This window comes from Oryctolagus cuniculus, chromosome 4 (genome assembly GCF_964237555.1).
Source record: "Oryctolagus cuniculus chromosome 4, mOryCun1.1, whole genome shotgun sequence".
Classification (NCBI taxonomy): domain Eukaryota; kingdom Metazoa; phylum Chordata; class Mammalia; order Lagomorpha; family Leporidae; genus Oryctolagus; species Oryctolagus cuniculus.
The window spans coordinates 162,232,946-162,305,034 of record NC_091435.1 but is presented as its reverse complement, the minus strand read 5'-3'; positions in this window follow the sequence as shown (position 1 = coordinate 162,305,034).

Here is a 72,089-nt window from a genome sequence, read left to right as displayed (position 1 = left end):
CATGAACATTTTTCAAAGGATGAAATACCAGTGCCCAAGAGACACATGAAAAAATGTTCATAATTACTAGCCATCAGGTATATGCAAGTAACACCCACAGTGAGGTTCCACCTCATGACAATTAGAATGGCCATCATCCATAAAGCAGAACAATTATAAGTGCTGGCAAAGATGTGGGGGGAAAGGTACCCTACTCCACTATTGGTGGGAGTATAAACTAGTACAACCATTGTGGACGACACCATGGAGATTTCTCATAAATCTGAAAACAGATGTGCCACATGATCCAGCCATTCTACTCCTGAGAATTTACCAAATGAACTGAAATCAGTATATGAAAGAATGATCTGTACCCCTATGCTTATTGCAGCTCCATTCACAATAGCTAAGATATGGAATCAACCCAAATGTCCACCAACTGATGACTGGATAAACAAAATGTAGTTTAAATACACTATGAAATATACTCAGCCATAAAAAAGGAATAAAATCCAATCTTTTGCAACAAAAGATTGGATGCAACTGAAAACCATTACACTTTGTAAAATAAGCCAGTCTCTAAAAGAAAAATATCATACATTTTCTCTAATATGTGGCAGTTAATATAAAATAAAAAAATTAAAGGAATGAGACGGGCATCTTGTGATATGGTTGTCATTTTTGTCCCTTGTTTATACTCCTATGGAACTGTAGTCTTCCTACTTTTATTTGCTGAATATTATGGCTATTGGTGAATTAAGCCTATGATTATAGAGTGTCTTGAAATTATGGCTTTGTAAGCTTTAAAGAAAAAAAGAAAGGAAAGAAAGAGGGGGATTGAGGGAAGGGCAGGAAAGTATGGCTATTGTCAGAACTGTATCTGTGAAATACATGAACTCTGTTCTCTTTAGATTACTAAAAATAAAAAATAAAGTATGTGCCTATTTTGGTTTTAAAAAAGGAATATTGGTTGGAGGAGCAACTATAGAATCTCCAAAACTGGATTTCCTCCCCTGAGGCACAATAACTGACATCTGGGTGGTGGAAGAAAGGAAAGGTTTATTGCAAAGCACAGAGCAAGGATCCTGACAGCTATCGCTTAATTTGCAGGCTCTTTGAGGGGCTAAGGTGAAGGTTCTCATAGAATGAAGGTGGGACTCAATGGTACTTGTTCAGCACATGTCCAGGTCCCTGGTTGGTCAGCAGTACTCGTGACCTTCCATGGTAAGCAACATTGTGTTTTTAAGGAATCTCCATGATGGCAAAATGGGCTTCAGTTAGTCTGGAAGCTACATGAATGCGATAGTTATTTTTAGCAACAGGCCTGGAATTCTTGGAAAGGAATCCCCTTAAGATAAGAGGCAGACCTTTCTCTCTGTCTCTCTCTCTCTCAACGTCTAACTCTGCCTGTCAAAAAAAAAAAAAAAGATAAAAGGCAACATAAGATGTTATCCTTTGGGGAAATAAATAACCTCATGATTCAGTGATTAGAACCTTGTAGAGCCAGTGATTTGGAACCTTGTAGAGCCAGTGATTAGGAACCTGGTAGGGCTAGCTTCCCCACTCCTTTAATTCAGTGAGTAAAGCTTAGTAAGAGGTTGATTTGTGATTATAAAAGCAGGACAAGCAAACGTTAACGCTAAAGCAGGAGGCTGGGATACTGTGGGAAACTAGGATCTGATGGTATCTAGCATTTGCATTCAAGGCTCTTTGCAGGGGTTTGGTTTCAAAAGGGGTCAAGTGAATGATATTTATAATCAAAACAGAATCATGATAGGTGGGGTATGAGCCCATCTTTTCACTTTGTACACAGAGAAAGTCAATACTACATGAGTTTTTTCATCATATTCTCATAATATTTTCTCCACTTAAAACCAAGTGGACATCTCAGACAGAAAGAGAGACCTAGGGGCTGGTGCTGTGGTGTAGTGGGTAAAGCCACCACCTGCCGTGCCAGCATCCCATATGGACACCAGTTCGAATACTCATTGCTCCACTTCCAATCCAGCTCTCTGCTGTGGCTTGGGAAAGCAGTAGAAGATGGCCCAAATCCTTGGGCCCCTGCACCCATGTGGGAGACCCAGAGGAAGCTCCTGGCTCCTGGCTTTGGAGAGGCACAGCTCCGGCCACTGCGGCCAATTGGGGAGTGAACCAGTGGATGGAAGACCTCTCTCTCTCTCTCTCTCTCTCTCTCTCTCTCTCTCTGCCTCTCCTTCCCTCTCTGTGTAACTCTAACTTTCAAATAAATGTTTAAGAAAGAGAGCAAGCGAGAGAGAGAGAGAGAGAGAGACTTAGCCACTAAGAAAAATCCTTATTCTCAAAGATACAGAATGAGATGAGGTTCTCAAGCGAGCTATTAAATGAAGGCTTCCAGAGCTCAAGTTTACATTGCATAGTTTTACAGATTTTGTTGGTGAAAATATGTTTGTTGTTCAGAGTATCGCTGTGATATGTGTTCCACAGTAAGAAAGTCACACTGCTTGCAAAACTGAGAAACTTATTAGAATCCTGTGGTGTTTGTCTGCTTCGATTTTCACACAGTGGAGCCAACATGAAATGAAGGATACTGCTGCAAAGAGAAACGTGAGACACTTGCAAAAATTCACAGCTGGAGATGGCACCGCCTAGGCTGTAAGAAAAGCATCTTCCTTCTTAGATAAAGGTAATATCAAGTGTGGGTTTGTCTGAAAATGTGTACCTAAAGTTAAGGTCTTAATTTTGAATTGGCACTGCATGATAAGGTTAGGAAAATGCTGTGGAAAATGCCAAGTGATTTCTATCTTCATTTTAATGATTACATGTTACTTCAAAGGGACTTTGAATCTTCAGGTGACTTCAGAATGCAGGTAGGACTGCTGAGCAATTGAAAGGAAGTGAGAAAAAGTCCAACTAAGTCAATAAATGTGTTTGTATCATTCAATCATTGTGAGGCATCTTTGCCAATATTCTTAATAGGCACACTAGGAAAACCTGGTACAAAAAACACTTAAAGAAATAAGCTTTGCAAAATGTAAATAATAACCAATGAAAAAAATTCCCACATGTACTAAAGTACAGATCTAAGCCAAAGGGAGAAATAAACCTATGGATTACTGATCAATTAAACTGATACTTAAAGCACAAGTATTCTGAAAATAACATACTTACTTTCTCATAAAAAAAAAAATTGGCTTCAGTAGGAAAGTTAGAATCACATGAACATTTTGAATTTCCTAATGACACTCATTGTATCCATAAGGTTACCAAGTCTCCATGAAAAGGAATATATGCTCAATGAATCACAAATTCATATTAATTGGCAGAGTCAGGGGAAAATTGCCTTTTCTTTTGTTTCCTTTGATCACTTATTTTAACCTAAGCATGTAAAACTGCCATAGCTTTCAGAATCTCAACCTTACTGTTTTTTTTAAAGTTTTATTTATTTATTTATTTGAAAGGCAGAGTTACAGAGAGGCAGAGAGAGATAGAGATGATAGAGATAGAGATAGAGATAGAGATAGAGATAGAGATAGAGAGATAGCAAGAGTGAGAGGTGTCTTCCATTTGCTGGTTCACCCCCCAGAGAGCCACAAAAACCAGAGATGTGCTGATCTGAATCCAGGATCCAGGAGCTTCTTCCAGGGTCTCCCACATGTGTGCAGGGGTCCAAGGACTTGGGCCATCTTCTACTGCTTTCCCAGGCCATGGCAGAGAGCTGGATTGAAGCGCTATCCCCAATAAATCTTTTTTTAAAAGGTCATAATAGACTGCTGTTATTTTATCTGTCCAGAACTTCTACCATCCTCAGGGAGTAGCATCCGCCTTCTTTGAAAGTACTCTTTCTCCAATCCTAACACTGAAGAGTTGACAGTCAGTTACAGAAGCTGGCACACTGACTGGTCACACTTAAAGGTAAGGAAATATACATACAAATTTGTTATGTGATCCAAGCCAGGCCAATTAAGAGGATGTTTCACACTAAGAATGGAGGGAAGCAGGTGGTTCTCTAAATGCAAAGTTGTGTGAAGTGAGTTTTGGGTGCTTTACAGAGCCAAGTTCCCCAACATGTAGGGGAATGTGATCTGAAATAAGAAAGGAGCACAGTACAAAAGTGGAAGCAAAACAAAGACATGTTGGAGTGTGATTCTCTGGTTCTGGAAACCCAGTCTTAATCCTGCCTTTGGTGAAGACATTACTCATAGGATATCATTAGCTCTAGGAGAGCTGGGATTTCTGCATGTCTATGTTTTCTAATTTATCTCCAGCATCTAGAACAATGTCTGATATGTAGCAGATATTCACTGCATATTTAAAAAATTTTGGAAATCCAAATGGCCAACAGACACATGAAAAAATGTTCAGGATCACTAGCAATCAGGGAAATGCAAATCAAAACCACAATGAGGTTTCACCTCATCCCGGTTAGAATGGCTTACAAACAGAAAACCACCAACAAAAGATGCTGGCGAGGATGTGGGGAAAAGGGGACATTAACCCACTGTTGGTGGGAATGCAAACTGGTAAAGCCACTATAGAAGTCAGTCTGGAGATTCCTCAGAAACCTGAATATAACCCTACCATTCAACCCAGCCATCCCACTCCTTGGAATTTACCCAAAGGAAATTAAATTGGCAAAGAAAAGAGCTGTATACACCTCATTGTTTATTGCAGCTCAATTCACAATAGCTAAGCCCTGGAATCAACTTAAATGCCCATCAACAGTAGACTGGATAAAGAAATTATGGGATATGTACTCTATAGAATACAATACAGCAGTAAAAAACAATGAAATCTGGTCATTACCACTCTGGAAAAAAAAAGGACCCAAATAAAATATCTCTGCGAGTGAGATCCCAGTGGAAAGAATGGGCCATCAAAGAAGGAGGTATCTTTCTCTGAAGGGAGGAGAGAACTTCCACTTTGACTATGGCCTTGTCAAAATAAGATCAAAGACGGCGAGCTCAGGGGGCTTCCATGGCCTTGGCAACTCATGACTAGAGCCTGAGAAGATTGCTGATGCCTTAAATAAGAGTGGCAATTTGTTAAGTCAACAACAGGAGTCACTGTGCACTTATTCCCCATGTAGGATCTCTGTCCTTAATGTGTAGTTCAATGCAAATTAATGATATGACTAGTGCTCAAACAGTATTTGGCACTTGTGTTCTGTGTGGGGGCAAACCGATGAAATCTTTACTTAATATATACTAAATTGATCTTCTGTATATAAAGATAATTGAAAATGAATCTTGATGTGAATGGAATGGGAAAGGGAGCGGGAGATGGGAGGGTTGCAGGTGGGAGGGAAGTTATGGGGGGGAGCCATTGTAATCCACAAACTGTACTTTGGAAATTTACATCTACTAAATTAAAGTTAAAAAAAAAAAAAAAAAAAAAACAAGAAATCCAGTCATCACAAAAAAATGGAGGAATCTGGAACACATCATGCTGATCATGCTGATCATGCTGAGTGAAATAAGCCAGTCCCAAAGGGACAAATATCATATGTTCTTCCTGATTGGTGACAACTAACCAAGCACCAAAAAGGAAACCTGTTGAAGTGAAATGGACAGTATGAGAAACAGTGACTTGATCAGCCCTTGCCCTGACTGTTGATGAACAACTTAATACTTTATCCCTTTTAGTATTTTTTGTTCTACTTAATACTATTGGTTGAAATCGTTAATTGACACACAATTATTCTTAGGTGTTTAAATTGAACTGAAAAGTGATCTCTGTTAAATGTAAGAGTGGGAATAAAAAAGGGAAGAGATGTACAGTTTGACACATACTCAATCAGACTTACCCCTAATGGTAGAGTTAGAAACTTGCCAGGGGATTCCAATTCAATCCCATCAAGGTGGCATGTACCAATGCCATCTCTCTAGCCTAGTAATCAATTTCATTTCACAATTGATCATAATGATAGGATTAAGAGTCAAAGGGAGCACATAAACAAGACTAGTGTCTGCTAATACTAACTGATAGAATAAAAAAGGGAGAGAATGATCCAACATGGGAAGTGTGATACACAGTGGATTCATAGCATGGCAGATGTCCTAAACAGCACTCTGGCCTCAGAATCAGCCCTTAAGGCATTCAGATCTGGCTGAAGAGCCCATGAGAGTATTTTAGGCATGAAAAGCCAAGACACTCTGGAAAAAAAAAAAAAAACCTAAATGAAAGATGTCCATGAGTGAGATCCCAGTGGAAAGAATGGGCCATCAAAGAAGGAGGTACCTTTCTCTGAAGGGAGGAGAGAACTTCCTCTTTGACTATGGCCTTGTCTAAATAAGATCGGAGTTGGCAAACTCAAAAGGCTTCCATAGCCTTGGCAACTCAGGACAAGAGCCTAGGGTGATTACTGACGCCATAAACAAGAGTGTCAATTTGTAAAGTCAACAACAGGAGTCACTGTGCACTTACTCCTCATGGAGGATCTCTGTCCTTAATGTGTTGTCCAATGTGAAGTAATGCTATAACTAGTATTCAAACAGTATTTTACACTTTGTGTTTCTTTGTGGGTGCAAACTGTTGAAATCTTTACTTAATTTATATTAAATCAATCTTCTATATATAAAGATTTTTGAAAATGGGAGAGGGAGTGGGAGAGGGGAGGGTTGTGGGTGTGAGGGAAGTTATGGGGGAATCCATAAACTGTACTTTGGAAATTTATATTTATTAAATAAAGTTAAAAAAAGAATGAAGTCTTTTGTGAATTTTTTTCTAAGCAACTTCAAATGTTATTCTTTCTTTGCAACCAAATCTAGGTTTATTCTTGATAGGTATATATTTTAAAATTATTTATACAGAGAAGAAGAAGGAGGAGGAGGAGGAGAGAGAAAGAGAGAGAGAGACGGAGACAGAGACAGAGATCTTCCATCCACTGTTTTACTCCGCAGATGGCCACAACCAGCCAGGTCTGGGTCAGGCAGAAGCCAGGAGCCAGGATTCTCTTCTGGGACTCCCACATGGGTACAGGGGCCATTCTGTACTGCCCTCACAGACCCGGTAGCAGGGAGCTGGATCAGAAGTGGAGCAGCTGGGACTGGAACCAGTACCCATATGGGATGCTGGCACTGCAGGCAGATGTTTAGCATTCTATGCCACAGTGCCAGCCCTATAATGTGGATTTTTAAAAATATTTTATTTATTTTTGACAGAGTTACAGAGAGAGAGAGAGAAAGGTCTTCCATCTGCTTGTCCACTCCCCAGATGGCCACAATAGCCAGAGATGGGCCATTACAAAGCCAGGAGCCAGGAGCTTTTTCTGTGTCTCCCATGCAGATATAGGGATCCAAGCACTTGGGCCATCTCCCACTGCTTTCTGAGACCATAGCACAGAGATGATTGAAAGAGGAGCAGTTGAGACACAAATTCCTGTACATATAGGATACTAGCATCACCGGTAGATGCTTAATCTACTGTACCACTGTACTGGCCCTAAAGTGGATTTTTAATAACCCAACCTCAGAAGTCAAGACAGGCATAGGCACTCTTGAGCCATTAGCAAAGAGACCCCAGACACAATCTCAGACGAGATGCTATATGAGTAGTGCCCATCTTATATGCCTCAAGCCCAGAGATATTTTGGGTTTTGGCTATAAGACCTCTTTGGAAGATTTTGTGTAGTTTATTAAAACATAACTTGTGTACTAGATTTCCAAGACTGAAGACTAGAAACTAGAAATGAAAAGGCAGTTTGTCCTACATGTGATTTCATCCTTCTTACTTGTATTTACTTTGTATTTTCTTCCAGACCCCACATGCAAAATATAAATTTTCAGGCAGTTAAGGACTGGCAGAAATCTAAATGACTGGTATTGAGCTCAATGTCAATAGGAAATTCTCATTAATGAGCTCAGATTGGCAGTGATCAGATGTAAGATACAGAAATGAATAGCTAGCAAACACCCCAGCAGATGCAGAACGCACAGCTGACTGAAAATCATAACATTATTGAAAAACTGCACAATACAATTCAATGTTCATTACAGGGCATGGCATCAGTAAATTAAAACAAAATAAAAGATTGTCTCTCTGGCTGTTAACACCGTGACAGTTTACCCAACTATTCTAAGAAGTTTCCTTCAGTTGCCTTCTGTATGATGTTTTATTCTGTAAATTTACTACCTATCTAATATATGCTGGGAAATTTAGCAGGAGTTGATGTTCAAGAAACAAAATATCAGGCATAGGTCTCAGGCTACTCCTAGACTTACATCCTATCCATAGCCAAGACATGTTCACTAAGTATTAAGTGCCATGGGTCCAGGACAAACGTGAACCCACATAGAGTACAATCGTGATAAGGAATGTCAGAGACAAAAAAAATGCCATAGAAAAGGTCTCATCAGCAGTTCAGGAAAAGCTGTTTTTCAGCTTCCTCTAAGCTACCTTGACCATCACCTCTTGTCCCTGGCCTATGTATGGCTTTTGATTCCTTTTTGCTTAATTCCAAGCACCTCCTCATGACTCCCACAAATGTCCACTGGCCCCAAAGTGTAGTTATTTGGGTCTAAGTATAAGCTTCCCTGTGTAGGCTGCTCACCAGTTCTCTGAGACCATTCATAACCATAATGCAAGGTGGAGTGGTTAGGTAGTTCTAATGATCTTCCTTGAATTAAATACAGCTTTTATTGCTATTTACAAAGAGTTCTAAAATAATAGCTTATTATCAGTGTGGTTATTATGCATGCCCCTACATGTGCACTTATAAACACACATATAAACATGCACAGTTTATGCTGTTAAACTCCCTCTGTGTTAATGAGCACTATGGAGGGAAAACTACTTTATTGTACTAATTATAGGTCTACTTTGCATTTTCTGTCTCATCTGTATATCCTCAGCCCCCCCAAATTTTTTTCATTTAATTCCCACTGAATTACCAAGTCGAAAGGGCAGAAGAAACAGTACAATTACACAGCATTGCTCTGTCTCCTTTCAGGGCTCTTTTCCAAAAAACTATTTTGACTCTTTTTACCACAAAGAAAGACACCTATGCAATGTAGGCTCCAGGAGGTGTGCCAATATTAGTAAATCAATGTTTTTGAAACATTATTTTAATCTCTGATTCTTTGACCAAACATAGAACTTAAAGGAAAATAAAGGTGAGAGTGGGAGAAAAATTAACACATATGGATACTGAAATCTTTTGAGGAATGCACACAAGGGAACTACTAGAATGTGCATTGGAAAATCAGGCCTGGCATTGAATTATTTTATTTTTCAAGTGTGGTTATTATGGCTATCTACTGAATAATTCAATAGCAAAGCCATCTTATTTAGACAGCCATGGCACATAACTGGTGGCTTCAACTACTGGAGATATCTTTAGCACAAATGATCAACAGAATCATTCCACCCATGAGAAAATTTAATTGAATCTGTGCTACATGATATCAGAGTTAGGTCATAGAGCACTGAAGTGGCTTGAATCTTAGAGATGTTCTTCAAGACCAGTGATTCTCAAAATTGAGCTCCTTGTGCCATCAGCACCACCATCAATTATAACTATACTAGAAAAATAAATTTCTGATTCAAAAGCTTTGAAGAAGGAACCTAGCAATCTATGTTTTAAAAATCCATCCAAGTATGATTGATGCACAATCATATTTGAGAGCTCTTTGTCTACATGGTTTTACTCTTTATAAGTGAGAGAATGGAATCCCAGAGAGGTAAAACAAGTAGGCAAACTGGTGACAAAAACTAACCAAAATCTCATATGGCACAAAGTCAAGTTGTTGGAATACTAGAGCCACACCTCAAACCTCAGAACATGTATTAGTCAGAATGTCGACAGGAGTTGCTTGGCACACTCACATTAGGATGATTTTTATGTATGTGGGAAGTGTAAGGAAACTGCAAAAGATAATGAAGTTACCCAGAGCTAATGAGCTGAAGAGTTTCCAACCCATATAGGACTAAAGGGGCCAAAGAATGAGAGATGGGAGCCATATAGAGTGTCTACAGGCAAAGATTAGGGGTAAGAAGAAAGGGAAGAGTAGATTTTAGAGGGGAAGTGGAAAATATTTCACAGTGTACATGATAAAGGTTAGTTATCAATTTCTGAGATTTAGAACAAATACTAGGAATGCATCCCCCTCTTTCACTCCTATTTTTCTCAAGAAGATCAAACCACCCTGGCCCCCCAAATGGGCTATATTTAATTGCTATGTTTCTCCCAAAATAACTGCCTTTCCCCTGTTTTTCATAACAGAATTCAAAGATTTTAGCTGGGGACATGGCCACCCTACCTAAAAGACATCTTTGATCTGCCTTACTTGCAATTAGGTATTCAGTGTGTCTACATTCTGCAAATAACAAATGATGCTCATGATCTCTGAGAAATGCTTTTAAAGATTCTCCTTCCAGATGACTATGGAATAAGAAACTAGAATCATAAACAACCTTGAGAGGTGATGCCACATACTATGGAAGAACAAGTATGAAGGAGATTTGGTCTCTGACAGTGCAGAGCTTTAAATGAAACCTAGGGTTACTATATCTGTACTTCCTAGATGAGAAGAAGAATCAAACTTTTACATTCCTTGCCTAAAGTTAACTGGAGTTCCTATCATCAGCTGAATCTAATATTCATTAATATAACCTAAATGTATACTCTTGGTAAAATCAGCAAGGCACGCTATTGAGTGTAAAATATATCAGCAAAATGCAGAACTGATATTATTTATAGGTAAAATATTTATGTATGAAAATATATTTTAAATTTTCTGGAAGTTTACACACAGGATGATCATTGCTAAAACTGGAGCTCTGATAGAAGTCTATAATTGGGAATGAAAGTCAAAGAGGAACTTTGCCTTATATTTTATAGGAAAATATATTCAAAATTATGAGTTAAATCAATATTTTTTTAAAAATCTCTCTCTTCTTTGGCAGTGAGTATCGGTTGATAGTTCTGGCAGTTTTCTGGCTCTATTGAGCTCTTAAACCGAAACCTGACACCTCCACTCATGGTGGGTATCCTTCATTGTGAAGATAATCCAGGAGCTAGGTAACATGTTTGGCTTATGCTATGTTTTCTATTATTAAACCATGGTAACCCAGGCTACTCGTGATTGTTGGGTAAAGTTGTGCTTTTTCTACATCATCTGCAAAGTTGTGGAAGAGCGATAGGGATTAATATTTATGGCTGTGGAGTCATGCTCACATGGATTGCACGTTGGGTTATCTTGGATCAAAGCAGGAATCATAGAAAAGTAACCTCATGAGATAAAATACAGTCTGGTTATTGGATCAGGAAAAAGAATATAATGAAATGTGGCCATATTAGTAAGGGAAAGAGTCTTCCATTGGAACTTGGAGTTGTGATTTTGAGTAACAACTCTTGTGTTTCTCTAGGAGGGACACAATGAAAGCTGCATATGAAATTATCTTAGTCTAGACATTTCTTTCTTCTAGGTAATATCCCCTCACATTCTTGTTCCACAGAATGAAATGATCCTCAACAGAAGAAATATTCCAGGAGGCAGCATATGGAGAACTAACCTGAATCTTGGTGCCTCTTGCAAAATAATGTGGAGTTCTAATTTGCAAATCCAATGGATCACAAAGGACTACAGTGATGTGACTATTGGATTGCACAGTTACATGGTTTAGTGTACTGAATTTTAATACAAACTTATGTGGCTATAATTGAGATTGTAATGTGGTATAGCAGCAAAGGTAATACAAAGGAAAAATGAAACAAGAATAGGAAATGAGGAAAAATTATAGATACAGTCTTTTAATGAGATAAAATTTAAGAAAATACTTTGTAAAAGTTGAGTAGATATTGTGAGAACAAAATATTTATCATAAAGAGAACATAGGACAAAATAAATCTAATCAAACATAGGAATTAAATTGTTAAATTTAAGAGCAATTGTTTAAGTGAAATATACTTTGTAGTGAGAGACAAACCAAAGGAAGAAAAAGGGCATTATTTTAACCGCAGAGAATATAGAGTTAAAGGGCAGAATGTATATTCCACTTGGATGTGGTATAATGAAACAAGACCTCTTTTTAAGATCAGGACCCTACAATCAGCTTCCCTTTGGAGGAAGGTCTGGGAGGGGTTAATGCTATAAGACAAATAATGATATCAAAATAGGAACGATCCTGACCTAGGTTTCGAAAGGAACTCCAGCATCTGAAGTTCACAGGAGATTGAAGGTTCTATACACTTCTTCATCTGACAATTGGCTTCTTCTGGTTGGTGTCTGAGTCAACAATACACCATATACTGATATACTTAAATTGTAGCAGTAGTTGTAGCCCAGCTTCAATGCTTAGGAAGAAATCCTTCAAAACAAGGACAAAGTCTACAACAGGCAAATGCTTATCCTGTTTGTTCTGTGAATTTCTGTCTCCCTCGAGGACTAGGGTTGCCCACAGTATGAAGTGGAAGAGGTAGTCAAAAATTTGTATACACATTTCTTCAGAGACTGATTCTATCCAAGACCGCTCCTAAGAATGAGACATCAAGTCTATCTCTTGGCATACACTTCCCATCACAACTCAACAACTACCTGCTCTTAACCAAGAAAAATAAAGCCATCTACACCAAGAAAGTACATCTGTTTACATCCTGACCCCAAAGAGGGCCATGCCCAAACATTGGTGGTGACTAAAATATTGTCCTAGAATCTTACAAATATCCATTACGAGTTCCAGAAAGGATGTCGACTGAAGAACCAGAGAGGAAACCTACCTTCTGTCTTGAGACATCCTAGAGTCTTTTGAAGTCCTTTAAACAAATAGGGAGGGCCGGCGCCGCGGCTCACTAGGCTAATCCTCCGCCTAGCGGCGCCGGCACACCGGGTTCTAGTCTCGGTCGGGGCGCCGGATTCTGTCCCGGTTGCCCCTCTTCCAGGCCAGCCCTCTGCTGTGGCCAGGGAGTGCAGTGGAGGATGGCCCAGGTGCTTGGGCCCTGCACCCCATGGGAGACCAGGAAAAGCACCTGGCTCCTGGCTCCTGCCATCGGATCAGCGCGGTGCGCCGGCCGCAACGCGCCGGCCGCGGCGGCCATTGGAGGGTGAACCAACGGCAAAGGAAGACCTTTCTCTCTGTCTCTCTCTCTCACTGTCCACTCTGCCTGTCAAAAAAAAAAAAAAAAAGTAAACAAATAGGGAAATGTTACCTCTATTTCCCAAGAAGAACTCAGGGAAAAGGGATTGAGGTATATCCTGTAAATAGATATAGACCCTTGTACTACACTACTGTATACAGAGATGAAATACTGTACTGTTTCTTGCTCAAAATGAGCTGCTTTTGCTCTCTGCAACCAGTCCAGGCTTTCTTTATTTGGTATGTAATAAGTTTGTACATTCTCTTCCAATTTTGGTTGCCCAGCGATTATAGACATGCCACTGTGCACTTCCAAGGCTGAAATGCCATTCATGTAGCTTTGAGACCTTTAACTCTATTTTCCACAAGCTTTTTGAAGTACTCTTACATACATTCTCTCGCCTTTTAGTCTAATGTTTGTTTTAAATTTGTTTATAGAATTTTTTGTCATACAGATTTTTAAAAATTTAAGGTAACCAAATTTATCAATACTTTCCTGTCCAATTTCTGCCTTTCTAAGTTCTGAGAAAAATACCATTGACAGGGCCGTCGCCATGGCTCACTTGGTTAATCCTCCGCCTGCAGTGCCAGCACCCCATATGGGCACTGGGTTCTAGTCCTGGTTGCTCCTCTTCCAATCCAGCCCTCTGCTGTGGCCTGGGAAGGCAGTGGAGGATGGCCCAAGTGCTTGGACCCCTGCACCCGCATAGGAGACCAGGAGGAAGCACCTGGCTCCTGGCTTTGGACTGGCTTAGTTCCATCCGTAGTGGCCATTTGAGGGGTGAACCAACAGAAGGAAGACCTTTCTTTCTGTCTCTCTCTCTCACTGTCTGTAACTCTACCTGTCAAATAAATTTTAAAAAATACCATTCCCAACACTGTTCATAATAATCTCCTTTTGAAAAGTTTCATTTTTCATATTGAGGAATGTACTTCCCCTTGTGACTTTATGCTATACTCCATTTTCTTGTCTGTAACATGCAATGGCTTCTGTGTCACAATTTCCCATGTATGCACAGATGTTTCTTGATTTCTCTCTTCCATTCCATTGATCTATTCTACTAATTCTTCACCAATACCACGTTGTCTTAATTACAATATATTTTTAAAGGCCGGCGCCGCGGCTCACTAGGCTAATCCTCCGCCTTGCGGCGCCGGCACACCAGGTTCTAGTCCCAGTCAGGGCGCCGGATTCTGTCCCGGCTGCCCCTCTTCCAGGCCAGCTCTCTGCTGTGGCCAGGGAGTGCAGTGGAGGATGGCCCAAGTGCTTGGGCCCTGCACCCCATGGGAGACCAGGAGAAGCACCTGACTCCTGCCATCGGATCTGCGCGGTGCGCCGGCCGCAGCGTGCCGGCCGCAGCAGCCATTGGAGGGTGAACCAACGGCAAAGGAAGACCTTTCTCTCTGTCTCTCTCTCGCGCACTGTCCACTCTGCCTGTCCAAAAAAAAAAAAAAACAAAAAAAAAAAAACAATATATTTTTAAATCCTTGATCTGTAGTGTATCAAGATTCATCTTCCTATTTTTTTCTTTAAAATGATGTTGATTATTTCTGACTTTTTACTCTTCCACATGAACAAAAAGAACTAATTTTCAAGTTCCATATGTAAGTACACACACCCATCTACACACACAAACGATTTTAATTTCTTTGGAATCACATTAAATTTACAAATAAACATTGACTCTTCAAATATATGAAAATATCTTTCCATATTTAAAATTTGCTCATTACTTTAATGAATGCTCTAGTTTTCTCCACAAAGATTTTGCACAATGTTGCAAAAAATATTTCTAATTTCCTTGCTGCTATGAATAGAATCATTTTATAATTCAGTGTATTTTTAATTAGTTGTTCCTAAAATACTGCTTTATAAGTGCTGATCTGATTCTAGAAATCTTGCTGAACTTTCTTAATAGTTTTAGTACACTATTAGTAGGTCATATCGTATTGATTTTCTTGCTGAACTTTCTTAATCGTTTTAGTACACTATCAGCAGGTCATATCATATTGATTTTCTAAATGAATAGTTTGACCAATTGCCCATTTGACCATTTTATCTTTTCCTTTGCATATCTTATAGTTACAATTTCTTTATCTTACAATGTTGCATTTGATAGTACCACTTGAACACTAATAAAGAGTCATATTTATGTCATCCCTGACTTCAATGGAATTGTATCTAAATTTTCATCATTAATTCAGGCATTATAATGTTTAACATTTTGATGCTCTTTTTTTCTCTTTCCTAAAGATTTATTTTATTTATTTGAAAGTATTACAGAGATAGAGGGAGAGACACAAAGAGACAGAGAGCTTTCCATTTGCTGGTTCACTCCCCAAAAGCCCACAACATCTGGGGTAGAGCCAGGCCAAAGCCAGGAGTCAAGTGCCCCACATGTGTGGCAGGGTCCAACTACTTAGGCCATCTTTGGCTGCTTTCCCAGCAGCAAAAACAGGTAACAGGATCAGAAGCTGAGCCTGGGGCTCAAACCCCAGCTCTGATATGGGATAACAATGTTTCAATCAATAGCTTGTATTACAATGTCAGCCCCGTAAACAAGCTTTTTTTCAAGTTCTTTCTACATGCTAAGTAGTCTTTTTTTATTTTTTATTTTTTATTTATTTATTTTTTCCCTTTTATTTAATGAATATAGATTTCCAAAGTACAGCTTATAGATCACAATGGCTTCCCCCCATAACGTCCCTCCCACCTGCAACCCTCACCCTTCCCGCTCCCTCTCCCCGTCCATTCACATCAAGATTCATTTTCAATTCTCTTTATATACAGAAGATCAGTTTAGTATATATTAAGTAACAATTTCAACAGTTTGCACCCACATAGAAACACAAAGTGAAAAATACTGTTTGAGTACTAGTTATAGCAATAAATCTCAATGTACAGCACACTAAGGACAGAGATTAATTAAGAATTGTTGTGGATTTTTTTCGCTCAATATGATGTTGAGAGATGTTACATTAATAAATTTTCTAGAGTTTTGCTGCTTTTCATAGTTGAGATGAGTTGTATGAATATTTGGTAAACTATGTCTTATATATTACTAGATTTGGTTTGCTAATATCTTAGAATTTGTTATGTCTGTAAATCAGTTTTTCTTTTTTTGTCTATTCAAGTCTATGTGATTTTGTTAACGGTTTATATATCTATATAATTAATTTAATATTTATATAATATTTACATATTTATATAACAATTCATATAGCATATCATGTATGTTATTTATATAATAAAAATTAATGTATATAAATAGAATATATGTAATTTATAGTAAAAGGAACTGATTTTTGCAGATTTAGTGAAATCAAGTCTTTACTTGATACTTGTAGATAAGATAGAAGATAGTAGGAATGTAGACTCCAATTCAGTATCTTTAATGTCTGTTTCATTAATCTGTCTCTATCTATTTTGAAGTCAATCTTGGCAAGCCATTTTTCTTTTTCTTTTTTTTTTTTTCCCATTGTCACTTCTTGTTTTTCTTTTTTTTATTTATAAAAACTTTTATTTAATGAATATAAATTTCCAAAGTACAGCTTATGGATTACAATGGCTTCCCCACCATAACGTCCCTCCCACCCGCAACCCTCCCCTTTCCCACTCCCTCTCCCCTTCCATTCACATCAAGATTCATTTTCAATTCTCTTTATATACAGAAGATCAGTTTAGCATACATTAAGTAAAGATTTCAACAGTTTGCTCCCACACAGAAACATAAAGTGAAAAATAATAGATGATTTTTTAAATGATGATGAAATCAGATCAGACCTATTGTCATGTTTAATCCCAGTGAGAGTCAAGTTAGGAGTTGATAATTTCTTCTTCTTTTTTTTTTTTTTTACAGAAGATCAGTTTAGTATACATTAAGTAAAGATTTCAACAGTTTGCACCCCCATAGAAACACAAAGTGAAATAAACTGTTTGAGTACTCGTTATAGCATTAAGTCTCAATGTACAGCACATTAAGGACAGAGATCCTACATGAGGAGTAAGTGCACAGTGACTCCTGTTGTTGACTTTATAAATTGACACTCCTGTCTATGGCATCAGTAATCTCCCTATGCTCCAGTCATGAGTTTCCAAGGCTATGGAAGCCCTCTGAGTTCTCCGACTCTTATCTTGTTTAGACAAGGTCATAGTCAAAGTGGAGGTTCTCTCCTCCCTTCAGAGAAAGGTACCTCCTTCTTTGAAGACCTGTTCTTTCCACTGGGATCTCACTTGTGGAGATCTTTCATTTAGGTTTTTTTTTGTTTGTTTGTTTGTTTGTTTTTGTTTTTGTTTTTTTGCCTGAGTGTCTTGGCTTCCCATGCCTGAAGTACTCTCATGGGCTTTACAGCCAGATCGGAATGCCTCTAGGGCTGACTCTGAGGCCAGAGTGCTGTTTAGGACATCCACCATTCTATGAGTCTGCTGAGTATCTCGCTTCCCATGTTGGATCACTCTGCCCTTTATTTATTCTATTGGTTAGTGTTAGCAGGTACTAGACTTGTTTATGTGCTCCCTTTGACTCTTAGTCCTTTCATTATGATCAATTGTGAACTGAAATTGATCACTTGGACTAGTGAGATGGCATTGGTACATGCCACCTTGATGGGATTAAATTGGAGTCCCCTGGTATGTTTCTAACTCTACCATTTGGGGCAAGTCAGCTTGAGCATGTCCCAAATTGTACATCTCTTCCCTCTCTTATTCCTACTCTTATGTTTAACAGGGATCACATTTCAGTTAAATTTCAACACTTAAGAATCACTGTGTATTAATTACAGAATTAAACCAGTCATATTAAGTAGAACAGACAAAAAAACTACTAAGAGGGATAATGTATTAAGTTGTTCATTAACAGTCAGGGCTATGCTGATCAAGTCACCATTTCCCATAGTGTCCATTTCACTTCAACAGGTTTCCTTTTTGGTGTTCAGTCAGTTGTCACCGATCAGGGAGAACATATGGAATTTGTCCCTTTGGGACTGGCTTATTTCACTCAGCATGTGTTCCAGATTCCTCCATTTTGTTGCAAATGACTGGATTTCATTTTTTCTTACTGCAGTATAGTATTCTAAAGAGTACATATCCCATAATTTCTTTATCCAGTCTACCGTTGATGGGCATTTAGGTTGGTTCCAGGTCTTGGCTATTGTGAATTGAGCTGCAACAAACATTAGGGTGCAGACCGCTTTTTTGTTTGCCAATTTAAATTCCTTTGGGTAAATTCCAAGGAGTGGGATGGCTGGGTGGAACGGTAGGGTTATATTCAGGTTTCTGAGGAATCTCCAGACTGACTTCCATAGTGGCTTGACCAGTTTGCATTCCCACCAACAGTGGGTTAGTGTCCCTTTTTCCCCACATCCTCGCCAGCATCTGTTGTTGGTAGATTTCTGTATGTGAGCCATTCTAACCGGGGTGAGGTGAAACCTCATTGTGGTTTTGATTTGCATTTCCCTGATTGCTAGTGATCTTGAACACTTTTTCATGTGCCTGTTGGCCATTTGGATTTCCTCTTTTGAAAAATGTCTATTGAGGTCCTTGGCCTATCTCTTAAGTGGGTTGTTTGTTTTGTTGTTGTGGAGTTTCTTGATCTCTTTGTAGATTCTGGTTATCAACCCTTTATGTGTAGCATAGTTTGCAAATATTTTTTCCCATTCTGTCGGTTGTCTCTTCACTCTCCTGACTGTTTCTTTTGCAGTACAGAAACTTCTCAATTTGATGCAATCCCAATAGTTGATTTTGGCTTTGACTGCCTGTGCCTCCCGGGTCTTTTCCAGAAATTCTTTGCCTGTGCCAATATCTTGAAGGGTTTCTCCAATGTTCTCTAGTAACTTGATGGGTCAGGTCGTAGATTTAGGTCTTTAATCCATTGGAAAATTAAGGCCATTTACATTTTAGGTTACTATTGATAAGTGATGTGCCATTTTTTCCATAAATATTCATATTTTGTGCTTTGGATCTGTGTTTTTACTAATAGATTTTCTGCTTTCACATACTTGCTTAGCGATGATGTCTATGTTTCTTTGTTTAGCACCATTTGTAAGTCTAGATGAGTGGTTATTAATTATTTCAATTTCAGTTTGTAATGGAAGGCCTTTATCTCACCTTCATTATAAATGAGAGATTTGAAGGGTACAGTATTTGTCTTGACTAGTTTTATTTTTTTTTAAGACATGGACTTAGCCTAGACTGTAGGGTTTCTGATGAAAAAATCAGCTATCAGTCTCATTGGCTGTCCTCTGAAGATAATCTGGTATTTATCTTGTACATGTGCTAGAATCTTTTCTTTATGCTTTATTGTTCTCTATTTTGTTCCATTGCTATTTGTGTCTGTTTCTATGCCAGTATACTTCTTTTTGGTTATTATTCTTTTGTAGTATGTTTTGAAGTTGAGTGTTGTGATACTTCCTGTTTTGTTCTTTTTGATAAGGATTAATCTGCTTTTGTGGTTCCATGAAATATTTAGGAATGATTTTTCTACTTCTGTGAGGAATGCCATTGGCATTTTGGTAAGAATTGCATTGAATCTTAGATCACTTTGGACAGTATGGGCATTTTACCAATTTTAATTCCTTGAGTGTATTAATAGGATATCTTTTCTTTTGTGTGTGTGTGTGTGTGTGTATTTGTCTTCTCTTTGTTTTCACCAACGTTTTACAATTTTTATTGCATGGATAATTAACTTCGTTGGTTAAATTTTTGCCTAGTGATTTTTTGTAGATATTGTGAAAGTGATTGCTTTCTTGATTTCTTTCTCAGAAATTTTGTTATAAAGCTACGATTTTGCATGTTGATTTCATATCCTACAGTGTTACTGAATTTATTTCAGATCTCATAGCTCTTGGTGGTGTCTCTACATTTTGCTATATATAAAATCATGTCATCAGCAAACCGGTATGATTTGACTTCTTACTTTCCTATTTGAATGCCCCTTATTACTTTCTCATAACTAATTGCTCTGATTAGGAGTTCCAATACTGTATTGAGTAAAAGTAATCAAAGTCAACATGTTTGCCCTGCTACTGATCTTATAGAAAACAATTTCAGCTTTTCTCTATTTAAAATGCTATAGCCTGTGAGCTTGATATACATAGCTTTTACTATGCTTCGATACACTTTTTCATCCAAATTATTTGAGATTTTACGTCATGAATGGATATTGAATTTTATCTAATACTTTCTACATCTATTTATACAATCATAAGTTTTTATCATTTATTGTATTGACACAATTTACTACATTTATCAATTTCTGTATGCTGATACATTATAGAGGATACTGCCTAATGTTCTCAGAGGTGCCCACTCCCCTGGAATAGGACATGGCTGCAGTCCTGTCCCTGCCTATGCATGCTGGGTGAGGGCACACACTCACAACAGAATGTAGCAGAAGGCAGCAAGGTGGGTAATCTATAACTAATGGTGAATACTGGTTTGTGAGCTCAAGATTGTAAATAAGATTCCAGATCCTTGTACTTCATGATAGGGATCAACTTGCTGTCTCTCATTCTGGAACATAGGGTTTGGCTTTTCTTGTTCATATGCTGGGCTCTGCTTAATATATTGCTTGTAGAATTGCTTGTACCCTCTAATAAAAGTGCTGGCCAAGAGTTATCTGGTGGTGTGCTCTTCTGATGGAGTCTCCTGTGTTCAGACTCTTCATTTGAAAAACCCCAGAACACATCCTTATATTCTTGGGATAAATCCCACTTGATTATTGTGTATAATCCATTGATTTGCCTTTGGGTTTGGTTTTCTAGCATCTTACTGAGAATTTTTATTTGTTGTGTGTATATATATAAATATATATGTATGTATAACATATATACATATATATTCATTCAGATATCTGTCTATAGTTTTTCTTTTTGTGTTATGTGCATGTCTGATTCAGGTGCCAAAGCAATGCCAGCCTCATAAAATGAGTTTGACAGTGTCCCTTCCCTTTGAAACTTTAGAGTAGCTTGAGAAAAGAATAGAATCAATTGTTTCATAATAGTTTGGTAGAATTCAGTAGTGAAAAACACCTGGTCCTGGGCTTTTCTTTGTTGGAAGGCTTTTCATTACTGATTCAGTCTTGTTACTTGTTAGTGTTCTATGCAGGTATTGTTCTGTCAAGTTATGTATGTCCAAAAATGAACCAGTTTACTTTAGATTTTCTAATTAATTGGCCTGCAGTTAGGTCTTCATATCTCTGCTCAGGCTTTTTGTTTCTGTGATATCGATGCTAATGCTTGATTTCATTTCTGCTTTTATGTATTTGAATTTTCTCTCATTTTTTGCTTCAGTTTATCCATTTTATTTATCTTTTCAACAAACCAACTCTTCATTTCTCTAGGATGTTACAGTATTGTTAGCCTCTATTTCAGTTGTGTCTGCTCTAATATTCATTTCTCCTCTCCTTATATTAATTTGAGATTTGTTTTTTCTTGTTTTTCCAGTACTTTGAGTTGCATTGTTAAATTGTTATTTAAATCTATTTTTATAGATTATCTATTTTTATATAGGCACATGTTACTTTAAACTTTCCCTTTAATTTTGCTGTATCATAGATTTTAGTATGCTGTGTTTTCATTTTCGTTTACTTCAGGAAATTTTTTAATTTCACTTTGGTATCTTTATTGACCATCGATTGCTAAAGAGAATATTGCTTAATTTACATGTATTTCTACATTTTCTGAAGTTCCTCCCTCTTTATTTCTAATCTTTTTTCATTGTAGTCATCAAAGATACATGATACAATTTCATTTTTTGAATTTAATGAGAGTTATTTTATAGCCTAGCATATGGTCTATTCAGGAAAATGCTCCAAGTGTTGAAGAGAATATATATTCTGCAGCTGTTGGTAAAAATATTCTGTAAATACCCGTTAGGTAAATTGGTCTGTAATATAGAATATCCCTGCTGCTTCCTTACTTATTTTATGCCTTATTCATCTGTCCACTGATGAAAGCATTATGTTGAATCCCCAAATATTATTGTACTCAAGTCTATATCTTATTTTAGATCTCATAATATATCCTTTGTATAATTGAGTGCCCCAGCACTGAGGCACATAATTACATTTGTTGAATTATATAGTGACCTTTGTTGTCTGTTTTTACAGTTTTGGAGTTAAAGTCTATACAAGTATAGCTATGTTTTCCTACTTCTGGTTGCTATTTGCATGGTGTATCTTTTTCCACCTATACATTTTCCGTGTTTCTGCCTTGTTAGAGATGAAGTGAGTTTCTTCTAAGCAGTGTATCATTGAATTTTGCTATTTAGCTATTCATCCAGTCTACATTCTTGAACTGAGGGGCTTAATCCACTAACATTCAAGGTTATTATGATAAGTAAAGGTGTAATGCTGTCTGTGTTCATTCTTTTCTTGTTATTTCATGTATCCTGTTCTCCTTTCTCCCTCTCTGGTCATCACTGGATTTCTGTGGCATCATGTATTACCAGGTATGGATTATCTCCCTTTTGTCTTTTGTGTATCTGCTCTACTGTTGATATGTATGCATTCGTGATGCTGCTTACCATCCTTTCACTTCAAATGCAGGATTCAATTAAGGGTTTCTTACAGGAATAGTCTAATGACCAGTTTTAGCCAGAGCCACTAGGCAAGGAAAAGAAATCAAAGGGACACTAATTGGAAAGAAGGGAATCAAAGTACCTCTGTTTGCAGATTACATGCTTATGTACATAGTAGATCCAAAAGACTCCACTCAGAGATTACTGGAACTCTTAAAATTTGAGTTTGGTAAAGTGTCAGGATATAAAATCAACACAGAAAAATCAATAGCTTTTGTATACACAGACAATGTCATTGCTGGGAAAGAACTTTTAAGATCAGTTCCATTCATAATAGCTCCCAAAAGAATTAAATACCTAGGAATAAACTTAACCAAGGACATCAAAGATCTCTACATTGAGAATTACAAAACACTAAAGAGAGAAATAGAAGACACATTGAAAAATGGAAAAAATCTTCTATGTTCAAGGATTGGAAGAATCAACATCATCAAAATGTCCATACTACCAAAAGCAATTTACAGGTTCAATGCAATCCCAATGAAAATACCACTGACATTCTTCACATCTAGAATAAAATGATGTTAAAATTTATGTGGAAATACTAGACAACCTGAATAGCTACAGCAGTCTTATACAACAATAACAAAGCCAGAGTTATAACAATACCTGATTTCAAGACATATTGCTGGGCAGTTACAATCAAAACAGCCTGATTCTAGCACAAAAACAAATCTGTAGAGTAATGGAACAGAATAGAATCTCCAGAAATCAATCCACACTTCTACAAATAACTTATCTTTGACAAAAGAGAAAATCAACCTTGGAGAAAGGACAGGGTTCAAACAAATGCACTGTGAAAACTGGATCTCTGCATGCAGAAGTATGAAGCAAGACTCCTTCATTACACCTTACACAAAAATCCACTCAAAATGGATTAAAGACCTAAATCTATGACCAGATACCATCAAATTACTAGAGAACATTGGGGAAATTCTGCAAGACATTGGCATAAACAAAAATGTCTTGGAAAACACCCCAGAAGCACAAGCAATCAAAGATAAAATTGACAAATGGGATTACAGCAAATTGAGAAACTTATGCACTGCAAAAGAAACACTCAGCAAAGTGAAGTGGCAATCGATGGAATGGGAGAAAATATTTGCAAACTACACAACTGATAAAGGGTTAACATCCAGAATTTATAAAGAGCTCAAGAAATTCAACAGCAACAAAACAAACAATCCATTTAAGAATGGGAAAAGGACTTCAACAGATATTTTCCCAGAGAGGAAATTCCAATGGCCAACAGACACTAGAGAAAATGCACAGAATCACTAGCCATCAGGAAAATGAAAATCAAAATCATAATGTGGTTTCACCTCATTCAAGTTAAAATGACTCTCATACAGAAAACAATGACAAAGAAATTCTCGTGAGGATGTGGAGAAAAACCCTAATCCACTGTTGAGGGGAACGTAAACTAGTGCAGCCACTGCAGAAGACAGTATGGAGATACCTCAGAAATGTGAATACAGACCTACTATATGATCTAGCCATCCTACTCCTGGAAATTTACCCAAACCAAAAGAGAGCAGTATCTGAATGAGTTATCCGTACAGCCATGTTCACTGCAGCACAATTCACAATAGCTAAGATATGAAATCACCAGCGCTGTGGCACAGCGGGTTAATGCCCTGGCCTGAAGCACCAGCATCCAATATGGGCGCCAGTTCAAGACCCAGCTGCTCCACTTCCCATCCAGCCCTCTTCTATGGCCTGGGAAAACAGTAGAAGATGGCCCAAGGACTTGGGGCACCTGCACCCACACGGGAGACCCGGAAGAAGCTCCTGGCTCCTGGCTTCGGATTGGCACAGCTCTGGCCGTTGCAGCCAATTGGGGAGTGAACCATTGGATGGAAGACCTTTCTCTCTCTCTCTCTCTCTCTCTGTCTCTCTTTCTGCCTCTCCTCTCTCTCTGTAACTCTTTCAATTAAATAAATAAATCTTTAAAAAAAAGATATGAAATCAACCCAGATGTCCATCAACTGTTGACTGCAGGAAGAAATCATGGTATTTATGCACTATGAAGTACTACTCAGCTGTAAAAATAAATTAAATCCTGTTTTTTTTATAACAAGATGTATGCATCTGGACATCTGGAAACCATTATACTTAGTGATATAAAACAGTCCCAAAAAGACAGATTTCATATATTTTCCCTGATCAAGGGTAACTAATAGAGTACATGACATGTGATACATTAGAGTGAAATGAACATTTTGAGATTCACTGATTGTTTATAGGCATTCTTTCTTCCATTCAAGAGAAGTGGGTTTTTTTTTTCTTCATACTATTTGTTGAGCTATTTTACTTGGTGTAGGGTTAACTTTACGATCATTAAGTATACTGAAAATATATCTCTGTAAAATGAAGTGTGTGAATGTGAAAGGGAGGGAGAAAAAGGGTTGGAGCATGAGCAGGAAAGAGGGTAAGGGGGGAAGTATCACTATATTCATAAATCTATATATGAAATACATGAAACTTGTATGACTAAAATAAAATTAAATAAATAAAATAAAATATCCTTCTTACAAAAAAAATTAGGCTTTCTACAACCTGTGGATTTTCTTTGCCTTCTGGAATACCTATAATGTAAACATTTGCTGATTTAATGGTGTCCCACAAGTGTTAAAAGGTTTCTTCTTGATAATAATGGGTTCCAAGATGGCCACCCTAACTTCAGCAGCTCTAGGATATAAAAAGAACAAATGAAAGACCACATTTCCACGGGCCTAACTGAAGCAAATTTTTAGTGAAGAAATGAAAAATCAATGAAGACTTCTTTGGAGAAGAGGAGAGACAACAGAGACACCACTGCAGCCAGCCATGTGGTGCAGCCAGCTGTCATCTGTGAGCCGCCACTATACCATGACAAAGTAGGAAGAACTCATCATATGCTGCTGCTCACAGTTTTAACTTAGAAGGAAATTCAATGACTTACTCCATCCTGGAGAGCTGACTGGGGCTTAAGAATCTGTCGGGTTTGGAGTATTGAAGCCACACTGCTTCCTTCCCCTCCCCCAATCATGAAGAACAGCATACTGAGAAGCAAAAATTCAGGAAGTGTTCCTCTCTTCTGCTCCTTCCAGTATCAGAATCAGCATTAGGAAGTGATGTCGTTTTCTTAAAGAGAAATGAGAGGAGACTGCAGTAGCCTCTATCACTGTGATATTCCCTGCGGGAGAACTTTGCAAACTACACAGAATTTGAGTCCAGGCTGAAACACTAGTGGAGGGCAGTGAACCCACCTAAACACATGAAGCAGGAGCACTCTGCCTATACCCCATCCCCTTGCAAGGGATCACTGTAAATACCAGGGTGAAAGTGTCATCTTAAAAGTACAGGCTGCTGCAGCTCACATGCATGTGACTAGGAGACTATCTGAGGACATATCCACAATCCCCACTGACTTGGAGTCTAGCCTGCAGGGTTGGCAGGGGACTGGGAGCCCACTTTAGACCATGAGGCTCTCCCCTCCCCCTCTATATCACTGGCACCTGTCCTCAAACTGACAAGGTAGAACACTGAAAGACAGCTGGCTCTGAAAACCTCAGCTCTCTCCAAAGATGGAGTAGCCTCACAGGGCAAAGAGTGGATCCCTTGCTCCCTGTGACTATGGGAACCCTGTGCTCTAATAATGTGGGAATTCTGTGACTGCAAAATAGGGTGTGGAGTGTAGCTGGATCTCTGGGCAACCAATATGTCAGGACCACATAGATCCTGTGTGGATCCTGTGAATGCATGGGTGGGTGTGTAGCCACTTCGGGTTCACCCTGGGCATTGATCACCTTGACAGAGGGGAAGTGAGGCAGTGATCACACCAGCCAAAATGATCATCCTCACCCCCTTGATGACAATATAGGAGATCTACCACTCCCAATGTGGATGTCAACTTGGACTCTTACACCATACCCAATCACTGACTGAGGTTCCCTGGCCCCAGCCAGCACATGCATCAGAATATCTACTGAAGAAGCAGACACTCCACTAAGCCACAGAGGAAAACAAAGATAAAAGCCATCAGAGAAGAAAAGAATTACTTCCATAAATGCGTAAAAATGGACATAGAAACAGGAGAAACAAACAAGGAAGACAATATGATACCCCCAAAGGGACACACCAACACTCAAATTAGAATATAAAGATGAAAAGATTGATGAAATACCTGAAAAGGAATTTAAAAGAATGATCAAAAGATTACTAAAAAGCAATAAGAAGCAAATTCATATCTTAAAGACAACCATAAATGACATGGATGAAAAATTTTTCAGTGAGATAGACATATAGAAGAGAAATCAAACTGAAATATTAGAAATTAAGAATTAAATATGTCAAATAAAAATACAGTAGAAAGCCTGAACAACAGAATTGGCAAGAAAAAAAAGAATAGATGAGCTAGAAGACAAATCATTGGAAATATCTCAGACCAAAGAAGGGATTAGATAAATTAAAAAAAAAAACAGTGCTTGAGATTTATGATATACAATCAAACAACACAATATATGGATCTTAGGAGTTCATGAAGATGTAAAAAAAGAGTAGATTACAACTCCTACTAAGTGAAAAAATTGCAGCAAACATCCCTTATTTTGAGAAAGAAGAGGATATCCAATCACATGAATCACATAGAGCTCATAATACATATGACCAGAAAAGATCTTCAAAATGACACATTACACTTACTTCCACTGTAAACCATAAAGAAAAGATTATAAAATGTGCAAAAAAGAAACACCAGATTACCTTCAGAGGATCCCTAATAGACTGACAGCTGACTTCTCATCAGAAATCCTACAGGTTAGGAGGGGATAAAGACACATAGACCAAAAATGTCAACTCAAAATACTGTACCCTCTAAAGGTCTCGTATGAATGAAGTTGAAATGAAGACCTTCCGTAACAAATAGAAATTGAAAGAGTTTGTCACCATTAATCCAGCCTTACAAATAATACTGAAGGATGTGCTACTCACAAAAACACAAAAAGATAGCTGTCATTATAAAAGAATGTGAAGGAAGAAAATATTCTAGTACAAAAGAAATCCAAAGCAATTAATAGGGATATTTATGGAAATGTGGCAGGGCCAAGTCATTACTTATTAATAATAACCTTGAATACAAATTATCTAAATTCCCCAATTAATTTAAAAAAACAGACTGGCTTAATGGACTAAAAAGCAAGATTCATATAGTTGATGTCTGCAAGAAAAACATCTCACCAAAAAAAAAATACACACAAAATGAAAGCATAACAGTGAAAGGATAGAAAAAGATAGCCCATGTTAATGGAAGGCACAAAAAGATCAGGAGTAGCCATCCTGATATCAGAGAAAATAGACTTTAACACAAAACTGTTAAAAGAGACAAAGATACTAAGAAATGATTAAGGGATCAATTTAACAGGAAGATGTGAATATAATAAGCATATGTGCACCTAATTACAGGGTGCCTGGCTATTTAAAATAAATGTTAATTGATATAAAGGGAGATATAAACTGCAATATAAGAATAATGGGGGACTTCAACATCCCACTTTCATCAATGGACAGATTAATTTGATAGGAAATCAGCAAGGAGACAACAGAGATAATTGACACCATGAACCAAAAGGACCTAATGTATCTACAGAACATTTCATCACAGATGAAGAATACACATTCTTTTCATCAGTGCATGGAACTTTCTCTAGGATGGACCATATGCTAGGACACAGAGCAAGTCTAGGCAAATTTTTGAAAAATGAAATCATACCATGTACCTTTTCTGACCACAATGAAATGAACCTTGAAATTAACAATTGAGGAAACTGAAGAAAATAAATAAACACATGGATTTTGAACAACATGTAGCTGAATGAAGAATGGGACATAGAAGAAATCCAAAAAGAAATAAAACTGAAGAATAAAAATCATATGATTAGTTTTTCCAAGATGGCAGAATAGGGAGGGAGCTTACTGCTCTAGTCTAGGAGAAAATAGTGGAGAGAGTACAATCTCAGGGAAGAGTTAGGGAGAAGACAGCAGAGGAATCTCCACACAAATTAGAGGGACATTCTGGACCTATGTGGAGGGTGTGGTCATGCACAAGTCAGGACCTCATAAATTGAAAGCCTCAGCATCAGCTTTGAAGAGTGAGGTGAGACTAGGATGTAGAAGCCCAAGCCACTGGAGATAAACCTGTGGGAAGAGCCTGGCAAAAATCTGGCTTATATCCCTGTGGTAAAGAGAGTCCTGTCAACATAGAGGGAAAAAAAAAGAAAAAGGGGGCATATTTCTCTCTCCCTAATCACCCAGCAGTGGCATCCTGTAACCAGCCAAGAGAGGAAAGGTACCATTTTTGACGTATGTAACAGTTGCACCATTCTGTCTGCATGCCCAGCAACCAGCTGACAAGACACTCCTGAGTCTGGCTGAGAGAACTGATAGGGATCTGCGTGCTCGTGAATGTAGGAGCCTTGTGTGCTGGACTGTGAAAACACTGTGGCTGTGTGGGAGGGCAGGGGTGTGGCTGGGTCTTTGGGTAGTCACTGTGGGTGGCTCCACATGCTTGGGGCTCCCTGATTCCCTGGTGAGGATCATAGCTGCAGGACCACACCAAGGATTGCATGGATTCTTTGTGTGGTTCTTGTGGCAGTGTGAATGAATTATTATACCTACTGGAGCTAGCACCCAAGCATTGATCTCCTTGGAGATGAGGTGAGTATGAGACAACAAAGCTAAACAAACATACCCTCTGATAAATAAAAAATAGAGGAGATTTTCATGCCCAACTTGGATGTCGCCTTGGACACTCCCCTCATGCTGTAGCACTGAATAGAGCTCCCTTACCACACCTAGCACATGCCTTTGGGTATTCACTGAGAGAGAACATGATCCACTAAGCCACAAAGTCATAATCCAAAGATAAAAGCCACCACAGGGAAAAAAAAACAATAAGTATCTCTACAAAGCCTAAAAATAAATGCAGCAATTCAAGAAACAGGATAAGGAGGACAGCATAACATCACAAAAAGAACACAATAACACTTCAATACTAGACAGTGAAGATAAAGAGATTGAAGAAATGACAGAAACAGAATTCAAAAAGTTGATTGTAGGATTACTTAGAAGTGATCAGAAGCAAATCCACAAACTAAAGAAATCCATACACATCATGAATGAAACTTTTCCCATGAAATTGAGATTTTAAAGAGAAATCAAAACAAAATATTGGAAATGAGGAATTAATAGATCAAATAAAAATCAGGGGTAAAGACTTAACAACAGACTCAGTGAGATAGAAGAAAGAACATCCAAGTAAGAAGACAAATAACTGGAAATTTTATAGTCAGACAAAAAAAGGAGAAGAGGAAGAAATTAGAAAACTAAAAAACAGTGTTAGAGATTTATGGGATACTATCAAAAGACTGACATATAGGCATTAGGCACTCCTGAAGCCATGGTAATAGAGAATGGATTAGAAGGCCTTCATAGCAAAACAATTACAGAAATCTTCCTCAAACTAGAGAAATAAAGAGATGTCCAAGGGCAGGAAGCAAATAGAACTCCTAATAGACATGATGAGAAAAGACCTTCACCACAGCACATTTCAGTCAATTCTCCACAGTAAACATAAAGAAAAGATTCTAACATGTTTACAAGAGAAATGTCAGCAAAAGAAACAGGAAAGTGAAGAGACAACTGACAGAATGGGAAAATATATTTGTAAACTATGCTACACATAAAGGGTTAATAACCAGAATCTACAAAGAGATCAAGAAACTCCACAACAACAAAACAAACAACCCACTTAAGAGATGGGCCAAGGACCTCAATAGACATTTTTCAAAAGAGGAAATCCAAATGGCCAACAGACACATGAAAAAATGTTCAAGATCACTAGCAATCAGGGAAATGCAAATCAAAACCACAATGAGGTTTACATCACCCCAGTTAGAATGGCTCACATTCAGAAATCTACCAACAATAGATGCTGGCGACGATGTGGGGAAAAAGGGACACTAACCCACTGTTGGTGGGAATGCAAACTGGTTAAGCCACTATGGAAGTCAGTCTGGAGATTCCTCAGAAACCTGAATATAACCCTACCATTCAACCCAGCCATCCCACTCCTTGGAATTTACCCAAAGGAAATTAAATTGGCAAACAAGCAAGCTGTCTGCACATTCATGTTTATTACAGCTCAATTCACAATAGCTAAGACCTGGAACCAACCCAAATGCCCATCAACAGTAGACTGGATAAAGAAATTATGGGACACGTACTCGATAGAATACTATACAGCAGTCAAAAACAGCAAAACCCGGTCATTTGCAACAAGATGGAGGAATTTGGAAAACATCATGCTGAGTGAATTATGCCAGTCCCAAAGGGACAATATCATATGTTCTCCCTGATCAGCGACAACTAACTGAGCACCAAAGGGGAAACTTGTTGAAGTGAAATGGACACTATGAGAAACAGTGACTTGATCAGCTCTTGTCCTGATGGTTGATGTACAATGTAATACTTTATCCATTTTAGTGTTTTTTTTTTTTGTTCTAGTACCATTGGTTGAACTCTGTAATTAACACACAATTATTCTTAGGTGTTTAAATTTTAACTGAAAAGTGATCCCTGTTAGGAATTTGGAAAACATTATGCTGAGTGAAATAAGCCAATCCCAAAGGGACAAATAGCACTTGTTCTCCTTGATAGGTGACAACTAACTGAGCACCAAAAAGGAAACCTGTTAAAGTGAAATGAACACTATGAGCAATGGTGACTTGATCATCCCTCACCCTGACTGTTGATGAACAACTTGATATGTTATCCCTCTTAGTATTTTTTTGTTTGTTCTACTTAATACTTTTGGTTGAATACTGTAATCAATACACAATTCTTCTTGAGTGCTGAAACTTAACTGAAAAGTGATCGCTGTTAAATGTAAGAGTGGGAATAAGAGAGGGAAGAGATGTACAATTTGGGACATGCTCAAGCTGACTTACCTCAAACGGTAGAGTTAGAAACATACCAGGGGATTCAAATTCAATCCCATCAAGGTGGCATGTACCAATGCCATCTCACTAGTCCCAGTGATCAATTTCTGTTCACAATTGATCATAATGATAGGACTAAGAACCAAAGGGATCACAGAAACAAGAATAGTGTCTGCAAATACTAGCTGATAGAATCAAAAAGGGAGAGAATGATCCAACATGGGAAGTGAGATACACAGCAGACCCATAGAATGGCAAATGTCCTAACAGCACTCTGGCCTCATAATCAGCCCTTAAGGCATGCGGATCCGGCTGAAAAGCCCATGAGAGTATTTCGGGCATGGAAAGCCATGGCACTCTGGGGAAAAAAAAAAAAAAGAAACCTAAATGAAAGATCTCCACAAGTGAGATCCCAGTGGAAAGAATGGGTCATCAAAGAAGGAGGTACCTTTCTCTGAAGGGAGAAGAGAACTTCCACTTTGACTATGGCCTTGTCTAAATATGATCAGAGTCAGTGAACTCAGGGGGCTTCCATAGCCTTGGCAGCTCATGACAAGAGCCTAGGGTGATTACTGATGCCATAAACAAAAGAGTGTCAATTTGTTAAGTCAACAACAGGAGTCACTGTGCACTTACTCCTCATGTAGGATCTTTGTCCTTAGTGTGCTGTACATTGAGATTTAATGCTATAACCAGTACTCAAACAGTATTTTTCGCTTTATGTTTCTGTGTGGGAGCAAACTGTTGAAATCTTTACTTAATGTATGCTAAACTGATCTTCTGTATATAAAGAGAATCGAAAATGAATCTTTATTTGAATGGAAGGGGAGAGGGAGTGGGAAAGGGGAGGGTTGCAGGTGGGAGGGACGTTATGGGGGGGAAGCCATTGTAACCCATAAGCTGTACTTTGGAAATTTATATTCATTAAATAAAAATTTAAAAAAAAGTCAGTTTATTTTCAAAGGAACTCCAACTAGACACAGCTGACATTATGGCAAGATATATTTGATGTCTTAAGAGAAAAAAAAATTGTCAACCCAGAATACTGTACCCTGCAAAGTTCTCAGTGATGAATGAATGTGAAATAAAGATCTTCCATAAAAAACAGAAATTGAAAATTTCAGTTTTCCAGGTTTTAAAAATATGCTTAAGGATATGATCGCACACAGAAACACAGAAACATGGTCATCACAGCAACAGGAGGAGAAGGCAGAAAACCTCCTAGTAAAATTACAAAGGAATTCCAAAGTAAATAATAGGAAAATTATGGGAAAATGGCAGGGCCAAGTTGTTACTTATCAATAGTCACCCTAATGTAAATGTCCTCACTCTCAACTTAAAAGAAACATACTAGTTGAATGGATTAAGAAACAAAACCCATCTATTCGCTGCCTACAAGAACCATATCTCACCAAAAACATAAAGACTGAAGGGGAAAAGATGGAAAAAGATATTCCATGCTAACAGAAACTAAAAAAGAGGTGTTATACCATCCTAATATATCACAAAAATAAAATCTAACACAAAAACTGTTAAAAAGACAAAGAAGGGCACTAAGTAATGATTAAGGGATCAATTCAACAGGAAGATTTGAGTATAATAAATGTATATGAACCTAATTATGGGGCACCTGGCTATTGAAAAGAAATGTTAATGGATCTAAAAGGAGACCTAGACCCCAATACAATAGTAATGGGGGACTTAAATTCCCCACATTCAGCAATGGATAGATCAATCAGACAAAAAATCAGCAAAGAAACAACAGAGTCAACATTATAGACCAAATGGACCCAATGGATATCTACAGAGCTTTTCATTCTACAATTGCAGAATACATATTCTTGTCACCAGTACATGGAACTTTCTGTAGGATTTACCATATACTAGGCTATAAAACAAGGCTCAACAAAATAAAAAAGAAATCAAAATCATACCCTGTACTTCTCTGACCACAATGGAATGAAGCTGGAAATCAAAAACTCAAGAATATCTAGAAAATTTGAAAACACAAAAAGACTAACAACATGCTCCTGAGTGAACAGTGGGTCATAGAAGAAATCAAAATAGAAATCAAAAAATTTCTGGAAATAAATGACAATAAAACATTTCAAAACTTATGGGATACAGCAAATGAGTTTTTATAGCAATTGGTGCCTACAATAAGAAATTGGAAAGACACCAAAAAATGAGTTATCAATGCATCTCAAGGACCTAGAAAAACAACAGCAAACCAAATTCTAAATTTGTAGGAGAAAAGAAATAATTAAAATTAGAGAAGAAATAAAATACATTGAAACCTGAAAAATAATAAAAAAAAAAAGATGAGTGAAATGAAGGGCTGGTTTTCTGAAAAAATAAAATTGACACATCATTGGCCAAACTAGCCAAAAAAGGAGGGAGAACCCCAAATCAATAAAATTAGAGATGAAAAAGGAAATGTAACAGACACCAAAGAAATAAAAAGAAATTACTAAAAAGAGCTGTAAGCCAATAAATCGGGAAAACTGGAAATGTATAGGTTCCCAGACACATACAATCTACCTAATTTAGCCATGAAGACATAGAAAACCTAAAGAGATCAGTAAACCAGAAGGAAATTGAATCAACAATAAAGACCTGCCCGGCAATTAAAAGTCCAGGACCAGGTGGCTTCGTTGCTGAATTATACCAGACATTTAAGAAGAACTAATCCAATTCAATCTCAAATGGGATTATATTAAGATATGAAGCTTCTGACCTGCAAAGGAAATATTCAACAAAGAGGCAGCTGACAGAATGGGAGAAAATATTTACAAATTCTATATCTGATAAAAGATCCATATGCAGAATATATAAGAGTGCAAGAAACTCAACAACAATAAAACAAGCAATCCAGTTAAGAAATGGGTTGAGGATATGAACAGGAATATTTTGAAGGATGAAATACAAATGGCCAAAAGACACATGGAAAGATACTCAGGATTACTAGCCATCACATGCAAATAAAAACACAATGAGATTTCTCCTCACCCCATTTAGAATGGCTATCATCAAAATATCAAAAAATAACAATTGCTGATGAGGATGTGGAGGAAAACATACCCTAATACACTGCTGGTGGGAATGTAAAATTGTACACCTACTAGGAATCCAATATGGATATTCCTCAGAAATCTTAAAAATAGTTCTACCATTCTACCCCTGGAAATTTTCCCAAATGAAATGCAGTCAGCATGTGAAAGTGTTATCTGTACCCCCATGTTTACAGAAGCTCAAATCACAATAGCTAAGATATGGAATCATCTCAGATATCTATCAATTTATGACATATCTATCAATTTATGGCATATATATACAATAGAATACCACTCAGCCATATAAAGAACTAAATCCTGTCTTTCACAATAAAATGGATGCAATTTGAGACCATTATGCTTAGTGAAATTAGCTAGTCATAACAAGACAAATAGCATATGTTTTCCCTGATTTGTGGTAAATAATATAAAGAATATAAAAAATAATGCATTTGAGTACAATTGACATTTTGAGATGTGATTACTGTTTAAGGCTTTCTCTATACTCTTAAGCAACAGTGCTTTTCCTTCTTACTACTTGTTAAATTCTTTATTTAGGGGATAGTTATGCTTGTGATTTAGAGAAAACTGAAAGTGGGTCATTGTAAAAATTAAAAGAAAACTAAGAAAAAAAGGAAGGAGTGTGGAAAGTTAGGATGGGAAGTATAATTATGCTCTTAAAACTATATGCATGAAATACACAAAATTTGTTCCCTTTATATAAATCAAAAACATTTGTTAAGTCTAATCTCTCCAGCCAACATTAAAGGATCAACTTGAGACACATTTTTCTCTTTATATACAGCCAGTATCTTCGTCAAACAGGAACAGCTTTGAGATTTCAGGTGACATTTCTTATTTGCAAGAAATAGCAGATAACCTGTAGGTTTATTGATGAATGTTTAGATGCCATGGAAACATCCACAGCCCAGGAATGTATGAAAGCCAAAACGTAAAGCAGAGTACATCTTCTGGAGCCAGTGTGGTTCAACAGATTAAGCTGCTGCCTGCCGGTAACATTGCATCCCGTATCAGAGTGGTAGCTCTGGTGCCAGCTGTTCTACTTCCTTCCAGCCCCTTTGTAATGCACTTGAGGAAGCAGCAGAAGATGATCCAAGCAGCTGGGCCCATCATCCACAGGGGAGCTGGGGTGGAATTCCAGAATGCAATCTTTGGCCTGACCCAACCCTAGCCATTGTAGTGATTTGGGAAGTGAGCCAACAGATGGAAGATCCCCTTCTCTTTCTCTCTGCCTCTTTCTCTCTAATTCTGCTTTTCAAATAAAATAAATCTTAAAAGCAAAAGAAGTCCTCTTCTGTTGAAAAGCAATCATGAATAATCTAATACTCATGAGTTAACATATTATGGGACTAATCTGGAATCACCTTTCTTTCTTCAATCCCTCCCTTCCTCTAATTCAGAAACCAAATATATTAGTCAGCAGTGCCAAGATTTCTATGGTGAAGTGTCCCCTATTCTAACCATTCTGCATCATTTCCAGGATATTAACAGGACATTTAAAGCTGATTTCAAATATAATAAGATACATTCTTTTAGAAGAAAAACAGATGAGGGCTTCCAGCAAGTCCATTGCTAAAGAGATTCACTTAAACTTATTATCTTAAAAGCATTTCCTTCCCACAATGTAGTCATCTTCAAAATGCTTTTCCGACACATACTCCCATTTGGGGGCCTACAAAAAGCACCTAGCATGGAGGTCAACTCTCATTTCGAATGCATGGAGGAAGTCCAGGGATTCTCAGTACTCAGAGAATAAAGTGAATTCGGTATCTGCTGACCAAATCATAAATTCAGCGGGGATGAAGATATAATTTAAAATGAACAACTTGGATGGTCTTTAAATGTTTTGACAATTACTCCTGCTGTCAGCTGGATTTTCAGCTCCAGATGTTGTTACTCTACAGTACCATCTGCCGCAAGGATAAATTCTTGATTGTTTTTTGTGGTCAGGCAAATTTTCCAGATGTTGCCTCCTCCTCAAAATATAGCAGAGGAAAAATGAATACAATCAGAACAAAAAAGGCTGCTGGCCCAGCAGCCGCTACAAAGCGGTCAGAGGCTCTGCAACTCTGATGCTTTACTTTCTCTCGGAACAGCCAGGGAAGGACTAAGTTGTCCATCATTCTGAGTCCCAAGGAAATGAGAAGAGTCCCTGTCTTTCTGGAACTACCTTCAGAGGAAGATACAACGGGACTTTAAACCTTTATGGGGAATGATATTAAAAGATAAGTTCATTTTGGAGTGACAAAAGATTTTGCCATCTGTGCCTACAGTGTTTTTCAAAACGTTCATGGAAATGCAGATTATGAAAAAAAAAAAAAAAACAACTCTGCATGGATTTCAAAAGTTTTGTCCTCCAAAATAAACTTACCTTACAATTCCATTTTCCATGAATGTTTTGAAGTACCCTGATAGACAATAAGCTGGCAAACAAATAAATCTTTCCAGAGTAGTAAGTATTGTGAGGTGCAGAAAGTAGGGTAATAGGATACAGTAACTGAGGGACAGAGGTGGATGGCTGATTTATATACAGAGTGATCAAGAAAATCCTTTTATGGTAGGTGACATCTGAGATGAACACTGAAAGATGAATAGCAGCCAAAATACCTTTTAACAGTTTAGAATGACTTTTATATCTTTTTTAGATGGGCTTATATATTTATAATGTGATGCTTCTTCAATCTAGTCTGACTGTATTATTTTTAAACACTATTCCATAGCCTATCACTTTATTTGAAGAGAAATAAACACACCAAGAAATTATGTATCACTCATAGTTTCATGACTTAAAAACAATCATTTAATTAAATTAAATTTCTCCACTCTTCTGTCTTTCTAATCACTGTGCCACCATTCCTAATAGCCACTGCTGTAGCAGGGGAAATCGGTAGTAACAATTTGGTGGATGTTGGAATTACTGACAAGCACTCTCTATTCATATTCATATTTTTAATTCAAGTGTGATAGATCATTTGCAAAGCCTTAGGAATTCTTTCATTGCAGTTTTGCCTGGGCATTATTTTACCTTGCCTATGCAAAAACAAGTGCAAATCTCCACGGCTTCACACTGCCCTCAGTTCTCCTTTTCCACAGCAACTCCTTGACATATGGTGACATATATCAGACCATGAACAATGTACCCAATAGTCAGCAAACAATTTTGTATCCATTTTTGTTTAAAACTTGCAAAACCCTACTCTATGTCATCAATCCAAATGTCCCCATTTGAGAAGTGAAGCTCATAGAGATTTAATAAGTGTCCCAACATCAGAAATGTTTATGTCCAGGTCAGACTGATTCTATCAGTACTACCCTAGATCAGGAGTAGGCAAACTATGGCCCAAGCCAGCTCATCCTTGAATTTGTCCAGCCTGAGACATCAGAGTGGCTGTTATATTTGTAAGTGGTAGAAGCGAAAGAATACTTTCTCATAGCATATAAACATTATATGAAATTCAAGTCTCAGGATTGATAAAGTTTCACTAGACAACAACCATACTCATTGCATAAGTATTGTGAATGGCTGCTTTCACATTACAATAGACTATTGGTGGCTGAACAGTTGCAATAGAGATCAAACATTCCAAAATGACTAAAGTATTAACTAACATTATTTAAGAAAAAGTTCCCCAGCCCCTCCTCTCTATAACCAGGCACCACCTAGACATTCAAAGAGGAATAGGCTGTAGTGTTTTGATTAGAAAAACAAAGCTCTTGCAATATGATGTTTTTAGAGATTTGGATTGAGTAATTGGGCTCACAGAAATGCAGAAGAGGTTGAAAGAGTGAAGATCTGGAAATTGTAGCAAAAGGACCAAGGAAACAGCCACTATTAATTTCCACTGGAAGCCCCAGAGTGGGTGGAGAAAACAGGGTTGTGCACAGTTCCTATATGCCATGCCTGTCTGCACAACCTCAAAAACTGGAGCAATCAGAAGAAATAATGATTGTGTAGACTTAACATTAATATGGCATATGATACAACTAGTGTTGGCAATGCCACAGGCAGTATTCTTCAGGGATAAACTTCAAAGAGCCTACCATCTTCCTATGGTGATAGGTATGCATATCAGTGCTCTGGGGGCCTAAGAAGGTTAGGAAGCAGCCTTCTTGAGTCATGCTTGCTAAATGTGACAGGCCAAATCTTCCTGGCCTCCCCCCATATATTTTATTCATAGTACCTGCTTTGCTTCATTTTTTTTGGATTGGGGTCCAGACTTGAACCCTAAACCAGTCAGCTGGAGATTCAATATATTATCATCTTCTTGACCGTCATTTTCTCTGTCTTCATTGAAAGGCACTTCCACTGAAGTAGCACTTACTTCCTGCTTTGAGCTATGGTGAATGCTTTATGAACTCTATCTCATCTAGTCCATTCAAGAATTATTTTCAGGTAGGAGTGTTTAACCTTTTTTTAGTTTATTTATTCATTAATTTATTACTTATTTGAGAGACAGAAAGAGAGAGAGAGAGATCTTCCATCTTTTGATTTACTCCCCAAATGCTCATAGCAGCTGGGACTGGGCCAGACCAAAGGCAGGAGCTAGTTACTCAATCCAGGTATCACATGTGGGTGGCAGGGACCCAATTTCTAAGCCATCATCTGCAGCCTCCCTGGATGCAAATTTCCAGATTCAACTAGACTTCACCAAATATTGTGAATTATACTATTAACTACTGACTTCATCCTGGATGAGATGGGGACCAGATACATTGCTCTTATTCCTTTTTGGCAGCCCTGTACAGCTTAGCATCAGTCAACCCATTTGCCCTCTAGGAGTCTCAACACACAACAACATCCAAGGTGTTCCTATGACAACAAAGATCTATCTAAACAAGTAATCTGCTCACCAAACACACTTTGGGAAAGAGCTAAAAGGTGGACTCTGGCATAAAAATTCCATTTTAATTCAGGCTCTATCACTTAAAGCCTATGTGTAACCTAACACAGTGCCTGTTTCTCATCTATAAAATAAAGACAGTAATCATACTTGCCTCATTGGTTTGCTGGGAGGATTAAGTAAATGAAAGTAATATAAATAAGTTACCACAGCAGTGCACTTAATAAAAGCCCACACTGTTAGTCATGTTTATTGCGATTGCCTTCATTCAAAGACATCAGAAAATATTTGCTTATCAAATTGATGCACAGTGCACTTCCCTACCCAAGCCAGCCAATTTGAACAATTGTTTCTGGTAGGATGAAATGTTTTCTCAGTATAGTAATGATAAAAATAATTAATAGTGGTTAGCCGCTATAGTGCCTTGTGATTTTGAAGCAGCATTCTCATTAATCATGAACACACACAATCATTTTTTGTTCATGGCCTAAATCTCCAGTTAATGGATTCTGAACCAGGGCTGTGTCAGAGCAGGCAGAAGGTGTGTGGATTTGTGAAGAAGCAGAGAAGGGCTTGGAATGGGGGTGTTCGCCTGCTAATGCAAGCAGCATTCTCCGCAGCTGATCTGCATGCTAATTGCCTTGCCAGAAACCAGAGTGCACAGGACAGTCTCCAGCAATGTCATTCTTTCTCTTTTTACTTCTTCCTTTTCCCTCTTACCTCCTCCCGCCAGCTCTATCTCTGTCACCAAAAAGGGGAAACACTTTACCCTATCCCCAAAATGAGGCAAAATATCTGGAAATGGTGACTCTTTTATGGACTCTCCACAGCAAGAATAAAATCATCTAAATGCCCATTGGATTCAGGCACACTAAATCGCATTAAGTGTAAGGGTATCACAGCCAGATTCGTGTTTTAGAAAGAGCCTCCATGAAAAACGGAAAAGAGAATTGAAGAAATATTAGTCTGAAATCAACCAGTATCTGTCACAGCAATCCAGGGTTAGATATTGGAAAACTGAGAGAAACAAAGAGATTTAGGAGACATTTTGGAAATAGCACTAACGACTGATTGGATGAGGCTTTGAGGGAAAAGAAGAAGACAAGGATGATCCTCAACTTCCTTTCACAGGCAATTGGATGCTCTGAGCATGAAGATAATCAGTAATTAAAATTATCATTTGATTAAATGACCCGAAACACCCAGTTCATTAACAAGATAGATCAATATAATTCATACAAATCTGAGACTATTTACCCATCAAACATTCCAACAGGAGAGAATCATTAAGAGGGGCATTTAAGAAAAAAAACACTATTTATATGCACAAAAATAGACTGTGTGTACATAGACATGCACACGCATATATATTGAGCTGTGCTAGGCACCAGGAGAGATTTATAGATGTACAAAACATGTAACAAAATATTTTCAAAGCAAAATTGATAACTCTTATACAAAGGTAAAAATATGATTCTATATCAAAATGTAGAGAACCAGAGAATTAATTCTAACCTGCCAGAATGGTGATTTCAGAAAAAAAATGTAGCATTTAAACTGGTCATTGAAGAATGAACCAAATTACAGCAGGGATATTTCAACAGCAAGGTTTTCCTCATTGATGAAAAGGTTTGAGCCAAAATTCACTAGTGTATAAATGTGCTTGCCATAGATCAGGAATTCTGAGTACTACATTTCTTCTAAGCTTTGATATAAGATCCAATATTGCATAATAGGATCTGGGAAATACTTCAGAGACAAACACTAAATACAGATCACTTTTCAAATGCTTCTCCTTTGAGTACATAAAATATTTAAAAAGTGTGTCTTGGGATCATAGTAAGCCAAGTACGACTTAGGAAGTTAAGGCAGGAGATCTGTCCAGACTTGATCTGGGAGGCAGTAGTGGAACATTCAGAAGTTTATACAGCAAACATATGATGCTAGTAGATCTGTGCTTTCATATGAAGCCCCAGTATAAAAAGCCAGAAAGAAAGAAAGCTACAAAGATTAGAAAGAAGGCAAATTGTCTCAATTTGCAGATGACATGAATTTTTAAGAGTCTACAAAAATGACTATACATTTATTCATAAATACAAGAATTCATCAAAGTTCTCTCATTCAAGATTGATATTATATATACACACTCAATCAAAAACTAAAAAATGAAATTGTTTAAACATTTATTAGAAAGTCAGAAAGAGGGGGCAGTGGGACAGAGAGAGAGAGAGATCTTCCATATACTGGTTCACTTCTCAAATGGCCAAAACGGTTGGGGCTGGACCAAGCCAAAGCCAGGAACCAAGAATGTCATCCTGGTCTCTTATATGTGTTTCAGAGGCCCAAAATACTTGGACCACCATCTAGGGTGTTCCCAGTACACTAGCAAGAAGCTGGATTAGAAGTGGGGTAGCTTTACTGTTAATTCTCATAGTACAATCCATTAAGGACAGAGGTCCTACGTGGGGAGCACGTGCACAGTGACTCCTGTTGTTGATTTAACAATTGACACTCTTATTTATGATGTCAGTGATCACATGAGGCTCTTGTCATGAGCTGCCAAGGCTATGGAAGTATATAAAGATCATTAAAAATGAAGAATGGGATGGGAGAGGGAGTAGGAGGTAGGATGGTTTGGGGGTAGGAGGGCAGATATGGGGGGAAGAACCACTAAAATCCAAAAGTTGTACTTAGGAAATTTATATTTATTAAATAAAATCTTTTATAAAAAAAAAAGAAGTGGAGTAGCAGGAACTCATTCCATACTTCAACATGGGATTTCAGCACTGTAAGTAGCAACCTAATCCACTATACCACAATAGCAGCCCTGGAAACAGAATTTTTTTAAAGATATTTTTACAAAACAAAAATAATAAAATAATATACTGATGAATAAATTTAACAAGACATAAAAGAAATCTACACAAAAGCAAAATATTTCTGAAAGAAATTAAAAATTATCTCAATGGGGGCCAACGTTGTCACGCAGCAGATTAAGCAACCAGCTGCGCTGCTTCATCCTATAAGAAGACTGGTTCAAGTCCCAGCTGTACCATCGGCAATCCATAGCCCTGCAGCCAAAGATGGCCCACATGCTTGGGCCCTTTCCACTCACTTGGGAGACCTGGATGGAGTTGTGGGCTCCTAGCTTTGGCCTGGCTTAGCCCTAGCCATTGTGGCCATTTAGAGAGTGAATCAATGAATGAGAGAACCATCTGTCTCTCTCTCTCTCTCTCTCTCTCTCTCTCTCTCTAGCTATATATTCTAAATAAAATAAATAAATATTTTTAAGGAGCTAAATGCTCATAAAGGGACTGGCACACAATTTTCATGAATCCGAAGTATCAGTATTTTCAGGTGTCAAATATGCTTTTATGAATTAATCAAATCATAATGACAGTAGATCTTTTTGTAGAAACTGACAAACTGATTTTAAAGTTTATATAGAATTGCAAATGGCCCAGAGTACCTGAAGCAATCTCTAAAAGCAAAAACACTACACAACTTAACTTCCAGATTTGTTACAAAGCAACAATAATTAATTCTGTGGAACTGACATAAGGATAGACAAATAGATCAACAAAACAGAATTGAGAGTTCAGACAATGCCTTACAAGAGCATAGTCAGATTTCTGACAATATAATCTAATCAATCTGATGAAGATAAAATATTCTGACAACTTGGTGCTTGTACCACTGGATATCTACATGATAAAAAATGAACCTTGATTTTACATCACACTATACTCAAAATATTCTTCAAAATAGGTCATAAACTGAGATGCAAAAGCTAAACCTTTAAAAATTCTAGAGAACACAGGAGAATATTTGCCTATGGGTGGGTAATGCTTTCTAATTCAGGACATAGAAAGTAATAATTATAAAAGAAACATGATAAATAATGCTTACTTTTTTTGACAGGCAGAGTTAGACAGTGAGAGAGAGAGACAGAGAAAAAGGTCTTCCTTCCGTTGCTTCCCCCTCCCCAAATGGCTGATACGGCTGGCACGCTTCACTGATCCAAAGCCAGGAGCCAGGTGCTTCCTCCTGGTCTCTTACGCAGTTTCAGGGCCCAAGCACTTGGGCCATCCTCCACTGCCTTCCCGGGCCACAACACAGGGCTGGATTGGAAGAGGAGCAACCGGGACAGAACCGGCGCCCCAACCGGGGCAAGAACCCAGAGTGCTGGCGCTGCAGGCAGAGGATTATCCTAGCGAGCCACAGCACTGGCCAAATAATGCTTAATTAAAATGAAAAAATCTCCCTTTTAATTATACCACACACAAAATAAAATAAAGTAGGTGGGTAATTTAGCACAATAGTTAGGATGCCTAACAGTTCAACTCCCAACTCCAGTGCCTGGCTCCACCTTCTGACTCCAGCTTCCTGATAATGTGCACTCTGGGATACAACAGCAATGGCTCAAACAATGGGTTTCTGTCATCCCCAGGAAAGACCTGTATTGAGTTCTTACTCTGGGGTCTGGCGCCAGCCCAGCCATTGACATTGAGGACATTTAGAGAATGAGCCAGCAGACAGGAGTGCCCTCTCTCCCTTCCTCTTTCTATGCCTCTCTATGCCTCCTCTATGCCTCTCGACTAAATCAAGTAAAAGATATATTTTTTAAATACCCAGAAAAAATAGAAAAGCCATAGATTTGGAGAAAATATTTGAAAAATATGTCACAAAAGGTATATATCTCAATATGTAAAATACTTTAATAGCTCAATAATAAAAATATCAGAAAAAGCAGAACAACTTTAAAATAGGCAAGAGATTTGTACATGTCTCAACCTAAAGAAATAGGCTGCCTAATAAGCACATAAAAGAAATGCCCTATACTATGCTCAAGTGTAAAAGTATATTTATAAAAATCAGTGACAAAAATATTAACACAACAGAGAAAAAATGGTGGGGAGGAAATTCTACAGAAATCTGTATATTGGGTACTTAATTTTTACTATATATTTTTGTTGTTCTCCCTAGCATGACCATATTGGAGCAAAGCAGAGGGTAGAAAACAGACACTCAGGTAGATCAACTCCCTCCAAGGAGCAGCAGCTTCATTCCTTGCCATACAAAGCAGAACCCAACTAGAATAAGGCAAATAACACCACACAAGACACCTTTATAAAATGTATTTAAGGTGCCTACAATACAGGAAAACTTGAAGAAATTCTGTTTCTAGAAGCTGCTGTTATCTTATTTTTACAGGTTACATATGTATACACACACTACATATACAGTTTATAGATGTATACACTGTACAACCAGACCTCATAATTTTGCTTTAAAAGAGCAAGATGAATAAAAGCATCAGCTTCCATTACTGCCTTATGTGCAAAAAGTTTCAACCAAGGATAGACAAAGGGCTATAGCTGGAAGAAGACTTACTATCCTTGTAATATTTTCCCCATTAGTTTTCAATGAAGTACAAGAAGGGAATTGGGGAGCCAGGTCCACCTGCTTCTCCCTGCCACCAAGATGAGGTAGGGTGAGATGAGGTGGTCAGGACCATGGAAAGCTGAGTGGAATTCAGCTCAACTCGTGAAGTAATCCTTTGGATTTTTTTCTTAATTTTTTAATTTATATTAGGTGAACAAATTTCATGTATTTTATGTATAATATTTAAGAGCATAATGCTACTTCCCTCCCTACCCTCTCTCGTGCTTATGCTTCCAACTTCCCTCCTGCTTCCTTTCTTTTTTTTTAATTTTCACAATGTCATACTTCCAGTTTATTTTATAATCACAAGCTTAACCCTCCACTAAATAAAGAATTCAATGAGCAATAAATGAAAAACCACCATTCCTCAAGAGTGTAAAGGGCTATAAATAATAATCGAATTTCAAAATATCTATTTTGGTCATACATATTGCATTTTTGTACTCTGTATATTAGTTTCCACAAACCAGGAAAAACATATTATATTTGTCTTTTTCACACTGCCTTATTTCACTAAGCTTAATCGTTTCTACTTGCATTCATTTTGTTGCAAAATACAGGATAAGAGGAGACTCCCTTGGCAAATGCTAGGATAAAAAAAAATCTTCATTCCCAATTTAGCTGATTTTAGGGCTCCTTGAAGTTGAGTCAAAAAAATCTAGAGTTTGACGAAGTGACAGTTAAAAATTTAGAGAAAATTTTAAAACGTACAAAGTGTAAAAATAAAAAAAAAAAACAGTCATCAGAATGACTACAATTGAACAGATTAACAGCCTCAAACGTTGATGAGGAAGTAAAATACCAAGTTAGAGTATAAAATGAGACAAACACTTTGGAAAAATGTCAGTTTCCTTTAGTTTTGTAATACTGGCAATTCCATTCCTAAATATTTTCTCAGGAAAATGAAAACATGAGAGATAGAGACAGAGAGAGAGAAACTTGTACACAAACGTTCATAGAGGTCAATTCCTAATTGCCATAAACTGGAAATAATCCAACTATTCCTAGTCTGGAGAATGGGCACACAGAATATAGACTAGTAATGAACAACTGAAAAAGAAAGAACTACTGACATATTCAACAACATAATTGAATCTCAAAGATTTCTAGACAGGTATTGTGGAGCAATGGGTTAAGTGGTCACTTGGGATGCCTACATCCATATCAAAGATCTAGAGTTGAGTGCCAACTCTGCTTCGAGTCTATGCTCCTGCTAATAAATCTGAGAGGCAGCAGAGGATATCTGAAGTACCTGGATTCCTGCTTCCCATATCGGAGACCCAGATGGGATTCCCAGCTTCAGCCTTGCTCAGTACGAGCTATTGTGGGTGTTTGAGGAATGAATCAGTAGATGAAAGAAAGATATATTCACTCATTCATCCATTCATTCTCTCTCTCTCTCTCCCCCCTCCTCTCCTCTGCTCCTTCCCTCCATACCTCCCTCACTCTTTATCAATGTGTCAGCTTAAAGAAAGGGTAAACAGAATGGGTAGAAGCATAAAAGCTTTGGCCAGCGCCTTGGCTCACTAGGCTAATCCTCCACCTGTGGCGCTGGCACCCTGGGTTCTAGTCCTGGTTGGAGCACCAGATTCTGTTCTGGTTGCTCCTCTTCCTGTCCAGCTCTCTGCTGTGGCCCGGGAAGGCAGTGGAGGATGGCCCAAATGCTTGGGCCCTGCACCTGCATGCGAGACCAGGAGGAAGCACCTGGCTCCTGGTTTCGGACTGGCGCAGCGCACCGGCTGTAGCGGCCATTTGCGGCGTGAATCAATGGAAAAGGAAGACCTTTCCCTCTGTCTCTCTCTCTCACTGTCTAACTCTGCCTGTCCAAAAGAAGCATAAAAGCTTTTAGAATATCCAAATCAAAAAAGAACATCATAAATACAATCAGAAAAATGGGAAGCCTAAAAATAATGACTGAATGAAGAGGTATGACTGTCAGAGTATAGCTCTTCATCAGGGAGTCATCTACACAGCATTTCTCAAATAGGAAAAAAAATATTGGAATATCTTCTGTTAACAATGACATAAAAATCCAACTCAAGCCAATATAAACTTGAAGAAGAAATACATTTCCTACCTTATATTTCCTACCAGTGGCAGATTTAGCATCAGATGTGGCCATACCAGATATCAAGTCGGATCACTAAAACTCGGCCACGATGATAACCTAAGTGATGATATGGGACATAGAGATAAACGCTGACTACAACAGACCAAATCTCACAACATCTCAGAAGTAAAGCCAGTGGGAAAACAGAAGCCCCACTTCCCCCATGAGTCAAGCAAAACACTTATGATTCAGCCAAGTATATTCTAAATGATCTAGCATGGTTTGTTAACCTAGCCATGAATATTCTCAGGGTTATGGATTACAAAGTCAGGCTCAGTTGCTTCCCTTAGAACTAAAAATGAAGTCATTTTAATGGACCAAAGATAGCCTAGGTATGGAGAGAGGAGAGCAAAGGCTGTGAAACACACACAAAAAAATCAGGTCTGCTCTCTGTAGTAAAGGAAATGATTAAATCGGTGCTGATGTGTGCACACAAATAAATAAGTAAAACAACCAGAACATGTTCTACAAGAGACAACACAGTAAATGAAAAAAGAAGTTAGAGAGTTGCAAGGAAGGAAGGGAGGGAGGGAGGGAATAAGACAGACACTGTTTTTCATTCCAAATACTAGCTCTACAATTTAGGAGCCCTGAAATTTTCAGAAAGTCACTTAAATTCTCTAAATTTTGGTCTTATTATTTTTATAAAAAAGTTTTTTTATTTATTTTAAAGAGTTGGGGGAGGGAGGTGGGGGGGAGAGAGAGAGAGAGAGGGAGAGAAAGAGAGAGATTGATTCAGTCTGCTGATTCACTCCACCAAATGGCTGCAATGGCCAGAGCTGGGCCAGACTGAAGCCAGGAACCAGGAGCTTCTTCCGGGTCTCCCAATGAGTTCAAGGGCCCAAGTAATTGGGCCATCTTCTACTGCTTTCCAAGAAACATTAGCAAGAACTTGGATCAAACATGGAGCAGCCAGGATTCAAACCAGGGCTTATTTGGGATGCTGGCACCACAGGCAGAAGCTTTTTACCACAGGGCAGTGCCAGTTTTCTTATTTATAAAAAAAATAAGAGTGGGCATCCCTGTATGGTACCAGATCTCAGTGGAGATGCTTCCAACTTTTCCCCATTCAGTACGATGTTGGCCATCGGTTTTTCATAAACTGCTTTGATTGTATTGAGGAATGTTCCTTCCAAACCCAGTTTGCTTAGAGTTTTCATCATGAACGGGTGTTGTATTTTATCAAATGCTTTCTCTGCGTCTATTGAGATAATCATATGGTTTTTCTTCTGCAGTCTGTTAATGTGGTGTATCACATTGATTGTCTTGCGCACATTAAACCATCCGTGCATACCAGGGATAAATCCCATTTGGTCTGGGTGGATGATCTTTCTGATGTGTTGTTGCATTCTATTGGTGAGAATTTTATTGAGGATTTTTGCATCTATGTTCATCAGGGATATTGGTCTGTAATTCTCTTTCAATGCTGCATCTTTTTCCGGCTTAGGAATTAAGGTGATGCTGGCTTCATAAAAAGAATTTGGGAGGATTCCCTCTTTTTCAATTGTTCTGAATAGTTTGAGAAGAATTAGAGTTAGTTCTTTAAATGTCTGGTAGAATTCAGCAGTGAATCCATCTGGTCCTGGGCTTTTCTTTGTTGGGAGGGCCTTTATTACTGTTTCAATTTCTGTCTCAGTTATGGGTCTGTTTAGGTTTTCAATGTCTTCCTGGTTCAAATTAGGTAGGTTGCATGTGTCCAGGAATCTATCCATTTCTGATAGGTTTCCCTGTTTGCTGGCATACAAGTCCTTGTAGTAATTTCTGATGATTCTTTTTATTTCTGTGGTGTCTGTTGTTACGTTTCCTTTTTCATCTCTGATTTTATTGATCTGGGTCTTTTCTTTTTTAGTTAGTTTGGCCAATGGGGTGTCAATTTTGTTTATTTTTTCAAAAAACCAGCTCCTCGTTTGGCTGATTTTTTGTAATTTTTTTTTTATTCAATCCTGTTGATTTCTTCTCTGATTTTAATTATTTCTCTTCTCCTTCTAGATTTGGGTCTGGTTTGCTGCAGATTTTCTAGGTCCTTGAGATGAATTGAAAGCTCATCTATTTGGTGCCTTTCCAATTTCTTGATGTAGACACCTATTGATATAAACTTTCCTCTTAACACTGCCTTTGCTGAGTCCCATAAGTTTTGGTATGCTGTGCTATTATCCTCATTTACTTCCAGAAAATTTTTGATTTCTCTTTTGATTTCTTCTATGACCCATTGTTCATTCAGGAGCATGTTGTTCAATCTCCATGTGTTTGCGTATGCTCTAGGGATTCCTGAGTTGCTAATTTCCAACTTCATTCCTTTATGGTCTGAGAAGCTGCATGGTATGATTCTAATTCTTTTGAATTTGCTGAGACTTGAATTATAGTCTAGTATGTGGTCAATCCTAGAGAAGGTTCCATGTACTGCTGAGAAGAATGTAAATGCTTTCTGTGTAGGATGAAAATTTCTGTAGATATCTGTTAGATCTATTTGGGCTATAGTGTCATTTAAATCTACTGTCCCCTTGTTGATCTTCTGTCCTGTTGATCTGTCTATTTCTGAGAGTGGAGTAAAGAAGTCCCCCAGTACTATTGTATTGGAGTCTAAGTCTCCCTTTAAGTCCCTTAACAAATTTTTTAAATGAACCAGTGCCCTGTAATTAGGTACATATACATTGATAATCGTTATATCTTCCTGTTGAATTGATCCCTTAATCATTTTTTTGACAGGCAGAGTGGACAGTGAGAGAGAGAGAGAGACAGAGAGAAAGGTCTTCCTTTGCCGTTGGTTCACCCTCCAATGGCCACCACAGCCAGCACGCTGCGGCTGGCGCACCGCGCTGATCCAAAGGCAGGAGCCAGGTGCTACTCCTGCTCTCCAATGGGGTGCAGGGCCCAAGCACTTGGGCCATCCTCCACTGCACACCCGGGCCACAGCAGAGAGCTGGCCTGGAAGAGGGGCAACCAGGACAGAATCTGGCGCCCCTGCCAGGACTAGAACCCGGTGTGCCAGCGCCGCTAGGTAGAGGATTAGCCTATTGATCCACGGCACCAGCCCCCTTAATCATTATATAGTGCCCCTCTCTGTCTCTCTTAACAGTTTTTGTGGTAAAGTTTATGCTGTCCGATATTAAGATGGCTACACCCACTCTTTTTTCATTTCTGTTGGCATGGTATATCTTTTTCCAGCTTTTCACTTTCAGTCTGTATGCATCTTTGTTGGAAAGATGTGTTTCTTGTAAGCAGCAAATAGATGGTTTTGTTCCTTAACCCAATCAACCAATCTGTGTCTTTTAACTGGACGGTTCAGGCCATTAACGTTCAATGTGACTATTGATAAGTAGTAACTATGCGCTGCCATTTGCCAAAGATAGTTTCTAATATATGCTTTGAATTCCCTGTGATCTTTTGCTGTGAGCTTTCCTTCCTTTACCTTCTTTCATATTGATGACTGTGTTTCTGTGTTTCTGTGTGTATGACATCTTTAAGCATCTTTTGCAGGGCTGGACGAGTGGTGGCAAACTTTCAATTTCTGTTTGCTATGAAAGGTCTTTATTTCACCTTCATTCATAAATGAGAGCTTTGCAGGATATAATATTCTGGGCTGGCAGTTTTTCTCTCTTAGTACCCGGGCTATGTCTTGCCATTCCCTTCTTGCTTGTAGGGTTTCTGATGAGAAGTCTGCTGTGAGTCTAATTGGAGATCCTCTGAGAGTAATCTGACATTTCTCTCTTGCACATTTTAGAATCTTTTCTTTATGTTTCACTGTGGTGAGTTTGATTACAACGTGTCATGGTGAGGATCTCTTTTGGTCATGTTTATTGGGGGTTCTATGTGCTTCCTGTACTAGGATGTCTCTGTCCTTCTCCAAACCTGGGAATTTCTCTGCAAATACCTCACTAAAAAGGCCTTCTAATCCTTTCTCTCTCTCCATGCCTTCAGGAACTCCTAGAACCCGAATGTTGGGTTTTTTAATAGTATCCTGTAGATTCCCAACAAAATTTTTTAATGATTTCTAATCATTAAATGATTAGAAATTTCTAATTTCTCTTTTCTTTGGTTTGACTGTAAACTTTCCTGTGCTCTGTTTCTAAGTCCAATATTCTCTCTTCTGTTTCACTGACTGTTTTTAAGGCTCTCTAATGTGTTTGTCATTTGATCTATTGAGTTCATTTCGATTTCTCTTCACAATCACACTTTCCTTTTCTACTAGTTTCTGCGTTTCATTTTGATTCCTCCTTAAGATTTCATTTTCTCGAAGGAGATTTTCTATCCTGTCCAGTAAGGAATTCCATACCTCAAGCATTTGTTTTGAAGACTTCTAATTGTTTTTATAAATTTTTTTAAATCCACATCTTGCATTTCTTCCATCTCATCATTTTCATAATCTTGACTTGGGGTGTCTTGTTCATTTGGGATTGTCATAATATCTTACTTGTTCTTGTTTCCTCGGTTCCTGCATTTGTTGCTTGGCATTGTGGAGGTATCTTTCGATTCTTCTTCGCTCGCTGTGGTGTTTTTTCTTGTTATACTATGACTGTATTAAGTTTTGATGGAGCCTTAGAGGCTTGAGATGGGTGTGGCCTGAGAGCTCTATTTGGTTCCTCAGGGTTAAGGGTGTGCCAAATGTGACACTCCCAGGTTAGGCGTGGTGAATCTCTCTTTCTCTTTCTTTCTTTCTTTTTTTGATTCAAAAGGGAAGTAATTCCACACAGCTGAACAGAATTGGAGGTAGTTAGCAGGCGAATGATATACCCACAGAAGCCAGAGATCGGAAGCTCTTTCCAAGGACCACACAGGGAATCTGTTCTGCCCTCAGTGTGGGCTCAAATTCTCCTGCAGTCTCCTACTGGGTTGCCAAGGTTACCAAATTGTAGCATCTCTGGAGAGTACTCATGTGACTTTCGTGAGTTCTCCTCCCGACCGTCTCTTTTTTCACATTCTCAGTTCATTAGCACCACACATTCATTTGGTCCTAATCTCCTGTTATTTCACACCCCCCCGAGTCAGGTTTTTCTGCTAGGCTGAGGGCCAGTGCAGACCTGAGGTCACCCTGCTTCTGTCGTATGTCCAAAATGGCGCCTGCTCTTTGTTTTGCTCACCTTTGAGTGGTGAGTTGAGAGACAGAAACTCGTGTCCGTATCGGTCACTTTTTTTTACCTCTCTCTTCTAGTTAGCCTGGTGAACTTTTACCCACAGGGTCTTTCCCTCTAGTCTCCTCTTTCTGCTTGCCTTCCGGTGTCTCAGGCTATTGAGGTTCAGCTCACCTCGCATTCCAGCGCTGGTATGTTGAGTCTGCCACTGGTGTCCCGAACTGTGGGCTCCCACGCTCTCCACACAGGTCCAGTATGAATCACTAGTTCCAGAAGAGTTTCTTCTGCTGTTTCTTCCCCTACACTTCCTTGAGACTGCAGTATCTCAACTTTTATTAAACTGTCTCTTCCCAGACTATCAGTGTGCTCCCTTCCTATTCGGCCATCTTGCCACGGCCAACATCCTATTGAATGGTGAAAAGTTGGAAGCATTTCCACGGAGATCTGGTACCAGACAGGGATGCCCACTCTCACCACTGCTATTCAATATAGTTCTCGAAGTTTTAGCCAGAGCTATTAGGCAAGAAAAAGAAATTAAAGGGATACAAATTGGGAAGGAAGAACTCAAACTATCCCTCTTTGCAGATGATATGATTCTTTATTTAGGGGATCCAAAAAGCTCTACTAAGAGACTATTGGAACTCATAGAAGATTTTGGCAAAGTAGCAGGGTATAAAATCAATGCACAAAAATCAAGAGCTTTTGTATACACAGGCAATGCCATGGCTGAGGAAGAACTTCTAAGATCAATCCCATTCACAATAGCTACAAAAACAATCAAATACCTTGGAATAAACTTAACCAAGGACTTTAAAGATCTCTACGATGAAAATTACAAAACCTTAAAGAAAGAAATAGAAGAGGATACCAAAAAATGGAAAAATCTTCCATGCTCATGGATTGGAAGAAGCAATATCATCAAAATGTCCATTCTCCCAAAAGCAATTTATAGATTCAATGCGATACCAATCAAGATACCAAAGACCTTCTTCTCAGATCTGGAAAAAATGATGCTGAAATTCATATGGAGACACAGGAGACCTCAAATAGCTAAAGCAATCTTGTACAACAAAAACAAAGCTGGAGGCATCACAATACCAGATTTCAGAATATACCACAGGGCAGTTGTTATAAAAAAAAGCATGGTACTGGTAGGGAAACAGATGGATAGACCAATGGAACAGAATAGAAACACCAGAAACCAATCCCAACAACTACAGCCAACTTATATTTGATCAGGGATCTAAAACCAATCCTTGGAGTAAGGACAGTCTATTCAATAAATGGTGCTGGGAAAATTGGATTTCCACGTGCAGAAGCATGAAGCAAGACCCCTACCTTACACCTTACACAAAAATCCACTCAACATGGATTAAAGGCTTAAATCTACGACCTGACACCATCAAATTATTAGAGAGCATTGGAGATACCCTGCGAGATATAGGTACCGGCAAAGACTTCCTAGAAAAGACCCTGGAGGCACAGGCAGTCAAAGCCAAAATTAACTATTGGGATTGCATCAAATTGAGAAGTTTCTGTACTTCAAAATAAACAGTCAAGAGAGTGAAGAGGCAACCAACAGAATGGGAAAAAATATTTGCAAAATATGCAACAGATAAAGGGTTGATAACCAGAATCTACAAAGAAATCAAGAAACTCCACAACATCAAAACAAACAACCCACTTAAGAGATGGGCCAAGGACCTCAATAGACATTTTTCAAAAGAGGAAATCCTTGTCTAAACAAGATAAGAGTCGGTGAACTCAAAAGGCTTACATAGCCTTGGAAACTCATGACTGGTGCATAGGGAGATTACTGATGCCATAAACAGGAGTGTCAATTTGTAAAGTCAACAACAGGAATCACTGTGCACTTACTCCTCATGTAGGATCTCTGTCCTTAATGTGCTGTACATTGAGACTTAATGCTATAATGAGTACTCAAACAATATATTTCACTTTGTGTTTCTATGGGGGTGCAAACTGTTGAAATCTTTACTTAATGTATACTAAACTGATCTTCTGTAAAAAAAAAAAAAAAGAAATTATCAATTCCCAACTTGACTCTCACTGGGATTAAACATGACAATAGGTCTGATCTGATTTCATCATCATTTAAAAAATCATCTATTATTTTTCACTTTATGTTTGTGTGGAAGCAAACTGTTGAAATCTTTACTTAATGTATGCTAAACTGATCTTCTGTATATAAAGAGAATCGAAAATGAATCCTCATGTGAATGGAAGGGGAGACGGTGTGGGAAAGGGGAGGGATACGGGTGGGAGAGATGATATGGGGGGGAAGCCATTGTAATCCATAAGCCGTACTTTGGAAATTTATATTCATTAAATAAAAGTTAAAAAAAAGAAATTTAATTAAACTTATATAGATGTGAATATATTTTTAAACTATTTAATCCCATTGATCTGTTTGCCTACCTTATACCAACACCACTCACCATATGTTATTACCTTAGTTGTACAATAAATCTTGAAATAATGTAGTATATTTATTCTTTTTAGCATTATCAAATTGTTTTGGTTACTCAATATGTATAATATATTTCCATATAAATTTTAAATTAATAAACATGTTAATTTCTACAAAAATCCATTTCAATTTTGACTACAATTACATTGAATGTATTATTCAGCTCCGGTAAACTGACATAGTGACAATATTTAGTATTCTGATCCAAGCATTTAGAACTTCTGTGCTCTGAGAAATATGTGGTTTTCAGTATAGCGGCTTGGCATGTCTTCGGCTAGAACAAATATCAAGTATTTTATTCTTTTTCATACTATAAAAATTGGATTTCTCTTTCATTTATGCTTTCCACTTGTTTGCTCCAAGTATATAGAAATAAAATTAATTTTTGCATTTTGTCTTCAAAATAAAAAGAGGAAATCCAAATGGCCAACAGGCACATGAAAAATGTTCAAGATCACTAGCAATCAGGGAAATGCAAATCAAAATCACAATGAGGTTCCACCTCACCCCGGTTAGAATGGCTCACATGCAGAAATCTACCAACAACAGATGCTGGAGAGGATGTGGGGAAAAAGGGACTAACCCACTGTTGGTGGGAATGCAAACTGGTCAAGCCACTATGGAAGTCAGTCTGGAGATTCCTCAGAAACCTGAAGATAACCCTACCATTCAACCCAGCCATCCCACTCCTTGGAATTTACCCAAAGGAAATGAAATTGGCAAACAAGCAAGCTGTCTGCACATTCATGTTTATTGCAGCTCAATTCACAATAGCTAAGACCTGGAACCAACCCAATTGCCCATCAACAGTAGACTGGATAAAGAAATTATGGGACATGTACTCTATAGAATACTATACAGCAGTCAAAAACAACGAAACCCAGTCATTTGCAACAAGATGGAGGAATTTGGAAAACATCATGCTGAGTGAATTAAGCCAGTCCTAAAGGGACAAATATCATATGTTCTCCCTGATCAGGGACAACTAACTGAGCACCAAAGGGGAAACCTGTTGAAGTGAAATGGACAGTATGAGAAACAGTGACTTGATCAGCTCTTGTCCTGACTGTTGATGTACAATGGAATACTTTATCCATTTTAGTATTTTTGTTTTGTTTTGTTCTAGTACTATTGGTTGAACTCTGTAATTCACACAATTATTCTTAGGCGTTTAAATTTTAACTGAAAAGTGATCCCTGTTAAATATAAGAGTGGGAATAAGAGAGGGAGGAGATTTACAATTTGGGACATACTCAATCAGACTTGCCCCAAATGGTGGAGTTAGATACGTGCCAGGGGATTCCAATACAATCCCATCAAGGTTGCATGTACCAATGCCATCTCACTAGTCCAAAGTCATCAATTTCAGTTCACAATTGATCACACTGATAGGTCTAAGATTCAAAGGGATCACATAAACAAGAATAGTGTCTGCAAATACTAGCTGATAGAATAAAAAAGGAAGAGAACGATACAACATGGGAAGTGAGATACATAGCAGACCCATAGAATGGCAGATGTCCTAAATAGCCCTCTGGCCTCAGAATCAGCCCTTAAGGCATTTGTATCTGGCTGAAGAGCCCATGAGAGTCTTTTAGGCATGGAAAGCCAAGACACACTCTGGAAAAAAAAACAAAAAAAAAAGAAGAAGACCTAAATGAAAGATCTCTGCGAGTCAGATCCCAGTGGAAAGAACAGGTCTTCAAAGAAGGAGGTACCTTTCTCTGAAGGGAGAACTTCCACTTTGAGTATGACCCTGTCGGAATAAGATCAAAGTCGATGAACTCAAAAGGCTTCCATAACCTTGGCAACTCATGACTAGAGCCTAGGGAGGTTACTGACACCATAAACAAGAGTGTCAAATTGTTAAGTTAACAACAGGAGTCACTGTGTACTTACTCCTCATGTGGGATCTGTCCTTAGTGTGTTGTCCAATGTGAAGTAATGCTACGACTAGTCCTGAAACAGTATTTTACACTTTGTATTTCTGTGTGGGTGCAAACTGATGAAATCTTTACTTAATATATATTAAATTGACCTTCTGTATATAAAGATAATTGAAAATGTATCTTGATGTGAATGGAATGGGAGATGGAGTGGGAGATGGGAGGGGTGTGAGTTGGAGGGAAGTTACGGGGGGGGGGAGCCATTGTAATCCATATACTGTACTTTGCAAATTTATATGTACTAAATAAAAAAAAATAAGAATTTCTAAGGTAAAAAAAAGAAATGAGAAGAACAATATACATCAGAGAACTATTGAAGAACTAAACTAAATAGTGTACATGAAAATATTTAGCAGTCGGCGCTGCAGCTCTCTAGGCTAATCCTCCGCATGTGGCGCCGGCACCTTGTGTTCTAGTCCTGGTTGGTGCGATGGATTCTGTCCTGGTTGCTCCTCTTCCAGTCCAGCTCTCTGCTGTGGCCCATGAGTGCAGTGGAGGATGGCCCAAGTGCTTGGGCCCTGTACCTGCATGGGAGACCAGGAGGAAGCACCTGGCTCCTGGCTTCAGATCGGCGCAGCACTGCGGCCGTAGCGTCCATTTGGGGGGTGAAGCAATGGAAGGAAGATCTTTGTCTCTCTCTCTCTCACTGTCTAACTCTGCCTGCCAAATAAAATAAATTAAATTAAACTAAAAAAAGAAAACATTTAGCATGCACACTTACTGGAATCACAAAAATTCGAAATATTAACAATACCAAATGCAGGATAAATGAAAATCACCAGGAACTCTCATTGTTGATGACAATACTAAACATTACAGCCACCTTGGAAGGCAGTTTTGCAGTTTCTTACAAACCTAAACATATTCTTACAATATAGTTTAGCAATCATCTTCCTTGATATTTACTCAAAGAAAATAAAATTTATATAGCTGGAATCATACAGTTTATAGCCATTATAGATTGATTTTTTTTACTAAATAATATGTGTTTTAGATTCTCCACTTCTTCTTATAGTTTGCTAGCTCAACAAATGAGAGTTTTGTTTCTCAGGATCATCAACCCTCCCTCCCCCAAAAAAAGTTTAGATCAGCCTTCAGTTTTTCCTTTAATAAACTTTTCATTATAAATGCAAAATATATTCCAGGGCAGAAGGGTGTTTAGATGGGTTACTACATTAAATATTATCATACTAACTTGAAAATTACGCCAGTCAATATAATTTGGGAATCTTGGGACAAACTAAGGATAGACAGAGTTTGGAGCAGATGCTGAGAATATGGCCAGCTAGACCTGACCTAGAGTGAGAAGAGTGCTCAGTCTGGTTGTATGCCACGCTTCCTTTATCCATTCTTCAGTGCGTGAACACTTAGGTCCTTTCCATTTCTTGGATATTGTTAATAGAGCTGCAATAAATGTGGGGATACGAATATCTTTTCAACAGATGAATTTCATTGTCCTTGAACATATCATTAATGGAATTGCTGGATCATTTAGTTCTATCTTCAGTTTATTGAGGAACTTCCACACTGTTTTTCTGCAATGACTTTAGTAACTTACATTCCCACAACCATTTTGCAAGGGTCCTCTTTTCTCTGCATCCTCACCAACACTTCTTAACACTTATTACCTTTTTTTTTTCAATAGTCAATCTAACTGGAGTGAAGGTGCTATCCTATTATGGTTTTGATTTGTGCTTCCCTGATGATTAGTGATATGAGCATTTCCTCACACAACTTTGGTCTTTCATATGCCTTCCTTAGAGAAAATGGTATACATCTACTGCCGATTTTTTAAGGCTTGTTTGTGGTTTTTCGCTATCTGAGTTGTTTGAGCTTGTCATATATTCAAGTTATGCACCCCTTGTCAGATAGATACTTTTCAAATATTTTCTGTCATGCTACAGGTCATCTCTTCAATCCGCTGGTTGTGTCGTTGCTGTACAAATGTCCTTTGGTTGGATACACTCCCAGTTGCCTGTTTTTGCTTTTGCCCTGTCCATTCCAACGTCCTCAAGCATTCCCCCTCTTTTATTCCACTACTTTCATAGTTCCAGGCCCATCTTCCATGCAACAAAACTTGATCGTGGGAGAAAAGTTAAAATGTAAAGATCTGTGTGAAGTCACTTTTTAGATACATTTTCCGGAAGAATAAATAAAAATGATAAATTAATTAACCTTGAGATTGGTGTTCAAGTAATTTTGTATTCTTGTGTGTAGAAAGTGAACAAGAAGGTATGGTTATGAATTAATCTGGACTTGACCTCTTTAAAAAAATTGATTTCCTTTTTTTGAAAGGCAGAGAGACAGAGAAATCTTATATTCACTGGTTCACTTCCCAAGTGGCCACAATGGCCAGGGCTGGGCCATGCCAAAACCCAGGAGCCAAGAACCCCTTCTGGGACTGCTGTTGTGGCACAATGAGTTGATCCTAGGCTGGCAGCACACATGGGCTCTGGTTCAAATCCCTGCTGCTCCACTTCTGATCCATCTCCCTGCTAATATGCCTGGGAAAGCAGTAGAAGATGGCCAAGTACTTGGGCCCCTGTACACATGTGGGAGACCCAGATGAGGCTCCTGGCTCCTGGCTCCTGGCTTTGCCCCTGCCGTTGTGGATATTTGGGGAGGGAACCAGCTGATGGAAGATCTGTGTGTGTGTGTGTGTGTGTGTGTGTGTGTGTCTTTACTTGTTTCTCTCTGTGTGTAACTCTTTTAAATAATAAAAATAAATCTTTGAAAAAAAGAATATCATCTGAGTCTCCCACGTGGGTGTCACAGGCTGCTTAACACACTGCACCATGGTGGTGACCCTCACACTTGATCTTAGATGAAATTTTATTACACATGACATTCAGAAATTCCACTGAGCGTAATTATACTTGGCCTTTTAAATCCCCCAAGCACAGCCCAATCTTTTGCATGTTTGACAACTTCCCCGAGGGAGTCTGATATTGACCAAAATTACCCAGTCACTGTTCAGTGCTTTACTTTTATAATTAACCCCAAGAAATATGCTTGTTTCAGTTACATTTTTTAAAAAAGAAGAAACAGAAGTGAAAAAACAATGTGTTTTCTGTGGGGTAAATAAAAAGCTTCTTTTAAGGAGTAAAGGGTCTTATAATTGCAACATACAACTTACAGGAGATGAAACTTAGAAGAATGAATGTCTGCAGGGTGCAGGGTAGCCGACCTGCCAGACACAAGACAAAGAGACACTGAAGACACGGAAGAGAGGAGGGAAAAGTGGAGGAGGGGTGGAGGGAGGAGAATATTAATGTGCAGTTTTCAAGTTACCTTGATGAGAATGAACCCCAGTTGTTAATCCGCAATTCATTACCACTCCCAAATCTTCAGTCAGATAGGAACTAGGCACAAAAAATACCATATGGAAAGAAACTTCTCTGGAAACTACGAATAGCACAAGGGTCTATATCGATGTCCACCTGGTAGAAAACTGAGGCAGCACTTGTGGGACTGTACAGGGGCTCATAAGAGGGTCAGAAATGTTCAGAACAAAGATTTCTACAACACAAAAGCCCTTCTTGGCATTTAAGACTCTGGGGACTATCATAGGATATGATACCTAAGATTTGCAGCACTCTTTCCTGGGTCTAGGGAAGAGGAAGACTACATATGACACCTGTACAGACAAGCATCCTATTCCATGATTCTGAGGAACCTGCTGAGAGATGCCTCAGCTTGCAAGCACACGCTTGGAAACCAGAGGTTACTGGTGTGAATTACTGATTTTTGGAAATCAGAAGGATAAACTACAAAAATAGCCATCAGAAACACATGGGCTACCCCAGTGTACAAAAATCTGTCTGATTTTCCAGTGATGGCATGATGCAGGATAAAGGCAGCAGCAAGGCACTGATTTATAGAATCAAATTCTAAAAATAAATACAGTTGTGAAGATTGGCAGAATCACAGAGGAAAGAGGGAGGGGGAAGAGCTTCCTGCTCCTTTGAGTTGGGCATTTCAGTTCCCCAGAGTGTTTGATTTTTCTGTTCCCTTTTATATATGTCATATGGACAGCCCTTAGGTAGAGCTATTTTAAACTGACATATTTTATGATAGGCTGAGAGCACCACTCCTAATGCAAAGCATATCCCTGATGCAGCTTCGCACCGTAGCCCATGACCTCAAAGAATTCAGCAACTTTGGTTTCCACAAAGGAAAATACACAACACAGCATTTTCGTCAAGGTTACAGATATTAGAGCCCTTTGAATAATGGCTCAAAAACCAAGCATGCTGATCAATTCACTTTAATCGGTCTGTTTCAAGCTCCCCCAATATTTAATTACGAGAAAACTTTGCTTTAGGTCCATATTTCTTTTGATACAAGAGTTGGAAAGGAGCCAGATCAAATCAGTATTAAAAATGAACTTTAAAAAAGTCATAAGTACTTGAAAAGATTGACGTAAAAATTCTGACCACCCACTAACAGTCCTACGTGAAATCATTGTGTCCTTAAAATGTCCTATAATCCCAGGATAACACTTGCCATAAATTTCCCTTCCAGAAAATCTCTTGAAACAACAAAAGAACAAAGCACCTTATCACTGGTCTTTAGAAAAGATAAAATTGCAGCATTGTTTTACACTGTACAATCAGAGGTATTTGGGCAAGGTCAGGGGTTTCCTTCTACTTTTGAGAAGTTTGCTGTAATTCAAGTTGGCACCTTGAAAGCAGGTGTCTCCCTGCCCCTCAGAGCACCAGTGTTTTTCAGCCATGAGAAAAAGAAGAGGCTTGAGTCTGCTTTGTTGTGTGACAGACCACTGATTTTAAAAGGCCTGCAGTTAGTTGCAAAGAATGACATGTGCAGAAAAGGAAAGAGTACTCTCTCAAAATATTAATGGCATCCTGCTTTGGCTGGCTAAAGTGGTTTCTATGCAAGCTGCACTCAAGTGACATAGCTGGCTCTCTGACAAGATGAGAAATACTGGGAACAATTTGGTAACAAGTGACAAATGAAGAACATAGGCATTGTGCCCAAATTGACTCCCTCATCAGACTGTACTGCTGTGATTAAAACATCACGACAAGAAATCTGAAAGACATTAAATCAGGCTATTGTACCTTTTCTCAAACATGTGCTACATAACAATTTATAAGCTAAAGTTTTTTGAGCAGAGGATCTTTTTAAATATTATATTATCTAGTCATCTTCCTACTCTACTGTGAGATCCTAGTGACTGATTCAGCTGCTTGGAGTACAACTGAGACCATATCTTACTTCTTCATTAACCACTCTACCCACTACCTGCATTATTATCAGAAGTATAGGATCTCTTCTTAGGGCTCCCATCACAATCCTGATATAGTCATGTACCCAAAGGATATTGGTTCCTCTTACAATGTCATGGGAAAAAATTAAATCACAATCAATCCACTACCTCTGGCACAAGCACTGCTTCCCGTCCTCACCAGTGCTAGATATGCCCATCATTTTGATGGCAGCCCCCCCAGTGTGTGTTACCTGGCATCTCACAAAGGTTTTCCTTTCCTCTTCCTTAGTGGTGAGTGACGCCGAGCATCTCATGTGCTTCATGGTCATTTGCGTCCTCTTTAGATAGATGTCTACCTAAGTCCTTTGCTCAATTATAATGGGTTGCTCTTTTCTTTTATTATTGAGTTGGAAGACTTCTTTATATATTCTGGATACTAGTTCCTTATAGATATATAATTTACAAATATTTTCTCCCATTTAATGGGTCATCTTTCACTTTATTGATTGTGTCCTTTGAAGCCCAAAGGAATCTTTAACTTTATTTATTTGAAAAAGAGAGAGGCCTGCACTGTGGCATAGCGGGTATAGCTGCCGCCTGCAGTGCTGGCATGAGTGCCATATGAGTGCCAGTTCTAGTCCCGGCTGCTCCATTTCTGATCCAGCTCTCTGTCATGGCCTGGGAAAGCAGTAGAAGATGGCCAAAGTCCTTGAGCCCCTGCACCCGCATGGGAGACCCAGAGGAAGCTCCTGGCTCCTGCATAGCTCCAACCATTGCAGACAATTGGGGAGAGAACCAGCAGATAGAAGATCTCTCTCTCTCTCTCTCTCTCTCTCTCTCTCTCTCTCTCTCTGCCTCTTTCTCTCTGTATATAACTCTGACTTTCAAAATAAATAAATAAATCTTTAAAAATAAAGAAGAAGAAGAAGAAAGAGAGAGAGAGAGCTCTTTCAATCTCTAATTCAGTTTCAGGTCCCCAAATGCCTGGGCTAGGCCAGAACAAAGCCAAGAGCTCAGAATTTCATCCAGATCTCCCACATGGATGGCAGGGATCCAAACGCTTGAGCCATAATCAGTTTTCGTCCAGTATGAGCATTAGCAGGAAGCTAAAATAGGAAGTAGAGCCAGGACTCAAATCCAGGAACTCTAATATGGGACTCAGGCATCCTAGGCAGCATCTTGACTGTTGCATCAAATGTCCATCTCTTGGGGCTGGTGCTGTGGCATGGGAAGTTAAGCCTCTGCCTGCAGAGATGGCATCCAAATGGAGTACTGGATGCTCCACTTCGGGTTCCAGCTCCCTGCTAACATGCCTGGGAAAGCAGCTGAGGATGGCCCAAGTTCTTAGGCCCCTGCACTCGTGGGAGACCCAGAAGAAGCTTCTGGCTCCTGTCTTCAGCTTGGCCCAGCCCCAGTCATCTGGGGGAGTGAATAGTAGATGGAAGAAACCTCTCTCTGTGTGTCTCTACCTCACTCTCTGTAACTCTGCCTTTCAAATAAGTAGATCTTAAAAGGGGGGGGGGGGTGTCAGTGCTGTGGTGTAGTGGGTGAAACTGCCACCTGCAGTGCCGGAACCCCATATGGGTGCCAGATCAAGTCCCAGCTACTCCACATCTGATCCAACTCTCCACTATGGCCTGGGAGAGCAGTGGAGGCTGGCACAAGTCCTTGGGCCATTGCACCTGCATGGGAAGGCCTGGAGGAAGTTCCTGGCTTCTGGCTTTGGATTGGCAGCAGCTCCAGCTGTTGTGGTCAACTGGGGAGTGAACCAGAAGATTGAAAACCTCTTTCTCTGCCTCTTCTTTTTTCTCTATGTAACTCTGACTTTCAAATAAATAGATCTTTAAAAATTACATTAAATTAAATCAAATGTCCATCTCTGTAAGTATAAGAGTTTTTAATTATTGCTATCAAACGAATGAGTCCTCCCAAATTTGTCTGTTGAAATTCTAACATCTAATATGATGGCGTTAAAAGGTAGGGCTTTGGGAATGTGTTTTGGTCACAAGAGTAGGGCCCTCATAAGCGGGAATAGTGACCTTATAAAAGTAACTGTAGAGAGCTCCCTTTCTTCTGCCACCATGTGAGAACAGTCAGAAAACAGCTGTCTATAAACTAAAAGCATTGCTCCCACTAGACAACAGATCTGGCTCCTTGAACTTGGACTTCCCAACCTCCAGCCCCCTATGAAATAAACATATTGTTTATAAGCTATACAGGCTAAGGTATTCTATTATAGTCCCCCAATATATTATGCTTTAGCTGTATAAACTTTTGCTATCATATCTAAGAAACCATTGCCTAATCCAGGGATGCAAAATTTTATGCTATGTTTTCTCTTACAATTTTATATATTTGCCATTTCCATTTAGCCCATTCATTCTGAATTAATTTTTATATATGATGTTATGTAAGTATCAAACTTCATTATTCTTCATTTAGATATTTGTTTGCCACAGCACCATTTATTTAAAAGACCATTCCTTCCAACAGTGAATTATTTTGGCACCATTGTTGAAAATCAATTGATCATAAATATAAGAATTTAGTTATTCAGTTCTATCAGTTGATCTTTATGTCTATCCTTACTCTAGTAATGCAGAGCTTTGGTTATTGTAACTAATATGCTTTGAAATTTGGAAATGTGAGTCCTCCAAGTTTTTTTTTTAATTGTTCTTGGCTGTTCTGACACTCATACATTTCCAAATGAACTTCAGTGTAAGCCTGCTACTTTCTGCCCCACTCCCCTCTAAAAAATGAGCTGAGATTTTCAAAGAATTTTCACTGAATCCACAGATCATGTTGGGCAATCCATCTTAATTCTATTAAGTCTTCCAACCTATGAACATGGAGTATTTTCTAATTATTAAAGTCTTCTTTAATTTATTTAAAGATGCTCTGTAGTTTTTAATAAAGCAACTTGATAATTTATTTCATTAAAGTTATGCCTAAATATTTGATTCTTTTTATGCTTTTGTACATGTAACTGTTTTATTAATTAAATTTATGTGTTATTTATTTTAATTTATATAAACACCCAAGTTTTGAATATTGATCCTGTACTCTGAAACATTGATATATGGTTTATCAGCTCTAATGGTATATATACATACATGCTGGGATGTGGATGTTCTTTCCTGGTCTCTATATACAAAATCACGTCATTTGTGAATACAGATGTGTTTAGTTGTTGCTTTCCTGTCAGGAAAACTTTTATAGCTATTTCTTGCCCAATAGCACTAGGCAAAACCTCAAATACTCAAATACTCAAATACTATGCTGTAGAGAAGTGACGAAGGCAGACATACTTGCATTGTTCCAAATTTTAAGTTCTATAAGGAACTTAACAATAGTCAACAACAAAGCAAATAATCCAGTTAAGAAACAGGCAAATGACATGAACAGGCATTTTTCAAATTATGAAGTACCAGTGTCCAACAGACAGATGAAAAATGCTCAGGATCATTTTCCATCACGTATATGCACATAAAAACCACAGTGAGGTTTCACCTCATCCCAATTAGAATGGCTATCATCCAAAAATCAAAAAACAACAACTTCTGGTGAAAGTGAAGAAAAATGTACCCAAATACACTGTTGGTAGAAATGTGATAGTACAACCATTTTGGAAGACAGTTTGGAGAGCTCTAAGAAATCTGAAAATAGATCTACCATATGATCCACCCGTCCCACTACTGGGAATATATCCAAAGGAAATTAAATCAGAATATGAAAATACCTTCAATTTTTGAAGATAATTTCATTTTATGGAGGGCCTAAAAATAAATATTTGTTCTGAAAATAAAGCTATCTTTAATTCAGAATATCTAAACACAATATCAGCTTGAAATGAGAAACTATTGTGACCTTTCTTCCTACTAAATATTGAAGTTCTCTTGATTGAAAATTAATCTGAACTTTTTTGAATAATGATTAGAGAATTATTTCTGCTTCTGCACACAAGCTAGCATAAAGAGTATAATCATATTATATTATATTGGTTTTCCAGTCGGATGTTCGATCCATAATTTCAAGTCTACACAAGGTGTTACAAAGGCAAGACAAATTCAAAGTTTGTCTCATTGTTGAAATCTACATGATGTGACCAAGAAGCAATGGTGTCAGTGGAACTGAGAGACTATAGAAGGTGACAAAAATGTCCTGGGGATGAAACTATCACAGACAGAGATGCTCAGACCAACACCAAACCCCTCCCAGGATATTAGGCATATTTTCTACCTGAGTTTTTTTGTTTTCTCTCAAGCCCATTTTGCTATTAAGTTAAGCAGAAAAAAAAAATTTACAACTGGACATCCCATGATTCAACTTTAGTAGATGTGACTTTCTATGAATTTGTTAATTTTATCCATGTTATCCAATTTGTTGACAATTATTCATAGTATTCAATCTCAAGCCTTTTTATTTCTGTTAAGTCAATAATATTGTGTCTTTTACCCTTGACTTCACTAATTTGACATTACTAACATCTGTTGTCAGTCCAGCTAAAGGTCACACAATCATGTTGATCTTTTCAAAGAACTAACTTATGGTATTACCTTTATTGTTTTTCTATTATATATTTCCTCTATTTTTGCTCTAATATTTATTGTTTATTTTTTTCAGTAGGCTTTAGGTTTTGCTTGCTCTTCTTCTACTTCCTTAATGTAACAAATTCAATTTTTGAATTGATATTTTTCCTCTATTTTTAATACAAACATTCATAGTGATACATTCCTGTATAAGCACTTCCTTTTATCTCCATCCCAAAAGTTGAGGGTATGCTGTGTTTCTATTTTTATTATTTTCTGGGCATTTGGCACAGAGGTTATGATACACTTAGGATGCCCACATCCCATTTCAGAATGCCTGGATTGGAGTCCCATCTCTGCTTCCTACCCAGCTTTCTGTAATGGGAAGGCAACAATCATGACTCAAGTGTTTCAGTTCCTGGAATCCAGAGGGGAGACTCAGATTGAGTTCCAGAATCCTGGCTTCCCAGCTGTTACGTGCATTTGGGGAGTAAACAAGCAAATGGACAATCTTTCTATCATTATGTGTGTTTGGATGTGTCTCTCTCTACATATACATATTTCTGTGTCTCTGTCTCTGATCTCTATCTCTCTCCCCTCCCCGCATGTGTGTTTCAAATAAAAAATGTATAAACGTTTTTCCTAATTTCTTCTATTAAGTGATTTATTATTTCATTCATTGTTTGTTTAAGGGTATGTATTCAACTTCCACATATTTGTGAATTTCCATAATTTCCTTCCGTTATTGATTTCTAACTTCATTTCATTGTGGTCAAAGAACACACTTTGAAAGATACTGATCTTTTTTTAAACTTATGAAGTTTTGATTTCTGGTTTTACAGGGGGTCATAATGGAGAATGGTGCATTTACACTTGTGAAGATGTGTGAGCTATTGAGTGATGTGTTCTATTCATGTCTGTTAGGATTAATTGGTTTATTATGCTGCTAAAGTTCTTCTATTTCATGTTTATATTATGTCTGCTTATTCTACCCATTCTTTTTTTTATCTTTTATTTAATGAATATAAATTTCCAAAGTACAGCTTATGGATTACAATGGCTTCCCCCCCATAACATCCCTCCCACCCACAACCCTCCCCTTTCCCACTCCCTCTCCCCTTCCATTCACATCAAGATTCATTTTCAATTATCTTAATATACAGAAGATCAGCTTAGTATACCTTAAGTAAGGATTTCAACAGTTTGCTCCCACACAGAAACATAAAGTGAAAAATAATAGATGATTTTTTTTAAATGATGATGAAATCAGATCAGACCTATTGTCATTTTTAATCCCAGTGACAGTCAAGTTGGGAATTGATAATTTATTTTTTTTTTACAGAAGATCAGTTTAGTGTACATTAAGTAAAGATTTCAATCGTTTGCACCCCCATAGAAACACAAAGTGAAATATACTGTTTGAGTACTCGTTATAGCATTAAGCCTCAGTGTACAGCACATTAAGGACAGAGATCCTACATGAGGAGTAAGTGCACAGTGACTCCTGTTGTTGACTTTACAAATTGACACTCCTGTTTATGGCTCAGTAATCTCCCTATGCACCAGTCATGAGTTTCCAAGGCTATGGAAGCCCCTTGAGTTCTCCGACTCTTATCTTGTTTAGACACGGTCATAGTCAAAGTGGAGGTTCTCTCCTCCCTTCAGAGAAAGGCACCTCCCTCTTTGAAGACCTGTTCTTTCCACTGGGATCTCACTCACAGAGATCTTTTTGACAGAGTGTCTTGGCTTTCCATGCCTGAAATACTCTCATGGGCTTTTCAGCCAGATCCGAGTGCCTTTAGGGCTGATTCTGAGGCCAGAGTGCTATTTAGGACATCCGCAATTCTATGAGTCTGCTGAGTATCTCACTTCCCATGTTGGATCACTCTCCCGTTTATTTATTCTATTGGTTAGTGTTAGCAAATACTAGACTTGCTTATGTGCTCCCTTTGACTCTTAGTCCTTTCATTATGATCAATTGTGAACTGAAATTGATCACTTGGAATACTGAGATGGCATTGGCACATGCCACCTTGATGGGATTGAATTGGAATCCCCTGGTATGTTTCCAACTCCACCACTTGGGGCAAGTCAGCCTGAGGATGCCCCAAATTATACATCTCTTTCCTCTCTTATTCCCACTCTTATGTTTGACAGGGATCACATTTCAGTTAATTTTCAACACTTAAGAATAACTGTGTGATAATTACAGAATTAAACCAGTCATATTAAGTAGAACAGACAAAAAAAAATACTAAGAGGGATAATGTATTAAGTTGTCCATTAACAGTCAGGGCTATGCTGATCAAGTCACCATTTCTCATAGTGTCCATTTCACTTCAGGAGGTTTCCTTTTTGGTGTTCAGTCAGTTGTCACCGATCAGGGAGAACATATGGTATTTGTCCCTTTGGGACTGGCTTACTTCACTCAGCATGATGTGTTCCAGATTCCTCCATTTTGTTGCAAATGACTGGATTTCGTTGTTTCTTACTGCGGTATAGTATTCTAAAGAATACATATCCCATAATTTCTTTATCCAGTCTACCATTGATGGGCATTTAGGTTGGTTCCAGGTCTTGGCTATTGTGAATTGAGCTGCAATAAACATTAGGGTGCAGACCGCTTTTTTGTTTATCAATTTAAACTCCTTTGGGTAAATTCCAAGGAGTGGGATGGCTGGGTCGAACGGTAGGGTTATATTCAGGTTTCTGAGGAATCTCCAGACTGATTTCCATAGTGGCTTGACCAGTTTGCATTCCCACCAACAGTGGGTTAGTGTCCCTTTTCCCCCACAACCTCGCCAGCATCTGTTGTTGGTAGATTTCTGTATGTGAGCCATTCTAACGGGGGTGAGGTGAAACCTCATTGTGGTTTTGATTTGCATTTCCCTGATTGCTAGTGACCTTGAACATTTTTTCATGTGCCTGTTGGCCATTTGGATTTCCTCTTTTGAAAAATGTCTATTGAAGTCCTTGGCCCATCTCTTAAGTGGGTTGTTGGTTTTGTTTTTGTGGAGTTTCTTGATCTCTTTGTAGATTCTGGTTATTAACCCTTTATCTGTTGCATAGTTTGCAAATATTTTTTCCCATTCTGTCGGTTGTCTCTTCACTCTCCTGACTGTTTCTTTTGCAGTACAGAAACTTCTCAATTTGATGCAATCCCAATAGTTAATTTTGACTTTGACTGTCTGTGCCTCCCGGGTCTTTTCCAGAAATTCTTTGCCTGTGCCAATATCTTGAATGTTTTCTCCAATGTTCTCTAATAACTTAATGGTGTCAGGACGTAGATTTAGGTCTTTAATCCACGTTGAGTGGATTTTTGTGTAAGGTGTAAGGTAGGGGTCTTGCTTCATGCTTCTGCACGTGGAAATCCAGTTTTCCCAGCACCATTTATTGAATAGACTGTCCTTGCTCCAGGAATTAGTTTTAGATCCTTGATCAAATATAAGTTGGCTGTAGATGTTTGGATTGATTTCTGGTGTTTCAATTCTGTTCCATTGGTCTATCCATCTGTTTCTGTACCAGTACCATGCTGTTTTGATTACAACTGCCCTGTAGTATGTCCTGAAGTCTGGTATTGTGATGCCTCCGGCTTTGTTTTTGTTGTACAAGATTGCTTTAGCTATTCGAGGTCTCTTGTGCCTCCATATGAATTTCAGCATCATTTTTTCTAGATCTGAGAAGAATGTCTTTGGTATCTTGATTGGGATTGCATTGAATCTATAAATTGCTTTTGGGAGAATGGACATTTTGATGATGTTGATTCTTCCAATCCATGAGCATGGAAGATTTTTCCATTTTTTGGTATCCTCTTCTATTTCTTTCTTTAAGGTTTTGTAATTTTCAAGTAGAGATCTTTAACGTCCTTGGTTAAGTTTATTCCAAGGTATTTGATTTTTTTTGTAGCTATTGTGAATGGGATTGTTCTTAGCAGTTCTTTCTCAGCCGTGGCATTGCTTGTGTATACAAAGGCTGTTGATTTTTGTGCATTGATTTTATATCCTGCCACTTTGCCAAACTCCTCTATGAGTTCCAATAGTCTCTTAGTAGAGTTCTTTGGATCCTCAAAGTACAGAATCATATCGTCTGCAAAGAGGGATAGTTTGACTTCTTCCTTCTTGATTTGTATTCCTTTGATTTCTTTTTCTTGTCTATGGCTCTGGCTAAAACTTCCAGAACTATGTTAAATAGAAGTGGTGAGAGTGGGCATCCCTGTCTGGTGCCAGATTTCAGTGGAAATGCTTCCAACTTTTCCCCATTCAATAGGATGCTGGCTGTGGGTTTTTTATAAATTGCTTTGACTATATTGAGGAATGTTCCTTCTATACCCAATTTGCTTAGAGTTTTCATCATGAAAGGGTGTTGAATTTTATCAAATGCTTTCTCTGCATCAATTGAGATAATCATATGGTTTTTCTTCTGCAGTCTGTTAATGTGGTGAATCACATTGATTGATTTGCGAATGTTGAACCATCCCTGCATACCAGGGATGAATCCCACTTGGTCTGGGTGGATGATTTTCCTGATGTGTTGTTGTATTCTATTGGCGAGAATATTATTGAGGATTTTTGCGTCTATGTTCATCAGGGATATTGGTCTGTAATTTTCTTTCAGTGCTGCATCTTTCTCTGGCTTAGGGATTAAGGTGATGCTGGCTTCATAGAAAGAATTTGGGAGGATTCCCTCTTTTTCGATTGTTCTGAATAGTTTGAGAAGAAATGGGATTAGTTCTTCTTTAAATGTCTGGTAGAATTCAGCAGTGAATCCATCTGGTCCTGGGCTTTTCTTTGTTGGGAGGGCCTTTATTACTGTTTCAATTTCTGTTTCAGTTATGGGTCTATTTAGGTTTTCTATGTCTTCATGGTTCAATTTTGGTAGATTGCATGTGTCCAGGAATCTATCCATTTCTGATAGGTTTTCCTGTTTGCTGGCATACAGGTCCTTGTAGTAATTTCTGATGATTCTTTTTATTTCTGTGGTGTCTGTTGTTACGTTTCCTTTTTCATCTCTGATTTTATTGATTTGGGTCTTTTCTTTTTTTAGTTAGTTGGGCCAATGGGGTGTCAATTTTGTTTATTTTTTCAAAAAACCAGCTTCTCGCTTGGCTGATTTTTTGTAATGTTTTTTTTTTATTCAATCCTGTTAATTTCTTCTCTGGTTTTAATTATTTCTCTTCTCCTACTAGATTTGGGTTTGGTTTGCTGCAGTTTTTCTAGGTCCTTGAGGTGTGCTGAAAGCTCATTTATTTGGTACCTTTCCAATTTCTTGATATAGGCACCTATTGCTATAAATTCGCCTCTCAATACTGCTTTTGCTGTATCCCATATGTTTTGATATGTTGTGTTGTTGTCTTCATTTACTTCCAGAAAGTTTCTTATTTCTCTTTTGATTTCTTGAATGACCCAGTGTTCATTCAGGAGCATGTTGTTCAGTCTCCATGTGTTTGCATACTTTCTGGGGTTTCCTGAGTTGCTAATTTCCAGCTTCATCACGCTGTGGTCTGAGAAACTGCATGGTATGATTCTAATTCTTTTAAATTTGCTGAGACTTGCTTTATGGCCTAGTATGTGATCAATCCTAGAGAAGGTTCCATGCACTGCTGAGAAGAATGTGAAGTCTGTAGATGTAGGGTTGAAAGTTCTGTAGATATCTTTTAGATCCATTTGGGCAATAGTGTCGATTAAATCTGCTGTTTCCTTGTTGATCTTCTGTCCGGATGATCTGTCTATTTCTGAGAGTGGAGTATTGAAGTCCCCCAGTACTATTGTAT